This window comes from Arvicola amphibius, chromosome 17 (genome assembly GCF_903992535.2).
Source record: "Arvicola amphibius chromosome 17, mArvAmp1.2, whole genome shotgun sequence".
In the NCBI taxonomy this organism is placed as follows: Eukaryota; Metazoa; Chordata; class Mammalia; order Rodentia; family Cricetidae; genus Arvicola; species Arvicola amphibius.
The window spans coordinates 14,405,985-14,477,409 of record NC_052063.2 but is presented as its reverse complement, the minus strand read 5'-3'; the positions used below and the strand labels follow the sequence as shown (position 1 = coordinate 14,477,409).

The following is a 71,425-nucleotide window of genomic DNA, read 5'->3' as shown; positions in this document are numbered from 1 at the left end:
TCTGACCAACGCATCCAGAGGCTGCTCTGTCCAATGATCATTGAGTCCATAGCAAGGAACCTAGGAGAAATGAGTGCTTCCTAACTGGGCTGTGGTCTCCATCCACACCCAGGCCATGGTATAAAGACAATATGTCTTAGATTTTTATGGCCCCATGTCTGTTGAAAGTACAGCAGAGTTTTTTGGTTTTGTTTTTTTTTTTTCTGAAGATACCGGCTTAATTAAACCTAACGTAACACTGTAAACCACTAACCATGCTGGGATGGTGAAGCGAAGTGATTTCTCTCGTCTTAGTTCACAAAGACCTGTCTCAAGAGGAAAATACGAAAGCTTTCTCTCAATCCTGAGCCCCATTACTTTTCCTTATCCGCTTGGCCTTCATCCTCTTGGACTATCATTGAACTCTTGAAGGTCCCCTTGCTGTGAGAGGGACGAGAGCACTAATCTAAGGACCTACGGCACCAGCATATGGGATCTCAACGTCCTTTCCGTTATAAGTTTCCTTGTCGGTCGCGCTTCCTCGTGGGCAAGAACAGTTCCATAAACCATGAACCACACATCAAGAATACCATTTTGTGTCTTTAATCCCAGCGTTCGGGAGGTAAAGGCAGGCAAACAGAGCAAGTTCCAGAACAGCTAAGGCTACACAGAAGAGAAACCTTTTCCCAAAAGAAAACAAAACAAAAACAAGCAAACCAAAAAAAAAAAAAAAAAAAAAAAAAAAAAAAAAAAAAAAAACACCACCATTTTGTAGAACAAAAGCTATTCAGATCATTCAAATCCCTAAAGCACACACAAACAAGTAACTGTTGAAATGGTTGCACTGTGTGAGTGACTTAAGAAACAGACCATGAATGTAATAGTTTGAACGAGCTAGCAACGTGACCGTGCAGCGGCTTGTGGTACCAATCAATGGTGCCTAGTTCTTTGGGTCTGGATCAAGTTGGCACAGCTGTAGAGCTAAGATGGCCTCATTCACATCTCCAGTCTCAGCCAGAACAGAAGACAGGATTCCCGTTCTCTAGGAGACCAAGTGAAGTATATTCCAGAGGTGATCCCTGACATCATAGAAGCAAGAGAGCAAGCCCCACTGTGCAAATACTTAACAAATGGCTGCAGTGTCCTGTTTGTTAACATCCCACTGTGTGGGAAAAAAAATATCATGTAGTTAAACCCAAACACACAGGGTAAAGGAATGAGGAAAAGCCCAACATGGTCTTGTGTATCTCATCGTAGCTACTCAGAAGGCTGACACAGAGACACAAAGGAATTGAGAGTTCAAGTCCAGCCTCGGCCAGATAGTAGAACTCAGTCTCAAAACGTAAAATCCCAAGCAACAAATGATAATGAGAAATAATCTCTCCCTCCATTTGACACAGAAATGGCAACATCACAATGCAAGAGGGCTTTTGTACGGGATGGAAGGGATGGTCGAGCTATCTGCAAACTATTTACAACGTTACCACTCTGGCCACTGTGAGAACTGAGGTGTTTTAAAAAACACAGAAGTATTTTGAAATAAACAAGATTGTGTGATGTTTCTTCTAAATTAACTAAGCTTAGTTTTGTGTTTTATTGTTGTTGGTTTGTTGTGTTGTTTTGTTTGTTGCGATGAGGTCTCACCGTGTAACCTGCACTGGCCTTAAAGTCAGCCTCTCTCTGCCTCTGCCTCCATATCATTGGGATTACATGCATGAGCCATGACTGCCACCCAAATACCTATAATTTTAACTAGGCAGAATAATGAGCCAAGTGCTCCAACAGGAAAGACAATTATACATTAACAACCTGAATACAGGGGCATTTTCTCCTGCCCTAGCTATCTCTAGAGAAGGAAGAGGCTTTTTTTTTTAATTTTTGATTTATTTATTAAGCATACAATGTACTGCTGGCAAGGAAGGCACCAGATCTCATTACAGATGGTTGTGAGCCACCATGTGGTTGCTGGGAATTGAACTCGGGACCTCTGGAAGAGCAGCCAGTGCTCTTACCCTCTGAGCCATCTCTCCAGCCCAGGAAGAGGCTTTTTTAATAAAATAGACAAAATCAGAAGAGCTGGGAAGATGGCTCGGTCAACAAGAGCAAACCTAAGGGCCTGGGTTCAAATCCTCCCTCTTCAATTTAAAAACAGAGCATATCTATGAGTGTACGCTGTGAGCGATTCCAGCATCAAGATGGGCAGAGATAGGCAAGTTCCCCAAGCTTGCTGGCCAGCCGGTTTAACAAAATTAACAAGCTTCCAGTTCCACAACCATAAAGGAAGACACTCAATGTCCTGCTTTGGCCTCTGCACTCCTGCACATAGGACACACGTGTGCACACACCACACCACACACACACGTACAACACACACACAAAGCACACACTTGGTGTAAAAAGTGTCTGAAAGCAAGCAACCATATGACTTCATTCTCTTTATGACGTTTCGAGGCCAAACCACAAGCAGTGTGTTTCCTTATGAATTCCTTCAGAGTCCACGGAACGGATTGCAGGGCAATGAAAGGCTGGTGACCCCACTCCAAGCTTGAAGATGAAAAGAAAGCATGTTTACTTCTCCCCTAAGCCATACTTGAACTGCATTTCTGGACTAGTCCTTCAGAACAGAGCAGAGGGAGGACGCATGAAGCGCTCCCACGCCTAGATCCTAGTTTTGCCATAAACCGGCCTGGGGATCTGAGATGACTCCCCCAGTTAGATGCCTTCATAAACTGGGTGATTAAAGTGGTCAGAGCAAATAACCTCTCTAAATGTCTTCCAGAAACTAAAGGAAATGCCTACCTCAAGTTTGTGGTAGAATACTTGCCTAGCAAGTTCAAGGCCCTATGTTCAGACCCCAGTGCCAAAATACGCCAGCAAAGAAATAAGTAAATAGCTTTGCTTCCCTATATCATACCAACAAACATTGGGAAGCCGGTCATTGCAGCAATTTGATCAGAAGCATAAGCGTTTTTACCAACAGGGACTCTTTTTAGGCCCATCTTGGTAACTGACTGCATACTGTATACAATCTCACATAGGTGTCTTAGATGCCCAAAGCCTATAAAATGAGAAAGATAGTTACATTAAAAAAAATCTACTGATGATAAGGTAATGGACAGCACGTACCTGAAAAACTCTTCAAGGAAAGGGTCTGTACGTTTAGCGAGAATTTAAGCTATGTCTATTAATCCTGGCCACACGTCGTTTGAGTCTTGCTTATAGCAAAAGAACCCTGAAGTCACCTCTCTTATAATCCCTTGGACCCTGCCTTAGTTTGAACACTCAGGGGGAAGAAAAAGAACTGGAACTCCACCCCACTGAACATTCTGGGTCCTCAGCTATTTCAGCTCTTCCCTGGTTTTGAAGATTCCTAATTTCAAGGTTAGAGGAAAATAAAAAAGGGTCAGGGTCTGGGCTCAAAGCTAAGCTGGAAAAACAGGTTTTTTTAAACCAACATTGTGTTCCTTCCCAGCTCCGGGAGGAAGTCTAGTCCCAGCTCCCCAGGAAGAGAATGCCTTCCAGACAGCGGAAGGAAACAAGACTCTAAGTTGAACCAGTAATTCTGGTCTTGCCATCTTTGTGTACAGAGAAACAAATAATGCCGAAAACAACAAGGTATTTTTATTTTTCTGCTAAAAGCAACTACGGCCGTTCACAAAGCGAGAAGTAATGGAGATCACATTCAGGCCAAAAGATTATTCTACTAGTGTTTAAGGGTCTCATCCATAACCAGTAAAGATAACAACAGTAATAATGGAAGCAGTAAAAGTTTCCTCTGCCTGAGGACTTCATGGCCGCCTGTAGCCTAAGCTTTCAACTCAAGAAGAAATTCCCCTGAGGGCAGGTCCGGAGCAGGAGAATAAATCAGGCCCGCGTAGCAAATGACCAAATACATGGACATTACATACGAAGTGAACGGCTCCAACAACTACACCTTCTCGGTAACAAGGCCAGTCAGATTCAAGCTTGGCCCACACGTGAGTTTTGCCCTGAATCTTGAGGACATGAGATAACCCTCCCCTTCTTCTCCACTTTCCCCTTCATCCCCCCCCCCCCAGGCCCATCCCACACAGCAGGCAGCCTCGAGGGTCTCATCATCCATTCAGGCCTCCAACTCTAAGAGCTGGCCCTTGGCAATTCCACCGGGGCAACTGTAATCTTCTTTGTTTGGAGAAAGGGGTTTGGGGGCCTGGAGTCAGGCCCAGTGAGTTTAGGCCCTGAGTATCTAGATCACGATCTCAAAAGAAAGTATAGACTTTCTGGCAGAGGGAAGGGGGTAGTCTTACAGGCCCCCTATCCATCATCCTTAAAGAAGTGGGAGCAAGGTCCTCTCAAGTATGGGGCCCGAGGCAGGAATGCATCTTTCCTTAGTCTCAGATCACTAAATACACACAGCCCTTCTCTTCTGAACACCTTGGGTTTGCTCCAGGGGACAGGGAGATCCTTGTCCCACAGTCATGCAGCCTCCATGGAAATCTCTGTCCTTTAACTACTTTTAGGTGACACCTCCATCCCCGTAACCTTAGCCACAAATCACAAACAAATGTCAGGCAGTGCGCTTCTTTCTGATGTCTCATTCCTGACATTCTTCTTTGGTCTGAAAAAGCAGCTCAAATTTCTCATTTTCTCCAAATTCAGAAAGCTTGTCTTTTCTTGACATTTTATCCTGCACCAAAGCAGCGCTACCCGTTCTTCTTGCTCCAAGGAAAAGTATGGGTATAGGTGTACAAACCCACACATCCACACATGCACACGCACACACAGATGTACACACGCACACACATGCACACATTATATGAGCATCATCTTCAAGACATCATTTTCCCTCACTTTTCCTGGACGGGCTCTGTGGGAGCCTTCTCAGCTTGGTCGATCACCTTCCTGGACCTGGGGGGAGTTGGGAGGACCTTGGTCTTAGCATAGAGTGGGGAACCCTGATGGCTCCTTGGCCTTGAGAGGGAGGGAGGGGAGGTATGGGTGGAGGGGAGGGGAGGGAAGGGGGAGAAGGAGGGGAGAGAAAGGGGAGAAGGAGGGGAGGGAGGGGGGAGGAGGAGGGCAGGAGATGGAAATTTTTAAATATAAAAAAAAATAAACCATGAGAAAAAAAAAAAAAAAAAAAAAAAAAAAAAAAGAAAGAAAACAGCAAACTTTCAATGCTCATACCCAATGATGCCTCTCTTGCTGGGCCCTAGTTAATTCCTAATGCATTAATATGCCCGCTTCTTTTTTTTTTAAAGATTTATTTATTTATTATGTATACAACGTTCTGCCTCCATGTATGCCCGCCCGCCAGATCTCATTACAGATGGTTGTGAGCCACCATGTGGTTGCTGGGAATTGAACTCAGGACCTTTGGAAGAGCAGGCGGTGCTCTTAACCACTGAGCCATCTCTCCAGCCCTATGCCCGCTTCTTTAACAACATCCATTGCAGTAATGCTGACATTGGCGTGGGCTCCAGTCAAATCTTCCAGAATATTATTTTGACGCTCATTTTTGGGATCCCAATGGGGTTCCTCACCCTTGCACACAAAAGAGCTCTCAACATGGTAACTGGGCTATTACACACTCTCCTCCTCATCCCCTCCCCACCTGCTTTCTCTCTTTAATGCGTGCGGTTTCGGTTTCTTCATCATCCTTGAGGACCTTGGTTCTGAAACAGTACAGTATATGCAGGTCCTGTGATCTATCACACGATGACCCTCATGCATCTCTGATCAAGAAAGAAAGAAAGAAAGGAAGGAAGGAAGGAAGGAAGGAAGGAAGGAAGGAAGAAGGAAGGAAGGAAGGAAGGAAGGAAGGAAGGAAGGAAGGAAGGAAGGAAGGAAAGAAAATCCCTATGCTAAACAAGTACCATTTTTTTTCATCAACCAGAATTTTCAAACCTTGTTTTCTGGCAGTGTAAATTGTAACCAAGGTTTCAGAATGTGCCTCAGGCAGTAGGTTTATTTATCTCATTCATCCAGGCCTTCAACTTCTGCCACAAAGGCCAGACTAGTTCTCCAAAGAGCAGAGTTGAACGGGGTCAGCTGTGTGGGTGTGCAGCCTGGGCTGTGCGGGCCACAGGCACAGCACACATGGCTCCGCAGTCTTAGGTCATCAGCCTAAAATTCTTGGTAACTTGGTCTTCCGTCTTGTAAATCCACTGGGACAAGGACCCTAGGCAGGAGCAAAGGAAGTCCTCACACTCTGCACGGCCGCCTTGTGCAGTTCCTGCCCTCCCCTGGGCATTGCCGGGTCCTAGGCGTGCAGGATTCCTGTATGTCTATGTAGTCTGGAGTCCAGAGACAGTAACGTTGGACAAGAGAGATAGACACCTTGCATCTGTGACTGAATGAGAGTGCAGGCCTCACCTCGGGACTACATCTTCCATTCCAAAGGAAAACTTGAAGCAGCTACAGGACAAAGACAATGAAAGCAAGCTTGCTGTTTGTCCTGTCATGGCCTTTAGTACTTCAAATGTTTCCTGGTTATAATCAACAATTGACCCCAAAAATAATGATCTGGGAAACAAATAGGTTAAGATAACCAACAACAAATAAATTCTCTTCCTGACTGTCACATAAAAGGTCTGGTGTTGGTAGAAGGCTGCATTTTGGGAGGTGAGTGGTTTGAGCCCTTTTTTTTTTTTTTTTTTTTTAATAGCGTTTCCACTGCCCTGTACAAACAAAGATACATCCAGGAAATGTATCTACTAAAATGTTCTTGTTAATCCTTGCCTTAAAAACTGGAATTGGGCAGTGCAAAGATGAACAGAAAAATTCACGCTAAGAGTTTTAAGTGAGAACGGCTTCTTTACTTGGATCTACGGCAAATGACAAATTGAGACCCACATAACAGGTTGAAGGTGAGGCTGAGGAAGAAAAGAAAAGCTGCATGGTTCAGTAGCTTTCAGCTCTGTCCCTTTGCCTCCTGGTTTTGAAGCAGGAGGCTCTGCATTCTATTTTCAAAGTGGGCCACGCAAGCTATGTCTCCACCTCGTCACGAAATGAGAGGGGTCAGAACTGGGCCATAGCTCAGCAGGACGCAGACATTTGTCTAACTGCTCTTTTGGACACCAGCACCCTACACTGACCCCTCCACGGGAGTCTTAATCTCACACTCTGAGTTAAAGCCAAAATTCTCACTCTGATTCTGGCTCTCCAACACCTCCCCAGCTCCCCTGCCTTTCCTCTTCCCTGGCTGGGGTCAGTTTACTCCTAGCTCATTTCTTCTAGCCTGCCAGGTAGTGTACCACCCACGGGGCACCATTCCTGAGAGCTAGCCACTCTGACCCACCCTCCCAACCATATTATCCCCAACCTTGCCCCGTTACTGAAGCACTGCCTCTTCTTTGAATCCTTAGGCATCTCGTCAAAGGGCACTGCCTCCCCTGGTCCCTCCATCTAGAGTAACACTCCTCCCTTGCAGGCCCTCTGTGCAGAGTTTTCCTTCCTGCTTATTCGAGATCTCCTTGGGTAGAATGAAGCTCCCTGAAAGTTTTGTCCTGTTTTTGTTCCCTTCTCTGGACTCAAACTAGGTCAGAGCAGATATTCACTAATGAAGCCAATATATTTTATAAAGTATGAAGTCGTTTAGATTGAGATAAGGAAAGTCTATTTAATATGAGACATCAATCTGAATGAACTTTGAGATGACAGGATTATCTCTAACTGGCCTCCACAAATGGTGCCTGATCTCCCAAGTCAGGAAGTATTTTGTTTAAGGAAATCCACCCAAACAGGGCGCCGAGGAGCCTGCGGCTGGGCGAGGGGAAGTTGACTCTGCCTTTAATGAGTGTGCCATCGTGAGCCATAACTAAGGAGCAGCTAGAGCCTCCAGTTCGCTTGCAAAGTGGGCAATGATGTAATAATACCTGCCCTTCTATCTCACAGACTTCCTCTGTGTGCAATAAATGAGATCACGAAAGTAAACATCTTTCTGCAGAGCTGAAATGTTAAAGAAATCTTTGCCTTGCTAATTAAGGAAACAGCTGGCTGGGGCGGAGATTGGGGGGGGGTGGCTATGGCAGGGCTGTGGGACCATTAGCTAAGACTGGTGTTTACAGAGAAAGCAATGAAAGATATCACAGCAGATGGGGACACTCGCGGATCTCTCACTGGGTGACCCCCATACATCTCCCATGCGACATGAATGTCACTGAGTCCAAATAGCATTTAGCCTTTCACATAACATTCAAATTCCTTGACTTCCGAGGGCACCCATGGCCATATAAGGGAAGACCCCGGGCAGCACAGATAAGAAGAAAGGAATGAAGAGGCCAAAGGCTACAGGGGCAGATGGGAGGTTTGACATTCCCCCACACAAAAGACAAGATGCTGCCACAAATTCTGTGATCCAGGGCAAGAATCAACAAAAGAGGATTGACCAGAAGGCGGGTCATTCTCTGCCCACCACATGTATGCATGTTGTGTTCTTATTACTGATAACATGGCTAATTTGATTTTACTTACAGAGTGTGTTTTTGTGGGGTTTGCCTTCCGTTCATTTGTTTAATCTTTCGGGTCTTCTGTCATTCTCACTATGCACAGTTACGTACCCCCCAATCTGTGTTAAGCCCCGAAATGTGTCCTGCCTCGACACACAGAATTCCGCATATCAGTGCCCTCACCTTCACCAGGATCTAATTTTTTACAATCCATTTTCATGCTAACAGCGGGCCTGCAAAGACAATAAGGCATAGAAAATCAAATTACTTGTGATTTTAAGTCAGGAAACGGAGTCGTTTCTAAAGGGCCCCCTTGAGACGTTTCTGGTAATTTCGAGGCTCCAGAAAACTTAAGCAGAACACTTTTAAAATAAAAATTATAAAAAAAATTGCTTTGACATATACCAACAAAGGGAGATAGAAAAGGCTGCCAAAAGTGGGCAGGCTGACAGCTCTTCTGACAAGGGAACCCCTGCACCCTATTTTTAAACCAATCCGAGTAATTTAGGAGAGAAGTCACCATGTCTCCCGATGAAGCCTTTGGGGGCGGCTGGAGGATAAGTTTTCGGAGCTGAAAATGGCAGTGCCGCCCACACTGAGCAGGCAGAGCTGCAAGGTTCTGTGTCTTTCAGCAGAACCAAAAAGGAAGAAAAAGCGTGCATTTCCTAAGAGAAAATGCCCAGGAAAATGGAAGCAAGTACCAGAAGAGAAACCCGGAAGTCCCCCGATCTTTTGAAAGTGGGGTAAGCACCCTCCCCATCCGTATCGATAACAAGCAAGAGGTGAGCATGACAGAGCGGTTAGGTGAACAGCATGGAGAGAAATCGCTCATGGCATAAGGAAGCGCTGCTTTTTCAAGGAACTCCACTGAGAGAGACGGAACAGACAGGAGAGCTGCTCCTTGGTGGAACAAGGAAGATGGATGGGTCAGTACGAAGGCAAAATGTCTTGAACAGGGATGAGGGAGCCCCTCCCCTTCCGACCCCTTCCCTCTTGACCGTATGAAATGGAGTTGAGGACTCTGTTCCTTGAGGGTTGCCATTAAGATTAAATGTAGTAGGCAACTCTTATCACCGCCATAGTGGAAAGCTTGTCCTGGGATCCATAAGATTTTGAGTCTGTGGAAAGCATACTTAGCAGAAGCTACCAAAGCGGGGCGCTATATACAATGTGTTTTGGGGGTAGGGGCAAAGAAATAAATGGGCTCCCTGCCTCTTTCAGCCGGGTCTTGGCTTGTCACCTGACTATGACCGGTCTACACTCCCCACCCCCAACACCCTCCACAGGCACCCACAAGCACACGTGAGCGCAAGCATGCCCCAGGCTAGAGCCAAGAGCCCAAGTCGCACCAACTCTGGATGATTGACCCTGACACAGGCCCCAAAGGGCAATTATTTGACTGAATAGGGTCTCTTATTAAAAATTAATTTCTGTCAAACCCAATTACATGTGAACACAGCCTCTTTGTGATCGCCGCTGTGACTTCCGGCAACAAACATAGCCATTACTGTTGCCAAAATCAAGGCCAGTTTAGGACAGTCTTGAGGCTTGACTGGCCAACATAGCAACAGGTTTCCCCCCAGGCTCACAAAGGCATTTGTCCTGTGGAGGACAGAGAACTGCCTCTTCTTCTAACTCCTCCTCCTGCCTGCTCGGCAAGCCACTGCCCAGGGCATGCTTAGAGACCGGAAGGGAGGCTTTATGATGGAGACCTGCTCTCGGACCTGAATGTCTTGCCTTCTGAGAGCTTGTGCTTGCCCCTGTGATGACAGAAGGACAATAACACCATTGCCTTTCTTTCGGGGCTGATGGGGAGTGGGAAATAAATGATATAACATGTGTGAAGCCCCTAAAACAATTATCCTGTTTCCTACCATCCCCCTGCCTGGTCATCTGGCTTAATTAGGGTTTCTATTGCTGTGAGGAGACACCATGACCACACAGCAACTCTTATAAAGGAAAAACATTCAATTAGGGTGGTTTGCGTTTTCAGAGATTTAGTCCATTATCATCATGGTGTGGCATGGTGGTGTGCAGACAGACATGGTGGCGTGCAGACAGACATGGTGTTGTACAGACAGACAAGGTGCTAGAGAAGTAGCCAAGTGTCCTACATCTTGGTTTGCTGGCAACAGGAAGTAGTCTGAGACACTGGGTGGTATCTTGAGCATATGAAACCTCAAAGTCTGCTTCCACAATGACACATTTCCTCCAACAAGACCACACCTACTCCAACAAGGGCACACCTCCTAGCAGTACCACTCCCTGGGGAGGGGGGCACGTTCTTTCAAACCACCACAGAGACTCAGTTTTCTTCAGGAGCGGCCCTTTCATAGGTCAACCAATTTCCAATGGACTGTCTTATAACAGTGCACATACCAAGAGTATTAAGTGAGCTGGGTGGGTTTAAAAGCATATACAAGGTTAGGAGGGTAAAGTAATGGGAGAAATGGGAGGGAATGGAGAACGGAATGGATTTGCTCAAAACACATGTTTGTGCATGCAGTTCTCAAACAATAAGTGGACTATGTAGAGTCTAACAATCACCAGGAACACACTGATAGGTATTTATAGACCACTCTACCCATCTATTGCAGAACATATATTTTTTCAAAAGCCCAAGATCTGGCCATCAAATTAAGGCTAAGCTATAAAACAGTTCTATTTTAAAAAGTTAAAATTACACAGAGTATATTCATGAACCACTATAAAGGCAATTTGGACATCAATAATAAAATGTATAAGATCTACTTTCAGATATTGGAAATATTGCATAGGACCAAGAAAAAAATGCAAAGAGAATTAGAAAATCAACTAAGTTGAATAACAGTGTCAGTAGAAGGCTGAAGAGATGGCTCAGTGGTTAAGAGCATTGGCTGTTCTTCCAGAGGACCCAGGTTCAACTCTGAGCACCCACATGGCAGCTCACAACTGTCTGTAACTCCAGTTCCAGGGGTCTGACATCTTCACAGCAATGCCCATAAAACAAAGTCTGAAAAAAATATAGGCCAGGTGGTGGTGGCACATGTTTTTAATCCCAGCACTCGGGAGGCAGAAACAGGTGGATCTCTGTGAGTTCGAGGCCAGTCTTGAACTACAGGCTCCAAAGCAACACAGAGAGACCCTGTCTCAAAAAACAAAACTAATAATAATAATAAAATAATACCAGTGCAGTCTTTGTTTTAGTTGGAGTTTTATTGCTGCAATGAAACACCATGACCAAAAGCAACCTGAGGAGTAAGGGGTTTACTTCGCTACTGCTATCAAGACACAGTCCACTGAAGGAAGTCAAGGCAGCAACTTGAGACAGGAATCGAAGCAGAAGCCTTGAAGGAGTGGTGCATGTTGGCTCCTTCAGCCTTCTTTCTTGCATTCCCCAGGCCCACTACCCAGCTCCGGAACCACCCACCATGCCCTGGGCTCTCCCCATCCATCATCTGTCAACAAAATGCCCCACAGTCATGCTGACTGATGCAGCCTACGGTGGTACTTTTTTAGATCATGCTTCTTTCTTCCCAGATGACCCAACTCTGTGTCAAGTTGAAAGAAAAACAAGCCAGCACAAAGTCGATCCTACTTTGCAGGACAGCAGCTAACAAGGATGACAAGGAGACCTCGAGCTTCAAACGTCAAATATGGAGAAGAAAAATTGAAAATTAAGGACTCCAAGGTTCCTATGTCTGAACTTAAAAAACAAAAAAACTAAAAAAATAGAAAGAAAAGTAACAGTAAGCAGACATACTAAATTGAAAATCAACGTGATAAAAGGGTTGGGTAGAGGCATTTGAACTCTCCTCCCCCACCCCCACCCCAGAGTCCTGCAATTCTAAGTCAAGAAATCAGATTCCCAAAGACTTCCTCCAAGTCCCCTGGTAGATGGAGACCTGCAGTCTATTTCTCAAGCATTCATTCATTTGCATGTTTCTCCCAGGCCAAGGCTTACCTAAGACTTACCTTTATCCCTAGAACATGAATGTCCATCCATCACCTACCTACAGATGTACACGCGCTAGCTCCTTCTCCAAATATTTCTCCTTCTCTTTACAGTTACGGACTGGGTGTGCGGAGTACACAACACTGCCTTTTGTGTGCAGTCCATTAATCCTCTCTCTGTCCTTATTTGCCTTTGCATTCTACAAATACCTATTAAGCAACTGCTGTGTGCCAGGCACTGTTCTAAAGACGGGTTAATTACAGCATCTAGTATGTATGTATCTGTTGTCATGCTCTATTTTATGAGGTTTGGAGAAATTAAGTTTAGCATCAGAGAGGACCAGCTGAACAGATTTTTCAACCCATCCCAAAGAATCACAGGGTTTTTTGTTTGTTTGGTTGGTTGGTTGGTTGGTTGGTTATTTTGGTTGAGTGTGTTCCTTCTGAGGCAAGATCTCACTCTGTAGCCCCGGCTCACCTGGAATTCACTTTGTAGACCAGCCGGGCCTTGAACTCCCAGAGTTCTGCCTGTCTCAGCATCCAGAGGGCTAAGATCACAGGTACTACTTGATTGTTTCTTTAAATCAAGGAGTATAGGCTCCAAAAACTTAAAAGAAGAAAATTCTTTTCCCTTCTGTCTCACTCCTTCCCATCTCTTCCCTCCCAAACCTCCCTCAGAGGTTTACTTAACTCTGTCGAATTCCTAACCTAACCCTAGTTTTCCTCGGAAAACCTGATTGAGGGCTCCTGACCTTTGGATGACCTCAGCTCCACCCCCTTCGGTTAGGGCAGCTCTAGGCCTCCAATCTCCACATCAGTGGGATTTAGTTTTCCTTTCGCTCCGGGGCCTCTCCAGGGCTCTTTAGGGCCCCTCTCATTTACCATCCCACCCACTAATCTCTCTGTCCTGATGGTAGCAAGCCCGCCTCCCTTCCTGCCAGTCAGGCTGTTGGGGTTGATGGTGATTGATTGGTTTACAGTTATTGTGTGCTGTTCTGTTCACGTGAATGTGTTTGTGGGTTTTGTTTTCCTTCGCTGCGGGATAAATGGCCAGACTGCTTTCTCTCTTTAACTTAGGTATGAGGGATCCTACAGCCTTGTGTCTCATTATTAGCTTTGTTATCTGGCATGATTATAGGTCTCCCCACACCAGACAACCCACTTTTCACCTGGCCTGGCCTTAGGCTGAAGGAAGCGTCTTGAAAAAGTCAGAATCCATACAAAATTAGAAGCATCATGGGCGTCATCAGATGAAATGTTTCAAAGACAAAAAGGAGAGAGAGAGAGGGGGGGGGTTAAGAGGAAAGTCTGAGGTAGCTGGTCCAAGCACCCATTTTCCCCATGTGCCCTGGGAAGAGCAAGAGCAAAAGCCCGGGTACAGGACGGGTAGCAGAAAGGAAGTAACCCATGGCTATAGAAGAATTCTCCAGATTTAAAAAACGAAAAGGAATGTCCTTAACAAATTTTTTTGAAGTTCTCAAAATCTTCTAAAATCTCTCAAAGGTCTCCAGATTTAACACATCTCCCACGGAGGTCAGGGCAGCACCTGTTTCGATGGATGTGTGATCTGCTCAAAAGTGACGCACTCTTTTCTCTGTCTGCGGGGCATTTCCTGGATGCCTTTCCCATGATGGGGAAACAGAACCGGGCTTCATTTCTTCCACGCCTCGGAGAACACACCGTGGGGACCTGCACGTTGAGGGCCGGCAAGGAGGAAGTGTTTAGTAAACAGATCTTGCCCTCCATTGATTCTCCGTTTACTTTAAGAGGACACTTATCTCTTGTAAAAGGACGGTTTCCCCTGCCAGGCACCTCTTCGGACAGGCCTGCAAGAGACACTCCCTGAGGACGTGCAGAAGCCTGGGTCAGCAACTCCAGCGTAGAAACAAACAACAGTTATCGGCCTCTGTACATCATCCCCTCCCTTCTAGAGCAGTGGTTCTCAACCTTTCTAGGGCTGCAGCCCTTAATACGGTTCCACATGGTGCGGTGACCCCCCCCCAGTCATAAATTATTTCCATTGCTATTTCATAACTGTAATTTTGCTACTGTTGGGACTTGTCATGAAAATATCTGAAATGCCAGATATCTGATATGCGACCCATAAGTTGAGAACCACCGTTCTAGAGCAACTCAAGACCCTACAAAAGTGTACACACACATGCGCGCGCGCAAGAAGACTACAATGGTTCATCTAGCCCTTGCTTTAAAAACATGATTCTAGCCGGGCGGTGGTGGCGCACGCCTTTAATCCCAGCACTCGGGAGGCAGAGGCAGGAGGATCTCTGTGAGTTCGAGACCAGCCTGGTCTACAAGAGCTAGTTCCAGGACAGGCGCTAAAGCTGCAGAGAAACCCTGTCTCGAAAAAAAAAAAAAAAAATGATTATAATTCCTTCGGTAGCAACTTAGGCTTAAAACAACCAAAATACAGTTTTAACAGGAAGACCTCTAAAAGTCATGTTCAACACTATCTTTTCAAGATAATGGAGGTAAAACTCGCTATCAACTCATGCCAAAGCATTTATATTCATCCAAGCACTGAGGACGTGGGTCAAGAGGAAGAGCGCTTGCCTAGCACGTAAGAAGTCCAGGGTTGCCGGGCCAGGGTTGCCGGGCGATGGTGGCGCACGCCTTTAATCCCAGCACTCGGGAGGCAGAGGCAGGAGGATCTCTGAGTTCGAGGCCAGCCTGGTCTACAAGAGCTAGTTCCAGGACAGGCTCTAGAAACTACAGGGAAACCCTGCCTCGGAAAAAAAAAAAAAAAAAAGAAGTCCAGGGTTCAGACCTCAGCACTGCAGAAAGTGAGCATGGTGTACATGTCTGTGGTCTTAGCAATGGTGATGTAGATACGGAGGGTCAGATGTTCAAGGTCATCTTCATCTACATAGGAAGATGGGACACAGGAGATCCTGTCACAAAAAGAAAAAAAAAAGAGAAGTGGGGAGGGACATGGGGGATGAAGAAAAAAAGAAAAGGGGAAGAAAAGGAGAAAGTATTTATATTCCTCAGAAATTTGAGACAGGCTGGAGTTTCTCCTTAAAGTAGAAAAATCAAACAGGCTGTTACGTTAGGCACGTCTGGGTTTAAACCTCCAACATGGAGCATTTTGGTGACCCAAGTGAGTTAGTCTCCCTCAGCCTCCATTGTACCACTGGTAAAATGAAGATACTATGGGAAGTGATCTGGAATATTCCACTGGGACTGAACAGCTTTTGTTTCTAGAACCCTCTGGCGGACTTGAGTACAGAGTTTCCCAGAAGACTTCAGGTGTCATAAACCCCTCATGGGGAGTGTCGCCAGGAGGAAAAATAGTTTCTTATCTTATTGTCGAATAGAAGGAAAAGAAATCGCCCAAACAGACACATACTCTCCTATCTCCCATCTCTTCTCTGAGGACTGATTGAGCTTTCCTAGAAGTCATTTGCTTCCCCCCCACACACTGACTTTCCTTCTACTCCGCCTGTCTTTTTTAGCTATTAGCTCCTAAATTCTATGCTCTCCTTTGAGCCATGTTCATACATACCTGAGCACAATACACGTGAGGGACTAAAATCTGCCTTGATTCCCAGCACTCAGGAGGCAGAGGCAGGAGGATCTCTGTGAGTTCAGGGCTAGCCTGGTCTACACAGTAAGTTCCAAGGCATCCAGGGCTATATAATGAGAACCTGTTTTTTTTTTTAAAAAAAAAAAAAAAGCAAGCAATCAAAAACCAACAACAACAAACTTTTGATCATGTGTCTTTTGTCAGTTTCATTTGTAGCCCTCCCTGCAAACAAAAGTAAAAGCAGAGAAGCTTTCCTTGGATGTAGAGATAACATGCATCCATGACTCGCCAAGGCGTTGCTGTAAGCATCCAGAGCATATAGAGATTCCTACAATTCCACAACCTTCTACTATCTCTATATGAGTGATAGGAGACAGGCACAAGTTAACCACCTTGTCTGAAGTCAGGCGGCTGATGATGAAGCTAGGATTGGAACTTAGTGGTATAGCTACAGAGTCCTTGCACTTAGCTCTAAAGTAGAGGAATCTGTAAGTCACAAGAGGCACCAAGGACTTGACAGGCTGGTCTACTGACAGCATTGGCTTGACCTCAAACTCAATAAATGGCAATTCTACGTTTATTATTGGAAAATCATCTGTCGGTAGCTGTTGATACTTTTTTCATCATCTAGGGATTAACAAGAAACAAGAAACCCAACTGTTGAATAGTAAAAACAATTAGTGTTTTAATGAAGTGGACATTAAGAGTCTGTGTAGATGATATTGGGATTCCACCAAAAAAAAACAAGAACAAGAGAATCAGAGGACAAAAATGAGTGAGAATAACCCAGTATCACCCAGGGGACATCCCAGTGAAGGAAAGCCTGAAGCCTGTTTTATTTCTTTTGTTTGTTTTTGTTTTCCAAGAAAAGGCTTCTCTGTAGCTTTGGAGCCTGTCCTGGAATGAGCTCTTGTAGACCTGGATGGCCTTAAACTCACTGAGTTGCTGGTATTAAAGGCAAGTGCCACCATCACTCTGTAAACCTGTTTGATTTCCTGACCTTAATACAACCAGAATGACATATGCCACAAACCTCTATGGCTCAGATTCCTCATTTCTCAGCATCCTTCCAGGTCCGCCCCACTTCACGCCTGTCCTCATCCTGGAAAGAGGAACAATAGCCATTTCTCTGGGGACAAAGCAGCAGTTGAGAACCCAGGCTTTGGAGGAGACCCACAGCTTCGAATGAGTTTCTTATGTGGAATGTTTCATGGTGGTAGGGGGTGAGCTTTAATGCAGCGGGGAAGGGCTTGGTCCTGCCTCTACTTAATGTGCCAGACTTTGTCAACGACCCATTGGAACCCCTATCTATTGGGAGGAGAGGATGGGAGGTGGGCTGGGGAAGTGGCTGGGGGGAGGTGAAGGGGGGTCGAGAGGAGGGGTGAGAGGAAGAACTGTAGTTGGAATGTAAAATGAAATTAAAAAGAAAAAGAAGGGAGGGAGGGAGGGAGGCAGGGAGGGAGGGAGGGAGGGAGGGAGGGAGGGAGGGAGGGAGGGAGGGAGGAGAGCGAAAAAGAGAGAGGGAGAGAGAGAAAACCTATCTCAGGGTTAGGAGCTTATACTAACCAGAACTGACAAGCGCCCATTTTCTAGCTCCAAGTCAGCTGGTTCAGAGTCACTGGTAACTGAAAGAGATCGGACACCTGAATCTCGACTTTTCCAGCCCTGCATTCACACAGCACTTCCCACCCACTACATATGCATGCATGTAATTTTAAAAATAAAAATAATCTTTAATAATAATAACAACAACAACAACAACAATAACAACAGCGCTTAGCCGGGTGGTGGCAGCACACATCTTTAATACCAGAAGCAGGCAGATCTGTGAGTTCGAGGCCAGCCTGGCCTACAGAGTGAGTTCCACGACAGCCAGGACTACTCAGAGAAACCCTGTCTCGAAAAACCAAAAGAAGGAAAAGGAAAAAAAAAAAAAACTACCTCAGGAAATAGTTGAGCCAGCTTAGTAGCAATAGCACAATATATATTCTTCAGTCAATTCAGAGGAGTGTGAGCTCTCTGTCCATCACAAAGGCAGTCTACCACCACAGCTTTTGTGACTTGGGACCTCACTCGGGGGCAGTGCATGGCAGGCAAGAGCTCTGCCACTGTGCTACCTTCCTCTGGATTTCCACAAGATTTCCCCTGGATCTTTCTTTGTGGCGAGAGATGCATGCTTCTCAAAGGGGCAGCCCAAGCGCTGACCTCTTTCCAGGGTTCTTCTCAGCTAACATCAAAACAACACAGTAAGGTCTATAGTACTATTGCCTCCATTCGTTCTTGTTTCTCTGTGTAACAGCCCTGGCTGTCCTGGAATTCACTCTGTAGCCCAGGCTGGACTCAAATTCACAGAGCTCCACCTGCCTCTGCTTTCCACGTACTGGGATTAAAGGTGTGTGCCACCACCACCCGGCCTTTCCATTCTTTTCAACATGTAAGAACAGGAACACTCAATGAAGTTAATAAAGGTTACCTAATGATTCAACTAGTATTTGAATCTGCAAGAATCTAAACCCAGAACCTGGGCTCTTATCCTTAGTATTACTCATTACTTTATATCTTTAAATTATTTCTATTTATTATTTTTTCTATCAAAGCTAAAGATAACGTTTATATACATCTAGCTGTCTGTGCTTTCCAGAACTAAGTACAATGGGCTGTCTACCTGTCACTCAGTGAGTGAGAAGTCTACCCTGCCACTGTGCTCCCTAGACCTTCATCTATCATTGCTTCTTTGCACCGTTCTATGTGATTGACATAGTTGTCTCAGCGACTTCCAAGACTCCAGTTACTGTTTTCATTCACACAGCATAGGTGAAAGGAAAAAAAAAGTTAAGAGAGACTAAGCTACTTGTCCAAAGTCACATGGCACACAGGTGAAAATCTATTCCACAGCCGTGACCTCATCGGTCTATAGCCAGCCTGGGCTACCTACCAAGATACTATCTGAAAGAAACAAGTCAACTATATTTCATGGCTAATGAAAAAAGATTCATTAATTGGAAATGGATAGAGACCAGGGACAATTCTGAAGTCTCCTTACTGAAAGGGCTTGGAAGTAACAATCGCATTGGAGCTAGAAGAAAAGATCCATTTGTTAAGTGATTGCCAAGCTGTACTTTCATAGAATGTGTGCACGTTTTTTTAAATCAAATCCTAGTGCATCTGCAGGTGACAGGTAGACTTTATGAGGGGAAATGAAAAGGACAATAATCACCGGGCGGTGGTGGCGCACGCCTTTAATCTCAGCACTCGGGAGGCAGCAGCAGGTGCATCTCTGTGAGTTCGAGGCCAGCCTGGTCTACAAGAGCTAGTTCCAGGACAGGCTCCAAAGCTACAAAACAAAAAAACCTGTCTCGGAAAACCAAAAAAAAAAAAAAGAACAAAAACAAACCCAAGAAAGAAAGAAAGAAAGAAAGAAAGAAAGAAAGAAAGAAAGAAAGAAAGAAAGAAAGAAAGGACGGACAATGATCGTGCCTTGCTTGAGGATACATGAAACTTGTGAATTTTGTGAATGAATTTATATACCAGTCTTGCTTACTTGCTTACCATTTTCCCCAAGCAACCAAAATGTCAATAAAGTGAATCTTAAATCTCTAGGGGCACCCAGAGTTCCTGGCCACTGAGGCACCAATCTGTTGAGTGAAGTAGGCCTCACAGAACTTGTGCAAGGCTGTTAAGAGTCACCCACAGTGGAGTCAGCTGCACAATAGTGGCCTGGGCCGAAAAGGACCCACCTCACTCTCCAGAGACCGAGGCCTCCGGGTGGAGACGTGATCCAGGAAAAGGAAGATGGCATCACCGCAGGCCGTTCCCTGAAGAGGTCCGTCCTATGTATTGTGGCAGTCACAAAGGCAAGCATCATCAGGAAGGATGTAAAAAACAAAATAGAAAGCACTCACACACACACACACACACACACGCACGCACACACATGCACACAGACGCCAGGATTCATCTGCTCCACAAATAACCCCCGTGTAGTTCTAGCCACCAAACCTTGAAAAAAATGTCATAACGAAACTGGAGGCTGTCCAGGGAAGGTCGCTCAAGATGGTTAGGGATTGAAAAGAAGGCAAGGAGACTTCAAAACACGCTAGCCTAGAAGGACAGTGTGTGAGAACTGGCAGGCCAGAGCCCGTAAGTCACCAAGTATTCAAGTACAGCACCCACACACTGAGACACCAAATAGCAAAACAGACCCAGCAAATTTAAAATCAAGTGCTGGTGGAACAATCCATGTTTTCATGTCCTGTTCGAAAGGGCAAGACATGAATTAGGAGAAAGTCCAACTCTAAGACAGTCCATAGCTGTAAGCCGTAATTGTGTGAGGTCATAGCTAAGCTATTTGGAGACCCATGTTCCAAGCACAGTTAGCAAGCTCCCTTTCATGTGGTTCTTTAAGCACACTTGTTTGATACATGGCATATGTGGGTAATTCCCAAACTTGACACTCTTTAAAAATTAAAAAAAAAAAAATCCCCCAGGGATGTTTTAGAGGAAACAGGTTCTGCTTCCAGTGATTTTGACTCTATAGTTCTGAGGCCTGGAAATCCTACGAGAAAATCTTCCACAAATAATAATTGAGCTTGTGATATGATTATTTTACTCATGTCCCGTCCTGAAATCTACCACTGAAACCAGAAACTATAATCTTTTAGGCCTAGATTAGGTCATGCACACTTCCTAAGGTAGGGATGAGGTTTACCTCAGGAAAGGAAGATACTGGATGCACAAATTGGATGAATCACCCTCAGGCATGATGCTTTTCCATCAAAAATTAATCTTCCTTCCATTTAATATAAGCAAACAAACAAAAACCTGTATATAAGCTGCCTTTATGGCATACACTATAATCCCAGCATTCAGAGACTGTCTTACTAGGCTGGCAGGACAGCTTAGGGGGTAAAAACACTTGCCTCCTGAAGCTGTCATTTTTAAACTCTTTGGGGGGCCCATCACCCAGCTCCCTAATAAATACACACAGAGGCTTATTCTTTCTCATAAATGTCCAGTCTTAGCGTGGCTAATTTCCAGCAAGATTTTCTTAACTTATTCCATCTACCTTTTCCTCTGGGTTTTTAAATTTCTCTGTTTCTGTATATCTTTTCTTTCCTTCTTATTCTGTGTCTGGTTGTACAACCGGGTAGCTTGGCCCCTTCTTTTCCCACTCCTTAACCTTGTTCCTCCCACATTTCTCTTCCCTATTTATTCACCCTGTCTGCCAGCCCTGCCTATCCTTTCTCCTGCTCACTATTGGCCGTTCAGCTCTTTATTAAGACCACTCAGGTGTTTTAGACAGCAATGTAACACAGCTTCCCAGAGTTAAATAAATGCAACATAACGGAATGCAACACACCTTTGGATCATTAAGCAAATATCCCACAGCATAAATAAATGTAACACATCTTAAAATAATATCCAACAACAGCCTCCAACCTTAAAGATCTAAGTTCAACCCCCAGGACCCACATGGTAAGAGAAAACCAGCTCCTGCCAGTTGTCCTCTGTCCTACACACACAAGCCATGACACATGACACACACACACACACACACACACACACACACACATATACATATACATTTCTGCAACAAAAAATTGAAATAATTCTTTAATTTTGAGAAGCAATCTGAAAGATATTTGAATGGCATTACTACTCTACTGTTAGCTTTAGAGAAGAGGGGGAAGTAAAATAACAAGAGCTAAGGCAGTAGCTGGAAAATTCTGTCGTCAGCCAAGGTAGGACAGGGAGAGGAATCCAGCTAAATGACTTAGATTTCACCCAGTGGGGGCTCACGATTGCTCCTCGCAGCCCAGCATTCAACCCGTTTCATGTAAGGCATGGCAGGCTGTGTTGACCAAGAATGGCAGCCGTGCAACCCCATCGCATCTGCTCCCTCACAAACTTTGTCCTATTCCATCAAAAGGTGGGTACCAACATTCCCTTCTGAACTTGTGTTCAGAAGCGACTCCTGGGCCCATGTGATAAAAGTTAACGCAGCTCCTCCCCCCCCCCCCCCCCCCCCCCCCCCGTTGTGTTCTCACTGGGATTTTATCCGAGGAACCTGGCCACCCTACTGTGAGGAAATCTAGGTCATGTGGAAAGGAACCAAAGTTGCTGCAGGCTTCACCGCCCCACCCCCACAGCTTCCAGCATCAACTGCCAGATAATTCAGGAAGATGTCTCAGAATCGGGTTCTCTGGGACTTCAGAGACTGGCAGTGAACTTTCACAGAGCTTTTCTTCGTGTGTGTGTGTGTGTGTGTGTGTGTGTGTGTGTGTGTGTGCAACAGGCATTAAACTGGAATTAATAAAAAGCAATCAATGTGGGGCTGGTGAAATAGCTCTGTCAGTGAGGCCTTCCAGCATGAGGGTCTGAGCTAGATCCCCAGAACTCACAGACGGGGTGTGGTGGTACGGTTCTCCTAATGCTGGAGAGGAAGACAAGCTCTGGGCCATTGAGAGGGAAAGAAAGAAAGAAAGAAAGAAGAAAGAAGAAAGACAGAAAGAAAAAGAAAGGAAGAGAGAAAGAGGGAGAAGGAGTGGAGGAGGAGGTGGAGGGGAGGGAGGTTGGGAGTTAGGGGGAGTTTGTTGGGAGGATTAGTTCTGGCTTTCTTTCTTTCTATGTCGTTCTTTTATTGATCTTCGGTATTTCTCTATTTTGCCCTTTCTCGTGTTCTTTTTTGTGGGCGCTGTGGGCCGTCTTGCGCATGGAGAGGTGGGAGGAGAAGGGAGGGAGGGAGGAAAAGAGGAGAAGAGGAAGGAAAACAGAAGGAAAAAGGTTGTTATAGGACCTTAGAAATAAACACCCAAGGTGTTTTCTGTCCTCTGTGAAAACAAACTGCATGTACATACAACATGTATGCTTATGTGTGTGCGCGTGCACACACACACACACATAGTCAATACGTACTCAGCATGTACCTAAGTATTTGGGCACCTTGCCTAATAGGCAAAGACCCTGGGTTCAACCCCCCTAATACAACTAAACTTTTTCTTTCTTTCTTTCTTTTTTTATGTGGCTTGGTGGTTTGCCTGCATATATGTCTGTGTGAGGGTGTCGGTTTCCCTGGAACTGTAGTTGTGAGCTACTTACTGTGTGGGTGCTGAGAATTGAATTCAGGTCCTCTGGAAGAGTAGTCAGCGCTCTGAACCACTGAGCCACCTCTCCAGCCCCACAACTAAAAATTTTTAAGAATGTATTTTTTTGCTGGGCAGTACACACTTCTAATCCCAGCACTCGGGAAGCATAGGCAGGTAGATCTCTGAGGTCGAGGCCAGCCTGGTCAGCAGAACAAGTTCCAAAACAGAGGAGACTACACAGAAAAAACGCTGTCTCAGAAAAGCAAAACCAAAACAAACAAAACAAAATTTAGATGTTTTTCTCCAAAAGCCAGAAAGGGACAATTCTAACAGAAAAGGAACAATAGGACTTGTTGTTGCTGTTGCCAATTTTCTTGGTATCTTTCAGGATGTCATTATCAAAGCTGTAGAGTGTTTCATTTTCCCAGTGCCTTTGAGACTTCACCTTTGAAAACACAGCGATTCGAAGCCTTTCTGCCACACACCTCTACTTTGTCCGGGTAAGTTCATCCTTTCCTTTGTAAACATTAAAATACAGGCTATAAAATGCTGTTTGCATGACTGGAACAAAGTAGAACATACAAGGAGTCCGCTTGTCCTTAGAGAGGCCTATGATTTGGGGCAGCATTCAGAGCAAGACACGGTGCTACCTGGAAGCCTGGCCTTGCCTTTGGCCTTTGAGGACTCCCGTCAAAGTCTTTGGTCGTCCTTTATTTTCACCTTGTGTCATCAAACCAACGCACATCAAGGGCTGAATAAATATTTGTGAGTTGTTTGAACTCTGTTCTGTGCCCTTCAATTCTCTTTGGACTTTAAAGACGTTTCAAAGATCCGGCTCCCCAAACTGGGCCCCCTCAGAGCCAATTGCGCCAAGTGAGTACTGGGGACCCAAGGCGTGAATGTCTGAAAGTCTTGCAGGATATTTGGGAAGGTGCATGCGAGGAACTGTATATCAGTTTACTGCCGAATTAATCCTTGTGAAGCCCGGTAAGGTCTGTAGACTGGTTTTCTAAGGGCCTTTCAAGAATTTTGTCCTAAAGCCAGCCACCACGGGACCTGTTCTTTCTGTGTCCTTCTTTTCTACCCCACCCCATTGCCAGCACTGGTTAATTCTCGGGCTGGTTGCCCTTGCCCTACAGACCTCCACTTTTTCTCTTGCCCTCCCTCACCCTGGCTTCCTCCCACAAATTTCTACCAGAGGACTCAAGAGGGAGGAGGTGAGCTGCTCTCAGAAGTCTCCCTGCCCTAAGGGAGGGGTATGAGCAAGGGTCAGGGCCAGGTCCAGCAGTACTAGCACAGTGTGCTAGCCAGAGATCTTTAGGAACCTCAGTTTTGTAATTGGTGTGCTAATCGGTCCGGAGTTGGGCAACTTCTCTTTGGAGAGGAAGGAAAGAAGCTTCCAGATGAACTGACACATCTCTGGCGACACACAGCAGCCTGGCCTTTCATGATTCGGCTGTTGGCATCCAGGTCATGCAACCTCTGGTTCCTCCACTTCCTCGGCTGTAAAATGGAGGCGCCACTTCCTATCCAGGGCCCCAGGATGTTGTAAAGAGGACCCAGTACTGATGACTAGCAGTTTAAAGTAGACAGAGCCTCAAAGGTCAGTACGCGCGCATGTACAGTATGTGGTAGCTATCATGGAGTTACACATACCCTTCTCATCTTACCCTTCTGCGAGTCTCACCAACCCTTCACCAGAAGGTTGGAATTAAGATAAGCATTTACCGGAATGCTGGAATGCAAACTAAGCACTCACTCACTTAACAGATGAGGCGGGGAAAACCTCAGGGGGACTGAAAGCCTTGCCCAGGGCTACTCCTTTCGCCAGCGAGAGAACAAGAGATACACCTCGCCCCTTCCAATTTTAAGGTCCATGCAAATCTCCCTTTTCGTTCCTCTGAAGACTGTCGGTATTCTTATGCCCAGACAACCCTTCCTATTTCCACTTTGAACCCTAAAATCTGTTCACACCATTAACCGCTGCACGCCCAGAGCTTTCCACTGCGCCCACAAAACCTGCAGACGACCCCCTCTTCTCCAAGGGCCCCCTCCTTCCAACACGAGGCCCAGAAGGTGGTGCTTTCTCCCAGACTGGAGGATGGTACTAATGGGGACAGCAAACGAAGGAGCCTGTAGCGCTGCAGCTGCTGCCAAAGGTTGCCCTAGTAACGGTGAGGGCTCCATTCAGGAAACCAACCCAACTCCGAGAAGAAAAATGATAGCCTTCACTTGGCTCCTTGCAAACAGGGGTAACAGGAAGAAAAAGAGGCGCGGGCAGGGTGAGCTGAGGGCCCAGGCTGTAGTTACAAGCTCCCACTTTTCATAGGAGGAAGCAGAAGACAAGAACACAGCACTTTGAATCTTCTGGTCTGTGTGAACCGTAAAAATCGCCCTTTTAACATGAACCCTTTTGTGGGAATAGAGGAAGCAGGCACCCCTGCGTTCAGCAGCCTTACGAAACAATATGCCAGGAGGGGAGGAACCCCAAACACTGCAACTTTACGGGAGCCCTAAACTCTTCTCGCTGGCTCTCCTTTGCTTAGTCCGATGACAAAGACCATTTGCTCCCAATTTATTGGGAAAGGTCTTTTACTTCACAGCTTGAGCTGCTTAAATGCTGCAAGCTCCCTCTCCCCAAACCACTCTCAGACATTTGCTGAATGGACCCGGGCTCAATTAGGCTCCCTCCACAGGTTCAGCTCACACTGTGACCCTGCACGGCTTCCTGCTATTCATATGTGTTACTTCCCCTTTGTGGTAATGGCTTGTGGCACTTGGCCAGAAAACATTATTAATTTCAGAAGCGGACTGACAAACAACAAACCCACAGTGAAACAGGAGGAAGTGTCGGGGAGGCCAGCTGTCGGCTTGAGCCCAGCGGTAGGAACTCTCAGTGTCTGCAAGTTCTGGGAGGGATAGAGATGATGAACAACAAAGGGGAAATGCACTAAAATTACCCACAGCGCCCCCCATCCCCACCAATCCCCCCACCCCTGCAGAAAAAGAAAAAAAGAGAAAAGAAATCAGAGAAAAGGAGGAATGAAAGCACTCAGCTACTTGAGCTGCAGCTGGACAGGAAACGCGCTGCTCGCAAATCCCTACTTTGAACAGGCAGTTTAGGGAATGCCAGGAACTGAAACCCTTCAGAGCAGGATTAGCGGGAGCCAAGTTGAACGGCCATCCATTTCTGCTTTCTGGATCCCTGCTGACCTGGGACACCCAAATAGGAGCCTGACTTCGTTATTTTTCTGTAGTTTGGTTTTTGGACTTAGTCGCTTAAAAAAAAAAAAAAAATCACTCCCAGGCAGGTTGACACACAATGCTTATAGAATGAAAGCCACTTCCCAGTGACATACAGACTACCAAACAGCCCGACAGAAGTCTCCTGTGTCCTCCTTAGGTGAAAAGCTCATTTTCCCATTTCAAAATGATGGCGCTCAGGTGTGAGATGCCAAAATCTATGCCTAGCACACACATAGTAAACGTTTGGTTTACATACTTCCGTGCTCAAAAGAAAGTCTACCAAAAAAAAAAAAAAAAAAAAAAAAAAGGATGCCCAGCTCAGAAGGAAACTTCAACAGTCTATAACCGAGGTGCAGTGGAGGCCCTAAAACAGCTAAGCACATAAGCAGATTTCACCCAAGTGAACACTTACGACCACTTGCAAGTCCACGAGAAAGCGAACATGCCATTAGAATGTCACGCGCATAAAACAAGGGACCCACTCTAGCTTCTGCTAGGATAACTTTCAGTAGAACCAGACAGCCTGGGAGAAAAAAAAATGATTATCTCTAGTTCCTTCCTGGCATGCCAAAGGATTATGGAGTAGAGAACCCCAAAGGACAGAGGTTAACATGTGACTGCCATTATACTGGCACAGCCTTTTATTTTGGCAATTTATGGATAGCCAAATCTTATAACAAGGGATATATTATGGACTTCATCTTCCCAGGGGAGGGAAATATTAATTAAGCCTCTTCCACTCATAAAGCATTATTTGTATGTGTGACGCAGTATACCCATGAGGTCCTCTTGATAAGAAAATTAAATTCACGAACTGTGTTGGAAAAGCATTTGTAATAAATAACCTTGCCTTGGCCACCACTGAAGTTTCATCGGTCCCCACTACTTCACACACTAGGGAAGACACCTAAAAATAAAAACGCATTCAGTAGCCAAAATAGTTATTTATTAATAATTTAAGGTTTTTACATTCTTATAATAAATTCCAGCTGACAACTTTACACTGTGAACATCACGGAGCAACTTAATCCTCCCGCCTCCACAACCCGCTGCATCCCACCTGTCAGATGGGTACCCATGCTCACACGCACACAGACACACGCTTCCAGTTTCATATAATTTTTTTTTCTAAAAGGAAAGAAACCAACCATAAGTATGGCATTTGAGGTGACGCTCCCTGAAGAATTTTGTACAGAGGTAATATACTGTTTAGCACAGTTGAAGTAAAAAAAAAAAAAAGGAAAAAAGAAAAAAGTGAACCCACAATTTTGGTGTCTTTCCAAGATACCCACTTTGAGACAATATAAGCCAAATATTTACAAAGGTAAGGCAGAGTCAAAGTACATCAAGGAAAAAAAAAATCACAAAAGATATAGGAAAGACTCAAGACTGCACCATAACGAAGTCTCAGGGATAGTATCTGTGACAACATTTTTAGAATTGGTACAATAAGGTCAAGCATGCTACAAATACACCCTTTGGATTAGAAAAGAGCAAATTTTTCCTTATTTTCTTTTCATCTTAAGAAGTGGCACACACTGCTCTTTCTTCCCCTTTGGACTTCTTTTAAACCCATCAAAGATAAAAAAAAAAAAAAAACCAAACACAAGCCAAACAAACACTGTCAAGTGATTTAAGATCAAATATTTACAATAATCAAAGAAGAGTATCAGTTTTGTTTTTAATCTTCCAAACCGATACCACAAATACAGAGCTAAAATCTCTTTGGCTCCACTGTACGCAAAGTTGAATTGGTCTTCACTGAAGACAATATAGAGTTAGTTCCAGATGCAACAGGAAACAGTCATACAAGGCCCTAAAGAACACATGCCCCTACATGCCCCTACCCTACTTCTTGGTCCTACCCTCCTCATCTGGATGGATGTCCAGTCCCTGCTTGGGTAGGCTGGGGGTAGAGGAGCAAACCCATTGCCTGGATCCAGACAGCATGTCCTGTCCTTCCAAAAGAAAGAATGGAGCAAATCTCTCCCTCTGTAATAACCAATTTTGCACTTGGCAACCTTGTCTAATACAGACAGCTGGTGACATTTTGACACCTGGGGCCACACACAAAGAAGCAGCCTGCTCGATGCTGCCCAAGAGAAACTGCTGAAGGAATGGGGCACTCCCAGCTAGGCAAGTTGTGTGCCTTTCACGTAGATTGCAGGGAGTCCACCTGGTAGACATTCTGGTTGGCAGGAGCGGTGAAGTATAGCTGCTGGGTCGGGACCCGGTTGTCACAGGGGCTGCTGAGTCCCAGTGTCCTTTCAAAGTCAAGCAGTTGGCCCATGAAGTTGAAGTTCGGGGAGATGTTGGATTTCTTCATCTTGACGATGTCGTAAGCATCGTTCATGGACAGGTTGAGCTTCTGCATAAGGTAAGCAACGGTCACGGTGACGGAGCGGCTGATGCCTGCTAGACAATGCACCAGGACCCCGCAGTTCTTGCCTCGGGCTTCATCTGTGAACACAAAAAGAGAGGCAAGGTCTCACTAGACTGAAAACCACCTTCTGCGAATGCTCAGCCTAAAATCTGAATCAAGAAGGAACATGAAGAGACAATGGTGTGTTTAAGGCAACTGAGCCCTAAAGGCAGCAGAAAAATGTATAACCGAGATAAACACGGTACACTGAACACAATGACATACTTCAGATAGTTCCTGTAAAGAGAACTTTTGTATTAAGTTTCTACCAACAAAAAACTCCTTAATGTGTACATTCTTCGCCTCGGCATGTGAATACCAGAAACCCTGCAATATGGTTCTGAATGCCTCTCAGACAGACAAGCAGACTGCAAGGGTCTATTAAATTATTCTCCAACTGTTGTACAGCTAACAATGGAGGTATTCAGGCATTTTAAAAGAGAGAGGGAAGTCACAAGGGACAGCCATTAGGAGGAACAGGATGTCTACAGGGCCTGAAAATGAGTTCCTTTGTAATAGGAAATGCACTACAATGCCTGGAGATTCGCTCCACTTAGGCTCCTAGCCCACACTTCTTCCTGCTGAGATCAGGTTACCCAGAGTCTCCCTGTTACCAGCACGGTGCAGTATCATTCATCTGGGTATCATTGAAATGCAAACTGCTTTCCAACAACTAACTTGGGTGTCCTAAAATAACTCCTGGATCCTTTTTTTAAATGATAAAGCAAGACCAGGAGTCTTGTCTGTAAGAGAGAGCTTCTCCTTAGCTCTGTCTTCACACTTCCCACCCTGTCAAGACTCGGAAATACACACCAGGTGGGAACGGCCTCCTTTTAAATGTATGGAATGGTCCCCACTGATCTGCGACGTCAAAAAGCCCGGTTTCCTTTAGCAAGAAGGTAAACCAGAGATAAGAACGCTCTAGGAACAGTAGAGACCGGCAGGCCAGCAAACTGGCTTGCGGGAAAACAGATTAACATCTTCAACTCCGAGAATGACTGTAAATTAAGTCTCACCTATGAAAGAAATGGCCTCAGGGAAAAACTGGGACAGGTTTTGGCTCCAGTGATCCGAGATAGGGATTTGCTTGTATTTGAACTCCCCTGCATTCTCAAAGAGGTTGGGCAAATTGGGGGTGACATTCAAGATGTACTTGATGCCAAACTCCTCCAACACGTCCAAATTGGTTGAGTCCTTGGCACAGCCCAGGTAAAGGAAGGGCAAAATCTCCACCGGGAAGGAAGGCTGGCTGTTGGACAGCGGGCTGCCATCGGAGTCCGTTGCACTATTGGGGTCTCGGTCAAGGTCAGACTCAATGTCCGAGGAAGAGTCGGAGCTGATCCGCAGGCCCCCAAGCCCCAGCACTGGCAAGGGCGGGGAGCTGCTGCTGCACGAGCCGTCTAGATTGGTCTCGCAGTGCAGGGAGAACTCAGCCTGGAACTTACTGAAGCCACCTGCCAGAACAAGAAAAGCAATCTTGTAACCAGAGATGCCATAGTAATTTTCAGCCTGTGAGAACCGCAGCTGGGTGCAGGAAACACAACGGGCAGGCACCCAATGAACCCTCTGCAGTTCTAAGAGAAACACACTTTAGCATACACCTTGAGGAACAAGACCGGCTGCTTCCCCAGGGAACTCTTTTTCATTTGAATCGGAAATGCATAAAATGACCACTTTTCTTAATAGTTCGACCCCCAGCCACCTCTCCAGTCTGCGGAATCTTAATTTGAAATAGAACTAGGGAAAGCGAGGGGGAAGGTGGAGGTGCTTGGTTTTTATAGAACCCTTGGCGGGGGGGTTGGGGAGGAGCAGGAGGTCGGTGGCCAGGGAGGAGAGGTTAACACGCGGCTCCAGCTCCCCTAAGCGGACAGCACGCCGTGTTAGCTATCTCGCCGGCGACTTCCCCAGCCCGCAGCCCTACCCCCGAGCCCTGCACCCGGGGTGCACGACCTACCTTCCAGGTAGAACGCCCGGCAGCCTTCGTCTTTGAGTTTCTTGAGCAGCAGCCCGAGGACCGACTCTCCACCTGTGTTCTCATTCCAGTCGCTGCTGTTCTCGTCGTAGAGCACTACGGTGTCGGTGCCGCAGCGCCTGGTAAAACGGTCCCGGTCCTCGCAGCGCGTGAACAGCGCGCGCACCGGCAGGTTGCCCTTCTGCAGACGCCGCAGCATGATGCCCGGGATGGCCACGTTGATGGCCGATTCGATGTGCGACGATTCATACAGCTCCTGCGGTCGGCAGTCCATCAGCAGCAGCCGTTCGTTGCCCAGCTCCAGCTGCTCGTTGAGCCACGCCACCGTCTTGCTGATCGCCATTTCCGACGCGAACGGCACGGGTCTGAGCGTATCTATCATGGGGGTCGAGCTGCAGGAGAAGGCGGGGTGCCTAGCAGACGCCCCTCGAGGCAGGCATAGGCCGAGCACGCTGCGCGAAGCTGCCGCTCTCGGAGAGGGGTTCGATTCTGCCTTGCCTTTCCCAAGCCGAGGCTACCGGTTAGAGAAAGCGACACAGGAGGCAAGCCGGTGGTCCCTCTGCGCCGGGCTGCAGGGATCGCTCTTGGAGTCAGCGAATCTCTCTGAATGAAGGTACCCAGTTTTGTTCCTCCCCAGTGAATGAAATCCAATTAATTCGGACTCAGTGCCACTGGGAGGGGAAAAAGAAAAGAAAAAAAAAGTCTAGCGGCTCCTAATCCTTCCCTCTAAGGCTGCACCTCAGATCCAGCCCGGTTGGATTCAAGACTCGGTTTGCTCCCAGTCCCTAGGACTCCGCGAGAGCACACCCCCTGAGCGAGGCAGCTCCTCAATGGATACAAACAGCCAGCGTCTCAATGGATACATTCTCTCGGCCAGCCAATGAGCGCGCTGCGGAAGGGGCTGTTGCCGTGGGGACGGGCCGGCTGGAACAGGTTGTGTTGATGAATTGTTAATGAGTTTGTCATTCACAAAAACGGAAAGGAATTTCCGCTCCGGATAAGCCCCAGTGCAAACAAGCTGCAACTGCGGGCTCGGCGGGAGGAAGGAGAAAGAAGTGGAGGCGGTGGTGGTGGTGGTGGTGGTGGTGGAGGAGGAGCAGGGCACATAAACCAGGGCACTTCAGTTGTCTCGTGTTTCCTTCTGTTGAGAGTTCACACTTCGCGTCGAACTCTTTGCTCACCAATGGTGCAATTAGCAAGCACAAAAGCCCTTTTTCGCGACGCTTGCACTCTCAAGCTAGCTTTAAGAAAACTTGATGGGTTCCCCCACCCGTTTTTTTTTTTATTCCCTTCAAACTCTAGACCCTCCATAACCCCCCCTCCCCGTCCTTTAGATCCCGTGTGGCATTTATTTGGCTCTTTTAAAAAGTCTAGCTCTGTTTGTTCTGATGTTCTTTTAGCCGAGGCTGTGTTGGGGCTGGTGGACTGCCTGGGCTTTAGTGACCCGACGAAGTGTTAAATGCTAATCCAACATCTTTCGAAACAAACTAGGGTTTTGTTGAAACATTTTAAGGCAACTAAGCAAACAAACGTTTGGTTGTCCAGAAAACCAGAAGGTCCTTAACTCCAGGTTTTCTCAACTTTTGGAGGGGGAGGGGCAGGAAAAAAAATCTCGTCTTTTGCTCTGCTGGCGTGGAGCATTGCGAGCCATTGTTCCGGAGTTCTTGCTTCCCATCACCGGTCACCCACCAGGGGAGTCGTGCACCTTTAAAAGGTTTGGGGCCAGGAGCAGACGTTTGCCCTCTTCTAAGGGGAACCGGTCTGGCAACCGGTTCTAGCCTAGCCCAGGAGCCTGAGACGCCTGACTTTACCAACGATCCCCGCAATCCGGGAGACGCGGTGAAGTCCTCCCGCAAGACCCGCAGGCTACAGGAACTCAAGCGAAAACGGCGACTGGCTACTGTGGACACGAAAACCGGTCCCCTATCCCTCCTCCGCTCCAGCCGTGCCAGAGCCTCGCACATAGCACTCTAGAAGCGCCAAACGCGCTTGCGCGCTGCGCTTCTGACCACAGTCCGGTTGCACTGGGGGGAGGGCGACACCAAGATGTCCTAAGATCGCCTAAGGGTCAGCGCGAAACTCGCCTCTGGAGAGGACTAGGGCGGGTGGAGAGTCAGAGGAATCCGGGTCGAGACCCCTTGGTTCCCAAGTTAGGGCGGGGGGAATTTCAAGGACAACCTCCCCGGCCGGTACCACCCGCCAGCAACTTAGGACGGAGGCGGCGCGGCTCCGGAGCCGGATGGAGGCGTGGCCGGCGGGGGCCGCGACGGCGACAAGGGCGCATTCCCTCCCGGCGCGCACAGCTCTATTGTTACATAAAAGTACCGCCGCCGCCGCCGCCCCTCGCGGACGGAAAACCACCTGTGTGCGGCGGCGGCGGGCCCTGCGGAAGGCGCGGGTCCCGATCCGGTCTGCCCTCCGGGCCCCACGGAAAGGAACCGTTCATTGTCCGGCCGCGGTCGGGAGGCGGAAGCGCGGGCTGCGGCCCTTCCCGAATCCGGGGCGCGGAGGGCGCCTAAGGTCACCGGATCTTCCCAGCCCGGTGCCGCGCTTCCCGGTCCTACCTGCTGTCGCCCGCAATGCAATTTGCATTTTGAATCACCCTCCTCCTCTTCCTCCGGGGTTTGGGAAATGTGGGCTAAACAGGGCAACTTCGAGGTCCAATTTGCCAGTTTTGGAGCTCTCCCGCAGGCAGGCGCCCCAGGAGGAGCGTCTAGATGAAAATGGGGGGTTGCCTCCATCCTCTCTCTCCGCGCCTTTTTTGGGCTGCGCTGGGAACAAAACGCCCATAATTCACTGGATGGTTTCCAGATCCCGCTGGGGTAGGCCTGCGCTGCAGCTGACGCCCCCGGATTCTTCCCCATCTGTCACAGGCTTTCCCACCCCGAGACGTTTCAGCCTGTGGGGACCAAAGACTAGGAGGACATTGGGGTGCTCAGCCGCTGAAACGTGAAGGGAGAATCTCAAACTCCAAAAAGAAGAGGGAAGAAGCTGGGTTTCTTTTTACCAAAAAGAGAAGCCACCCGAGATTAGGGAGGATGATCCTAACGTCTTGGTTGACAAGCGTGGAGAGCGAAGCATTTGCACCTGTGTTTCTGAGTTTGTTTTACCTCCCACATCCTCCAAGATAATAGACCTTTTCAATCCAACTGCACTCGGTTACATTCTTTCTCCTGGTCATCCTTCTCGTGTTTTGCAGGGCCGCTGTAATATTAAGTGGGCACAATGAAGTGCGGGTCCGTTAGCATGTTTCTATGTTCTGAGCTAACCTGCAAAATGGCTTGAACCCTTTAACTTTTGTTTTTGTTTTGTGTAGGGGAAGGGTATTTCCTGACCGAAACACTCTCTTTGAAGCCTGCCCGAATTCTCTTGCTTGCAGCCAACCCCTCAGAGAACTGCCCGGACCAGTTTAATTCACTCCAGTTTAATAAAACAGGAGGTGTCCTAGCCCAGGCTCAAATGACAGCTTAGCTCTGTTAGCTGGGTGGATCCAGACAGGGTCGAACTTCTTGCTGTAACAGTTCAGAATTTTGCTGTGAGTTCAAGGCTAGGCTTGTCTAAAGAGTGAGTTCCCGAGGACATCCAGGACTGTTTCACAGAGAAACCCTGTCTCGGATAAACAAACAAACAAACAGATAAAAAAAAAATTTTTTTTTTGCTTCATTGCACCGAACCAAGACAGACAAAATAGTGTGTATGGAAATGTACTATAGGGCAGTCACGGCCTTGTTTCTGTCTACCTGAGTAATTTTGGACAGTCTTCCGAAAATTTAACACAAATTAGATAAGGGAGATTAAGGAACCGGCCTGAAGGTATATGGTAACAAGGAATGTGCTCAGGACTTGAGGTCAGGCCCAACATGAGCAGCTCCAAAGATCCTTAAGTTTCCATTTCCTGCTAGGCACATTTCCTGGAGATGCACTAGACTTCAGGTTGCTGAGTTGGACATTTGGAGTTCTGGCCACATGTTCTGTTGCACATATTCCACATATGTCAAGGAGGTTACGGCTCTTTCTTTGCCCTTCTACAGGCCGGGTGGTTTACTAGTTAACCATTCACAAGATGAATTACATTCTTTCTTCTCTGAGGTATGTATCATAGAGTCTAACCCTCACAATTACAGTTGCTTATCTGGGTTCAGATGGTCCTACCACCACTTGCCCATACTGGGGCAGCACTACTAGGCGTCTGCTGAACTAAGAGGCCTTCATTTCTTCACTCCCTCCAGGTTCCAGGAAAGGAGTGTGAATGAAAAACATAAGAACGGCTAGGTAAAGGGCTTGCTTTTTCTTATACTGTGAGGTCCTGAGTTTAATCCCTGAGACCCCATGCTTTTGGTTTGTTTGTTGAGACAGGGTTTCTCTGTGTAGTCCTGATTGTCCTGGAACTCTCTCTGTAAGTCAGGCTGGCCTCAAACCCCCAGAGAGCCACCGCGGTGGTGGATCACGCCTTTTATCCCAGCACTTAGGAGGCAGAGGCAGGCGGATCTTTGTGAGTTCGAGGCCAGCTTGGTCTAAAAGAGTGAATTCCAGGTCAGCCAGGGCTGTTACACAGAACGAACAAACAAAAATTAACAAAAAAGCAAAACAAAACAAAAAATATTAAAATTTAAAAATAAACCAACGCTTCTAAGCCTAGCACTACAGAGGCAGGGATAGGCACATCACTGGAGCGCACTAGCCAGCCAGCCCAGCATAGTCGGTGAATCCTCAGCCAGGGAGAGACCCCGTCTCAAAATGCAAGGTGAGAGAGAGCAGTAGTCCTGGCTCACCTGTGTAGGTGACTTGCACCCACTTACACACAAAAATACATATGCTTTTAAATTAGTAACAGCTTACTTTCCTTGAGCCTACCTTCCCGTCAGAACAGGAGTAAGGGGGCTGGAGAGATGGCTCAGTGGTTAAGGTTTGATTCCCACCATCCACGTGACGGCAACCGACTGTAACTCCAAGATCTGACATACACACACACACACACACACACACACACGTTTGTATATGAAACAAATCATTCTTTAAAAGAACAGACATAAGATAATTATGTACTATGTTAGAAAGTAGGAGCCGCGCTAAGCAAGGAAGGGGATGCAGATATGTGTGAGGTTGGGAATAAGTCTATTTGCTTAAATGATCTTCAGGAATATGTGTATTTACCCCAAGGGCTATGGAGATAAGAGACAACTTGGAAGTGTAGGACACGAAGAGGGGTACTCTAAGCATGATTTTCGTTCCCCCTTGTGTTATCGGAGCTTGCTTGGAAAGTACTCCCTGGTCCTTTTTAAATTATTCATTTTGTGAGAGTCTTGCTGAGTTACATGGGCCGGCCTTAAACTCATCCGGTAGCGCACACAGGCCTTGCTTGAACTTGCGAATCTCTACCGTGGGCCTTCGAGTTCGGTGTTACAGACTTACTGCCCCAGGCCTGGCAAATCCCATCTTTTTTGTTGTTGTTGTTTTTGTTTTTTTGTTTTTCGAGACAGGGTTTCCCTGGAGTTTCTAGAGCCTGTCCTGGAACTAGCTCTTGTAGACCAGGCTGGCCTCGAACTCAGAGATCCGCCTGCCTCTGCCTCCCGCGTGCTGGGATTAAAGGCGTGCGCCACCATCGCCCAGCCCCATCTTTTTTTAAAAAATATCTTAAATATTTATTTATTTATTTATTATGTTTACAATATTCTGTCTGTGTGTCTGCAGGCCAGAAGAGGGCACCAGACCTCATTACAGATGGTGTGAGCCACCATGTGGTTGCTGGGAATTGAACTCAGGACCTTTGGAGGAGCAGGCAATGCTCTTAACCACTGAGCCATCTCTCCAGCCCCCCCATCTTTCTTTTAAATCGCTGCTTTGTTCTCGATTAAAGGTGACTAGCTGCAGCACATGACCTTTTGTCTGCCCAGGTCCATTCGACTGCTCAGGCTCCCAGGAAAAGCTCTATCCCAAGATCAGGAAGGGCTCTAGCCAAGAGAAGGACCACAGGCTTTCGTGATAATGATGTCTTCCATCCCTTCTAAAATAGCCTTCGTGTGTAGGAGGCTGTTTGTTTATTTATTATAGTGCTGGGAATTGAAACCAGGGCCTCGAATGTGCTATGTAAGTATTCTACCGTGGAACCACATCCCCCAACCACAGGAGACAATTTTCAAAAGCAGAGAAAGGCGGAAAGAAAGTCAGCTTGGGCTCACTCTGCCACGCACGAATAGCTAACACAACCGAGAATCCTCTGCCCAGAGCGTTTCAATGAGAGATTGTCTAGATTGGATTGGTCTGCCAGGAGATGGTCTTCATTAAGTTTAACCTATGCTGACGTGGGAAGCCCCAACCACCCGTGGGCAGCACCATCCTCTAAGCTTAGAGTGCTGAAGTACCCGAGTAGAGATCTGAGCTGAGCATAAGTAGCCATGGATGCTCTCATTTCTCGCCTCTCTGGCCTGGGGATGGCAGGAGGCTAGCTGTTTGAAATTCTTACCTTGACATCTCCCAAAATAATGTACTGTACCGGGACCTGTGAGCTGAAATAAACCATTCTGTCCCCTAATTTGCTTTCTGCGATCCTTGTTTGTGGTGGGGAGGGGAAACTAAGCAACCGTTGCTGGATTTCTCTGGGTGTTTTTACCCTGAAGAGCTTTTAAAAAGTTGTTAGTAAGACTTTTGTTTACACATTTTGTTTAGGCTCTTGGAGAAGCAGTGTGGCTTTGCACCAGTTGAATGAAAGAGCCTTGGGGCTTCTAGGACCCAGATGGGTGAGCGTGACCTTTAGTTTTGCAGTAATCTCTCTGGATACAGTGACATTCATTAACCCATCGTGTGAAAATAGTCAAGCAGATTTCCAACAAACAGGAAGAAGGTGTTTGGGAAGCCCTGACTTAAAATACAGGCAGGCAATATGTTCACGTCCCCGGTGGGGTGGGGGTAGGAGGCTGGAAAATGACACTGGCTATCAGAGCACCTAAACCTCACAATGGGATGTAACTCTTGTTTGAAGAGGACAGTTTGAACTCATCTGATTTAAAATAAAGGTCTAGGAGAATGCATGGAATTCATCCCGAGCTTTCTCCTGACAGGGAGAGAAAATAGCAAGCTATGCTTGAAGAGCAGAAACAGGAACCCAAGAGGCCTAAAGGCCTGACAACAGGATGAACTGATCATACGCATGGCTGGCTGTGTACAGAAAGAGAGATTCAAGTTGCCCCCAGGTGCCGTGGAATAACCCTTCTGTACACTGTGAATAGGTATTACTCTCACTGGTTAATAGAGAAGCCGACTGGCTTGTAGCCAGGCAGGATAAAGTTAGGCGGGACAATCAAACTGAGGGTACCGAGATGAAGAAAGATGGAGTAAAGGGAGATGCCAGCAGATGCTGGGAGAAGCAAGATGAGCATGCTGTACTGAGAAAAGGGTACCAAGCCATGCAGCAGAGAGTAGATAAGAAATACAGGTTCATTTAAATGTCAGTTAGCTAGTAATAATCCTGAGCTATTGGCCGAGCATTTACAATTAATATTAAGTTTCTAGTCGTTAATTGGAAGCAGCTGCCAGCACAGGATAACGCCACCCACAGTCAGTCCAATGCCACTAGGGCCACCCATCTGCACTAACTGCCAATCTTAGTTTACGGTCAACCCACTTCTCACGATGATCTTCATGGAACTGGACTCCACAGGGATGTGATAGAGAGCGATGACTTTCCCGAAAAAAAGGGCAAAGCCAGTTTCTTTTCCGTAGCCTATAAAGGGAGGATGGGTGCCAGAGATCACCTATAAAGAAGATGGCATCTTTATGCCTTACCAAAAGGGTGCTACCAGAGGAAAAAGCAAACTACCACATGGTGAACTTCAGGTCCTAGACGACATGACAGTCACCATCTGCTTTCCTAGATTTCGGTTTCCCATCATCCGGCACAAGGCCAGCTGATTTTCCTTCCAGATTCCACAGGGACCTTATCTAGAGTACTCCTGTGAAGCTGACAGTCTCTGGCAAGTGAATCCTTCTCAAGATAATTCTAATGTCTGTAGATGGTTTTATTCTAAGTCCATCCATTAGGAAACACACAGTTCTTTCCCTTTACAATTTATTTCCAGCAAGTAGGGAAAATAGAAGTATAGAGAGCTAAGTAGTCACCAGGAAGTTGACATTCCTGCTAAGTCATCTGCTTTCTTTTGGAAAGGAAGTGGCAGTCCCCTCCAATTGTTTCCAAAAGTCCCTGCCATCTATGTATGTACTCCTTCTGCTAGAGTCCTTCCCAGAATGCACCCTGTGTGCTGAATCCTGGGGATTGGGCTGAGTGCTTGCCCATTGCTTCCTTATATTGGCCTTATGATCGTCCTTTCATCTTACGGTCCTTTATTGACATGGGGTGAACAGCACACATGCTGCCATGGCATAAGAGAATCTATTGTATATGCTATCACACCACCCTGTGTCCGCCTCTGTTTTCCCCTCAGCAGTCAGTGGACATGACTGCATTTAGGCTTTTACTTGGCTTCTCCAATTTAACTCAGAGCCCCTCACTCCCCAAATAGACTGAAACCCCTAGATTTTGGTCTAAGCAGTGCTGCCTCCAGTCATCCGGTGGGTTCATTACAGCCAGAGTCAAGTCTTGATGCATCATGACATAATGTCATGGCTACGGTTTATTTACACCCAGATATATACATATTAAATCTATCATGACCAGATTAATAAGATGGCTCAGCAGGTAAGGATAGCTGCCCCCAAACTTGCCTGCCGGAGCTTGATCCCATAGGTTAGACTGAAAAAACCCATCCCCTACAAGATGCCCTCTGACCTCTGCTTATGGACCAAGGCACACATGCTCCCCCTTCCCTAGTAAATAAATACATGTGAAAAAAAATCGATCTGTCATGATAACCCTGCAAAGGAGGTATACCATCACTTAAGTTTTAGAATTGCAAAGCCAGCACTTAGATGCCAGGGACCCAGCTCACATCCCGGTCCCTTTGAAGCTTTGTTAGTTTGTATTGCACTCAGCCAAGTAAGGGCACTGGAACAAGACAGTGTGCAGCATCTTGTGAATTATGTAGAACAATGGCAGTGGCTATGTAATTAGTTAACATTGTCTTTCTAGTCAGGACTCCGAGTTTTAGAGTCAGACCAACCTGGAGTCTAATCCTACTTCAGCTACTTTGTATCACGTGACCCTGAGGGAACCTACTTCATCTTATAGCTTCCATTCTGCCCCGTAGAATAACAGCACTGTTCTACTGGGCCATTGCAGTCATTGGGTTATATCTGTAAAGGGTTAGGAATCCTAAAACGAGAATAATTCACTGGCTGCTACCTGTTTTCGCTGATAAAACACAGACACACACACACACACACACATACTCCTGCGTAAGTGTTTGTTAGCCCTGCCCAAAAGAATCATATAATGGAAAACACAGTAGGGTCAATTTAATGCTCAGAAGTAGGGAAAAACCCAAGTATTTAAAATTTGAGAGGAAAAATAAAAATTAAGAAGGACAGGCAGCAAAATTCTTTATCAGGTTAAAAAAAAAGTCACTTGCCATGCAAGCCTGGTGACCTGAGTTGAATCTCAAGACCCCTGTAAAGGTGAGAGAGGAGCCGATTACACACACACACACACACACACACACACACACACACACACATGCACACACACTAATATAGTAATAATGGTGAACCTGATGGCTGGATTTCCCTTTGCCATTTCTTTTCATCGCTGAGACAAACAGTCCCAAAACAAATCTCTGGTTCTTGTTTTGCCACAGGATCTCCCTAGGTAGCCCTGGTTGACCTGGTACTAGTTATGTGTAGCAGGTTGGCCTGAAACTCACAAAGATCCACCCGATTCTGCCTTCAGAGTGCTGAGGTGGAAGGTGTGCTCCCACCATGCTGGCAAAGCTTTGTGTGGCGTGGAGAAACTCAAGTAAACCAGGATGGCACAGGTGTGGGTTGCACTCCAGAGGTTTCCCAGAACCCCCCACGCTGAAGTAGCAGGTGCTCTCTATCCTCCATCTCTGCCAGCTCAGTTGCTCCTGTCGCTATGGTCTGCACGTTTATTCTACCAGAGAGGGACTGGAAATCTACTTACTGGGTGAAGCCATGGACCCATCCTCTCTAGCTACTTGGAGTTTGCATCCCTGATGCACACACACATTGATACTGAGTTGGGCATGGAAGGGCTCTCAAGCTCTGGGAATTTCCACTCTCCCTTTGGCTTTGTGCCCTGAGGGAGTTCGTCAGATGAAAGGGAACGTTAGCTCAGAGCTGGGCGTGAAAGGCAGCCATGTGTGACTGAAAGAAACCTTCCATTTCTGGGTGAGGAAGGATGTGCTACAGCGGAGGTTCACAGCCAGCTCTGAGCGAACAACCCACCTGCTCACGCAGTTGCTATGGCAACGTTTATGTGCGTATGACTACAAGATTATTTTTATTAAATGTCTGGGAAGCAATCAGTCTTTTGGTCTAACCCATCAGGCTCTTCTAAACCCACCAAAAGCTTTCGATTCTTCACCCATACATTCAAAATCTAAAGCACTTGCTGGGCTGTGTGCCTACCAACCCATTTCCTAGAGAAAAGTGCTTTATGATGGTATTTCTCTGTCCTTTTGTTATGATGCCTGTATGAGAATTTAGTCTTGTTTTGTTTTATTTCGAGACAGTCCTGAAACTGTATTACCCTGACAGTCCTGAAACTCTCTCTATAGACCAGGCTGGCCTCGAACTCACAGAGATCTACCTGCCTCTGCCTCACTACTGCTGGGATTAAAGGCGTGCACCACCATTGCCCAGTGAGACTTTACTTTTTATGTAAATCAATATAACCACTGTAGTATAGATGGCTGTGACAGTCTTCAACATAAATCATCTAAGTGACCAGAGAAGTTTTTTTAATTTAGCATAAAAGATATCAGATGAACTCTCTCCTTCTCCATGTGTGTTCCTGTGCATTTAACCTATTGCCTTTCACATGCCATGGCAAGCGCTAGACCAGCTCTTTGTTTTGAGCCTGGGTGGCTCTCACTAATTTACCCAGGAGGCCTTGTACTTTTAATCCTCCTGCCTCACCTCCCAGAGTATCTGGGATGATGAGCTTCTAAGACCCAGCCCAGCTGACAAATTCTTTCTGGCTGAAGTTGACAGGCTTACAATGTTGATGACGAAGATATAAGATGTCAAGCAAGTTAGTGACAAACGTCACCATGTAGCCTCCTGTTACAGTGTCTGGGTTCTGCCTCCATGAGACCAAAAGATCTGTTGCTTTTGCTTGAGCACGAGACCTTTGGTGCCCCTCGTATTCAGAGTGCTAAGAACAAAGAAAAGGACTATTGCCTAGATTGCTCATAGCCAAGGCTTATGGGAGTGCAGCCCAGTTAAGCGTGGTATAGGTTCCACTTCCACCATGAAAAATGCAGTAAAGACATTAACCCAGATGTGGGACCTGTGGCCACTGGAGTTTAGGACCTGCAAATTTGACCAGGTGGTGGTGGTACACATCTTTTTTTTTTCTTTTTTCTTTTTTTGGTTTTTTGAGACAGGGTTTCTCTGCAGCTTTTTTAGAGCCTGTCCTGGAACTAGCTCTTGTAGACCAGGCTGGCCTCGAACTCACAGAGATCCGCCTGCCTCTGCCTCCCAAGTGCTGGGATTAAAGGCATGCGCCACCACCGCCCGGCTGGTGGTACACATCTTTAATCTTAGCACCTGGGAAGCAGAGGCAGGCAGATCTCTGTGAGTTTGAGGTCATCCTAGTCTATAGAGCAAGTTCCAGGACAGCCAGAGGTACACAAAGAAACTCTGTCGGGGGCGGGGGGACCCTCTGGATTTGACTTGAAAAATCTGCTTTTTGCCTTACAGCCCCACTTACTCAGAAGCAACTCTGCAACTCCTTCCTTCTTTCCTGCTTCCCTTACTTCCCTCCTCTTCTTCCTCCTTCTGTCCCCTCCTCTTCCTCTGTCTCTGCAGTGTTGGCAGTTAAACTGAAGGCTTTGGGCATGGCAGGAAGCATTTCTCCACTGAGCTAGGTCCTCGGAGCTCTTTTTACTTCTGTATTTTGAGACATGGTCTTTCTAAGTTGCCTAGATGAGCCTTGAACTCACACTTTTACCCTGGCAGGCACTGAACTTGCAGTCCCCTGCCTCATAGTCGCGAGTATCCAAGATTGGAGATCTATGCCAGGCCCAGCTCAGAAGCAGAACTTTGGAAATGCAGAGATGCCCAGACCTCACCCCCATGACTCTGACTTAGCCATTCTAAAGTAGGTTTCAGGCACTGGAACTGCTTCAAAGCCCCTGGGAAAATGCTAATCTATGTGACCTAAGCTGAGAACCAGTAGCTAAGGATTCATGACACCCATTCAAGGAACCCATTAGTTCCTTGCCTGGTCAGAGGCTTCCCACGGCGTGAGACTAGTGAGTCTCGTAATTAAAGGTCTGGAGACACCTGTTGAGTACTCACTCCCATAACACACCTAGGACTTCCCCAAAGACCCTCTGACATTTTTGGTTGTTTGGGTTGTTTGTTTGTTTGTTTTGTTTTGTTTTGTTTGTTGTTTGTTTGGGTTTTTTGTTTTGTTTTTTGGGTTTTTTTGTTTGTTGTTTTTTGGGGGTCTGTTTTGTTTTATTGTTTTTTTTTTCCCCATGGCAGAGTTTCTCTGAATAGCCCCAGCTGTTCTGGAACTTACTATATAGACCAGGCTGGCCTCAAACTCAGAGATCTTCCTGTCTCTGCTTCCTGAATTCTGGGATTAAAGGATTATGCCACAGCTCCTGGTCTACTTGCCTGCCTTTCTACCTTCCTTCCTTGCCTTCCTCCTTCTGCCCTTCTTCTTTCTTTGGTGTGTGTGTGTGTGTGTGTGTGTGTGTGTGTGTGTGTGTGTGTGTATGTGTTTGAAACAGAATCTTACCATGTAACATTGGGTGGCCTAGAGTATATAGTATTAGACAGACTTGTCTCAAACTTATGGAGATCTGACTGTCACTACCTTGCAAGTGCTAGAATTAAAGGCATGTGCTGCCATACCTGGATACCCAAAGGACTTCTATTCCAAAAGTCTAGAGAGGAAACCAGAGAACTAAATTGTAGCCTAGCAGCCAGGAGGGGCTAAGATGGGTGGACCACACTGTAAGAGGCTCCACAAGATATCCCACACAGGGATTCATACCCATCAACTCCAGTCCTGGAGCATAGAAACTACCTTGAATGTTCACTGCCTAGACAAATCAATTATTACCCTGTGCCCACACATGTCAAACTTTATACAAAAAGACGATTAGACACAACTCATCCACTTGCCTTTGAAGGCATAGCTCTGTGAGTTCATTCAGGTGACTGGAACATGGGACAGAGATCTAGCTGTTGGTTTGCCCGAGAGGAAGCAGTTCTTGATAACAACTTCATGTGTTTCTTGAGAACGAGACACATCTCTAGGACTTAAATGACAGCTGCGGCAGAGGAGATCATTCATGCTAAGTTATCACAAAACAGAAACCTGATTGGGGAAGCTAGATACATGCCTCAGTAGCTAGAACATAATAATAATAAAAAAAAAAAAGTAACTGCGATAGGAAGGAAGTAGTGTGGGAACGAAGGAGGAAGTGTTTCGTCTACTCTGAGGGGAGGGGGAAGTAGGGGTGGTAGTGGCAAGTGACCCAGGGAAACCGCTATCTGAGCTGAATTCCTGTGGAACGCAGAGTCTCCCTTCCTCATCCCCAAGAGTGAGTGTTAGCTTTCTGTTGCTGTTACAGAACACCTGAGGAAATGCAATGCAAAGGAAGAGAAATGTATTTCAGGCTAACAGTTATGGAGATCTTAGCTGGGGGTTGGCTGGCTTTGGGGGCCTGTGATGAAGTCAAGAACCATGGAGAAACATTTAGCAGGAGAGAACACTCATTCATGTTGGCCAAGAAACAAAGAGGAACAGGAATGGGTTGGTTCCTATTATCTCCTTCAAATGTGGACCTCCAGGGATCTAACTTTCTTAACTCAGCCCCCATTCCTGAAGGTTCCACCATCTCTCAGTATTTCCCCAGGCTAGAGACCAAGCCTTTAACACAAAGACTTTGAGAGACATTCATGATAGAAACCAGAACACCTAGGCGAGAGGAAAGGACAGGGGTGTGGTTTGGAGCCACAGGGGTGGAGTTTGGAGTGATGGGCATACAGGATCATCAGGGTGTGGCTGAGCAGTGTAGAGAGGTAAAAGACTAGCAAAGAACATGGACAAGGTAGCTTAGAATCCCAAAATAGGCTTTAGATGCCATGTGAAGGAGTTTGAACTTAAGATGTATCCTAACACACACACACACACACACACACACACACACATATACTGGGGTGGGGAGTATGAGAAGCTATCAGAGACATTTATAAGGGGGTGCAGCATAATTTCAGAGTATAATTCTGGAAACAAAGGGGGTGAGTACATTGAAGGGAGTAGAGAAACGGGGAGCAGGAAAACCAAGTAGGAAGCCATTGCAATTGTCCAGGAAAATGACGCTCACACCAACACAGCTGTCCTGTTCCTAAAATAAAGACGCTCATCAGCCAGCTTCGTTTTCGTCCCTTTATTTCTGAGGCTGGAAAAATCACTTTGCTTCTCCGTGACTCCGAATCCCTCCCTAATAATAGACAATGACAAAATACTTATCTTACCTCATGCAGAGCAGTACCCAGAGATGCCTGCAACTGCCACCAGGAAAAGGGAGACGTGTTAGCTTAAATGGGAGTTGCAATAATTTTTCTTGGAGAAAAGAAGCTACCACCACCTCCCCCCAACCCCCGCTTTAATGGTTTATTATGCAATTTCTCAAGCCTACTGAAAAAGCGAAGATTGAGTCAAAGGATCTGCAGAACTCTTTGAAGGATTCTTTTGCAGAAATGCCGAGTTGTCCCTACCCAGGAAGTGGCATCTTCAATAGAAGAGCCTGTTGCTTTCCAGATGAAAGTGCCCTTGCAACCTGCGTGGTTACAAACGCTGTTCTGCAGAGGAATTTTGTTAAGAAAGGCCTGGATTTCCCATTGTGAGCAAAAGTGTAAGAGATGCTGTTCCTATTATTACTCTTGCAGAACTGTGGGCTGGGCATGCTAGCAGGAGATTATACAACATCTAAGTTAAGAACTGGGCACAATGTCTTCAGCGTCTACTTTGTTGTTTGATGCTTGTAGCCTGTCCTTATAGTGAAGGGCACCTAACCATGCCCTTTCTCTCAGTTGCCAGGTCCTTTGTCACCCTTAGGAATCTATCACCCTGGACCATATACTGTTTCTCTGCTCATTTTGATTGGGAAAGGGTCATCTGCATCTATGCGAGAAGCCACAGAATACTGAGACTGGTTTAAGTCTCCTCAAAGTAAATCTATTTTCTATCTTAAAAAAAAATCTTAGCAGGGCAATGGTGCCACACACCTTCAATCCTAGCACTAGGGAGGCAGAGGCAGGTGGATCTCTGTGAGTTTGAGGCAAGCCTGGGTCTATAGAGATAGTTCCAGGACATCTAGGGCTGTTACACAGAGAAACCATGTTTTGAAAAACAACCAAAAAAAAGAAAAGAGAAATGAAAAATGAAAAATCTTATACCCAATATTAGTGCTGAGTTGGTATAAGATATTCAGAAGATAGAAAGCTAAATCACATGGGAATGATCTACTCAAGAAAAGAACAGTTAAGAGCTCAGGCCTGGTTGCCCAAGACTGTAATACTACTTGGGAGATTGGGGTGAGAAAATTCTAAGTTCAAGGACAGTCTGAGCAAATTTAGACCTGTCTCAAAAAATAAAAAGGAGGGCTTGGGTTGGTAGACCAGTAGCCCAGAATATTTGAGCCCCCATATTTATTCCCTAGCCCTAAAAAAAAAAAAAAAGAAAGGACTGGGTGATTTTGGCACATAGCTTTAATCCCAGCACTTGGGAGGCAGAGGCAGGTTGATCTCTATGAGTTCAAGGCCAGCTTGCTCTATAAAGTGAGTTCCAAGACAGCCAGGGCTACACAGAGAAACCTTGTCCCGAAAAAAAAAAAAAAAAAAAAAAAAAAAAAAAAACCAACCAAAACTGAATAGGATTCTGGGTAAGATGGCACGCTAGCAGCCACCTCTGTGTGAAGAAGTGAAGAAGACAGTTGGAATGAAAAGCAGAGCCTATTCCAAAAAAGATAGAAAGGAAGAGCATTAGAAACCCACAACGGAAATGAGAGACGCTCTGGAAAGGACAGAGGGAAAAATCGGTGATGTACCAAGGCAAGAACTGAGCACAGCTTCAATTTGTTGCCTCGGGGGGGGGGGGGGGCACAGACGATGCTTCCACAGACTGTTTTCTTCTAAGTGATTCTTTAAGTTAAGTAGGCTACTCAATAAGATTCCCAAATAAGACTGGAATCGTTATATACATCCTCAGATATCTAAGTTGCAACACGGAAACACAAACACATGAAAAAGTTAGGTGCCATGACTCCTCAACCACAGAACTTAGAGCCACCAAAGCAGGTAAAACGCTAGATGGTTTAAAAAGCAAAAATAGTCAATTACCAGAAATCGTATAAACAAGCAAGTTGATTCAGTGTTGGGCGGCGGGGGGGGGGGGGGGGGGGGAGGAAAGACAGCAGCTTACAAGAAAAATTCAGCAACGTAGATGAGAAAATCAGCAGTGTGGATTTAAAAAGAAAAGAAAAGAAATCAGCAACACAGAAGGAAAATTCAACAAGGAAATTGAGCTTTTGAAGAAAAAATAAAAACTAACTAGAAATGTTGGAATAGAAACCTCAATAAATAAAAACAAAGAAACCGAAGCGGGAAGCTAGTCGTCAATAGATTTGATCAAGCACAAGCTGGAATGACAGGGGTGGAGGAACAGACAAAGGAAATACCATATACTCAAATATCAATAAGGAAAAGAAAGTCACTAAGGATGACCACAAAGTCCCAAATCCTGTAATACAGTCAAGGGGACCATGGGGAAGACACAGCACAGAAGCCAAGGGAAACAACTGAGACTCTCTTCCCTATCTGTGTTGATCAGTGGTTCTCAGCCTTCCTGACGCTGTGGCCCTTTAATACAGTTCCTCATGTTAGAGTAGGTTCGAAGAAAATTATAGCAGAAAACTCCCCAAATCTAGAGAAACCTGTAGACATTCAAACATCACAGGCGTTTGTAATCTCAAAGAGACACGATGTGAGGAGACCTTCTACGTGACAGATTATAGTCAAGTTGTCAAAAATATAAAGCAAAGAGTCAATATTGAAAACTCAAGGGGGAAAATGCCAATCTACTGACAAAGGCAGAGACATCAGAATAAATGCTAAGAAAGCATGGGATGATTTATTTCAAGCCCTCAAAGTACCTAACTGCTAACCGAAATCACGGTCTCCGTCAAAGCTATCTCTTGGAATTACTGCAGAAATAAGGCTGTTTCAAGGTGAGTATGAACTGGAGCTGTCCTCATCACCGAGCCTGCATTGCAGAAATGACTAAGAGACTCTGATAAACCAGTGGTCCTCAGCCCTTGAGTCACAACCCTTTTGGAGGTGGAAGGACCCTTTCCCAGGGGTCACCTAAGACCATCAGAAAACACAGGTATTTACATTGTAATTCCTAACAGTAGCAAAACTGCAGTTATGAAAAAGCAACTAAAATCATTTTATGGTTGGGAGTCACCACAACATGCACGCCTTTAATTCACGCACTTGGAAGGCAGGTGGATCTCTGTGAGTTCAAGGCCAGCCTGGTCTACAAAGTGAGTGCCAGGACAGGCTCCAAAGCTACACAGAGAAACCCTGTCTCGAAGGGGGAAAAAAGAAATCTAGACCCAAGCCTGGCTTTTAATTCTACCAGGAAGCCAAGGCAGGTGGTTTGAGGCCAGCCTGGTCTACGTAGCTCAAAAAAAAAAAAAAAAAAAAAGAGTTTTACAATGAGACTGTTACAAAAGCAAACAAAACAAACAACAGATGCAACTGTTGCTTACCAGAAACATATCATGCTTCTAAAGGCATCTCCAGACTGAGAGTGAAGATGGGGGAATGATCTATCACGAAAATAACAGCAAAGAAGAAGCTGGTGTGATCAGTCTGTTAATCTGAGAAAGCAGATTCTACTCAAAATTAGTCAAAAAGAGTTTTGTTTTTAAGTGGGGCATGTTAAAATAGTGAAAGGGAAGGGAGATAAGGGAGTACCTATGACATGAAAGCAGAAGAAAGGCCTCTCTGGAACCAGGCAAAGGGGACAGAGAGCACGGATGAGGGCAGTGGCCCAAGAGGATGAGCGAGAACGAAGTATAATAATGTGCGTGTATAAAAATGGCGCAATCAAACCACTCTTGTGCTAACATAAATAATTAAAGAAGAAAGAAGGAACACGAAATAGGTGCGGAATGATCCTATGAGGAGACGGCATGAACACACAGGGAGGCGATAATAAGATAATACACACTCCTCTCGGAAGTGCACGCGCCTACGTGACAAATGATTAGTGCTTCCCAGTGGAAATATTTGCACCAGTATGGTGAGTTACTCTGATTTCCTTTGTTCCCTGTTACCAGGAAAATGTACTGATGAAATCTCTCACAAAGCAATTAGAAGATTGCGAAAAACAGAAGAATAAGCCTCATTAATCCTTACACAACTTTGTTCTTGTTTTGAGGGCAGTTTAAATATCACAGATCTCAGCCTGCTCTCACATGCATTCCTCGTTCTTCCATGTGACGCGAAGATGCCTTCGCCGGGGAGAACTCTGAGGAAACAGCCGGAAGCAGACTGTGCCGACTTGCGAGAATTGCAGGAAAGAGCCATTCGTTCCCAAACACAGTACAGTGGGCAGCTACTTGATAGTTCTCGTTCAGGTATAATCTTTAAAGATGTTTTATTTGCTTTTACACAAAAATGTATGCGGTTGCCATGGGATTTGGAACTGCAAAGTATAGTTTACCCACGAAGCCAACAAAAGCTCCTTTCAAATGTCTGTGTTTGTTATAATTTTTGTGTAAGCGCAAAAGGAAAGAAATGGTATAGAATGAAAGTATGTTTTTCCTGGCCATCTATTACCTCCCCTCAAGACAACCGCTATCAGCTGGCTTCCAGCACGTCTCTCCAGACAGTCTCTGTATAAGAATATGCATTCATTAGCATATTCACTATTATGACCCAGCTCTAACAGGCAAAACTCACAAAATACAGTTGGAGCTTTTTCTTCACACGTTTCTCTTCACTCCACTTTGGAGACGGCTTCATTCCAGAAAATAGAGAGCTTCCTCGTTCTCTTCTTTCCCCCGTGTGTTGGGCACTGAACACAGGAGGACAAACACACTAAGCAAGGGCTCGGCTGTTGAAATGCATCTCTAGTCATCTTTCTACTTCGTATTTTGAGATAGGTTCTCACTAAATCATCCAGGCAGACTTGGCATTCACCAATTTCCAGTTGCAATTCCCTCGCTCTGTTGGCTCCCTGTAGGGTATTTTTGTCATGATTCAACCCCATTTTGCCAGAGTCCTTTGTCATAACACTGCCTCAGCCACAGATCATCCACGCAAACTTTCTAAGGGATGTAAATCATTGAGAGTTTTAATGTCTTCAGCCCTGCTCACAGTTCTTGCCTTAGGGAGAGCAGAGAAGAGAAAGTGATACTTCCAAGAAGGCCTTAGTGCTTCCCTCCACCCTTAGAAAGAGAGAAAGAAGAAAAGATACCATTCCAGCCATTTAAAAGGAAGTAGGAAAAGTCCCTTTGCCCTTTTCTCCATCTGGGAAGATTTTAAGGGTCTGTTTACAATCCCTAAATATCATATTTCGTTTGGCAGCAGAAATATACACAAAACAGAATGAGGAAATTCCTGAATGAGAAGGATTTTAAGCCCTACTCTGACTGGCTTGGTCTCCAGCACAGAAGTGAGAGCCACTGCTTGTAAAGAGAGAGCCACCACTTGTAAAGAGAGAGCCACCACTGCGGTTGGTTTTGTGGAGCTAGGGAAGTGGCTTTGTCAGGGCTTCCGGTGGGACTTCTGTAGGGAGAGCTATTAGGCTGGCGTAGTCAGAAACGACTGACCCAACGAAGTAACTACTAGCGTGCAAACCTGTTTGACTTTTCTTCTGTTGATGACGGAGATGAATCCCTGGGCTTCACACATGCTAAACATGCGCTTGTGCTGTGCTTGTCTCCTCTCAGCATCGAACCATGGGTTGATGAAAATCCCAGGTAGATGAGAGGCCTAGCCTTGACACAGAGACAATTCACTGGGGGGGGGGGGGGGGGACAAAAAAAAAAAAAAAACTCTAGCTCTCATAGATCTACGTCTATCTCATCAGGAAGAAAACAGGCTGTTGGGCATGAAACCAAGGTGGATGGTGATAGATACAGATAAACGTAATTCTTAGCCAAATATTCAGGAAGATAAAAACCTAGGCTATGCTGGGAAGAGAAATCCCAAGGCTGTAAAGTGAAGGCGGGAGGTGGGAGGCAGGAAAGGAAGAAATAGCAGTGCTAGGTGAAGTGTTAAGGACCTAGCCAGAACTCTGCAGGCAAACACGGACAGTTGCTGTGTCCTGCAAGTCACCTTGATGATCTACTGAGTGGCAGGAGGTGGTCGTGAGGAAAAACATTTTCTCCTTGAACTCTAATCCCTTGATTTAAATATTAAGTGCCCTGTACCTTTGGGTTGTTACTCAGCCACTTAAGGGAGAGGGTGGGGAAGCTAGATTACAGATCTCGCTGAAGTGTCTGGAAGTGGAGGGAGGAGAGCACTTTTTAAGAGGTGAGGTCTGTGAGCCCATTCACGCCACACCTGTGTCCTAAAGCCAGGGAGGTTCCTTCTGCTGGGACTGAATGCCGAGTCCCACCCTCTCCCCAGACCACTTGGAAAGAGCTAAAACATGGGATCAGGGGAAGCTAGGAAATCTAGAAGAAGAAGAAGAAGGAGGAGGAGGAGGAGAAGGAGGAGGAGGAGGAAGAGGAGGAGGAGGGGGGGAGGAAGAGAAAGAGGAGGAGGAGAAAGAGGTGGAGGAGGAGGAAGAAGAGGAGGAAGAGGATGGTCTGTTTAGTTATGCATTAAAACTATGAAAAATAGTTAAGATCTAAGAATTAGTGTCTTTGTCGAATCTGTAAGATTTTTAGATAAAAGGTCACTTAATCATAATGAGTATGGGGTGGAAATTCTTCTATTAACAAAATTTATGATCTTGATTTATGAAATATATTCTGTGATCTTGCATGTTGATTTCTGGACAAAGTCTACTTGGTATTTATTATTAAAGGCCATCGTGAGTGAATGTGTGTGTATGAGCAGGCCAATGGGAACTCACAGCTGTCTCTTTTATGACCCGACTTTGTTTCTCAGACAGAATTTCCCAGTGTACCGAGAGCTCACCTATTAGCAAGACCAGCCAATCAGCAAGCCCCAGGGATCCCCCCTGTCTCTGCTTGCCCAGTTCTGAGACACAGGTGCTTGCTGCTATGCCTGGCTTGCTCTGAGGGTGCTCGTGTTTATATAGCAAGCAATTATCAAATAAGCCATCTCCTTTGTCCCCTACAAGGACTCTTACGGTGTTCACACGTCAAATATGTCATTTCTAAGTCATGGTTTGTGCTAAGAAGCAGCCCAAATTCTAGAAGCATGTTTTACCAAAACACCTACCGACTTAGGGAAAACAGGGCTGACACCCTTCTGCATACCTGTGGGCTGCGATGCGGGTCTGGAGGGCAGACGGCCTTGATGAGAATAGAAAGAACAATCAAAGACGGCCTGTCAAGTAAATGAGCATACACCTGCGGAAATAAAATAGCAAATGCTTTTCCCTAGTACGTACATGGATGACATCTGGCAACTTACAAGGAAGGACGAGAGAGGCAAAACGAAGCCCTCCTGAGACAGTTAGGCTCTTTCCGACTCCCATGCTGCTTTGAATTCTAGAAATCTAGTCCAGCCAGTTCAGCAAGATGACCACAGTTGCTCAGATTCATACATACATCAGACAACACATTTCAGTGAGCTTTCTGGTCAGTTCTTGTCCCCAAGCGTGCGGGACGCTTTATGCCTTTCCATATCCCAACCACAACAAGCTCCGGCAGGAACAATCTGGGATTTTCTGCTTAACCTACATTTTTGGTCTGAAAACCCAGTCCAGCTTCTATAGAAGCATTTGCCAACCGCTTATAAGGTCAGGGAGCTGGCACCACAACAAGGAGGAATACCCATACACTTACTTCATATCCTGCTGGAGGAAAAAAAAACACAAGATGGCAAGAGGAATTCTGTTTCCATGAGTTAAAGTAGTTTATTACTTTATGTCTAGAAGGCCTAATGTCAAAACTTCAAGGACAGGATAATATCGCAACCTGGGCTTGAGCATCTACAATGAATCCCAGCGGATGTAGATTTACATGTTGGTACCTGAAAGCGGATGCAGCACCCACCCTGGAATGAATATATGCTTCCAAGGGACTTGCTTCCAGAGCGTGGCAGGAGGAACAACAGAGACAGCTATGTGCCCACACACTCAGCCATCTGCCGCGCCAACCACACTCCTTCCCCCCCATTTCCTGCAAATGATTCATCCATGCCTTTTTGCCTTCTTCAAAGATAACTGTGTAGGCATTTAAGGAGGGGAAAGTCATTAAGAAAAGTGGAGTCTGGAGTTATTAGGATGAGGTCGAGCCGATTAGACAGTCTGGAATCTCACAAAGCAAACAGTGTGGGGTGCAGACAGGATTCTTGTCTCGCTTGGCCGGTGCATCCTTTCAACAGGTTAGCATCCGTCGCAAACAGGTCACACAAGACGACACGCAAGTTGCAAAAGAAGCAACGAGGCAAAAACAGCAGAAGTCAAGACAGGGTTTGTAAATACCCCAATTAGAATCACGGAACACTTCAACTACCACAGCGACGACGTTTGACTGAGAGCCACTGACCGCTCTCAGTCAACGGTAACTTTACAGCTTTGCCCAGCAGGTAAAAAAGCTGCCATGAAAATCACGCTTTTTTTTTAAGGAAATGCCACCAATGGTGATTATGATACCAGAGAATACTGAAGGCATTATGTGGTGTGGCTGTGTCTAGGTGCTTTGAAAGGACCGAACTACATTCAATTGGGGCCAAGTAGGCCTCCATTCAAACCCCGATAGCTTCGGGACTCTAGGACGTCCAATTGCCAAATCTCTGGGGACTTTGGGAATCTCAGGAGGAGACTGTGGGGTAAGGAAATGTGCTCTTTTGGAGGAGTGAGGACAAAAGAAGATTAAGTAACATACTCATGTGGCCCTGAGACAAGGGTGACGAGTGGGTGAATATCAAATCCGTCTGTTGGCAATGCTAGAGATATGGCCCCTCTGTCTCTGTCTCTGTCTGTCTCTCTCTGTCTTTGTCTCTGTCTCTGTCTCTCTCTCTCTGTCTCTCTCTCTCGTCATTTCATTCCATTTCTACTATGTTCCACATCCTAAGGCCACCAGAGTAAATGACATAAAGGAGAATTAGAGCCTTCAATCCAGTGGTTCTCAACCTTCCTAATGCTGTGACCCTTTAATACAGTTAGCTCTTCATCTTGTGCTGACCCCCAACCATAAAATTATTTTTGTTGCTACTTCAAAAGTGTAATTTTGTTACTGTTATGAATCATCATATAAATGTCTGATACGCAGGATATTTTTATATGCGACCCCTGTGAAAAGGTTGTTCAACAACCCCCCTCCCCCCTCCCCACACACAAAGGGTCGCGGCCCACAGGTTGAGAAACACTGCTCTAGTGCCTTCTGGAGCAACAAGGGAAAGTAAATGTGTGGGACCACAGAGGTCATGCTGTCCTTATTAATTCAAGACGGGGGGGGGGGGGGGGGGGGGACACATAGGTCTTGTAACCCCTCTCTCCCCACGACGGGCAGCAGACATGTCCCATGTGAAAAGTGAAGTGTCCAAGTAAGAAGGGCTCCTCTCAACCTATCCCCCAGGTTAGGATGCCTTGAGGCCCAGTCTTGATGCAGAGGGAGGAGCTTGGTCCTGCCTCAACTTGATAAGCCATGCTTTCTTGACTTCCCTGGGAGGCCTGCCTCTGGAGGAGGAGTGGAGGCAGGGATGAGGTGGAAGTCGATGGGAGTCGGGGAGAGGGAACGGGAAAAGAGGAAGGAGAGGAAACGGTGGTTGGTATGTAAAATAAATGAAGAGATTTAATCATAATTTTTTAAAAAGGCTCCTCTCATTTTGTAGAAGATATAGGTACCAAATCAGAACAAATTCTTCAAGATCATGGTACAATACCTGTATTTTCTCATCTGCAAAATGGATGTTTGAGCCGCACATTCATCTTGGGCTGCTGTGAGGTAAAATCTATACAAAGAACCACACACGAGGTTCAGGATGTCAGTGGTATATGCTATATCTTGTTAGTAAGTGCTACTGATGGCTATTGGCGGACTACAGATTTTCATGTAACAAGCAGAACTTTAATAACGATCATTTTATCTGATAAGCATGTGTTTAATCAATTAACTCACTCACGTCTTTATCACTCTGCCCATTCACCAGCCTCGAATCCGTCTGTGCTGGTGTTGCCCTGGTCTGTGCAAATGCTGAGGGCACTTGGGCAAGAAGCAAGAGAAAGACACAAAACCAGTCAAGACGAGGTGTAGCAAGTGTCCCATATAAAGCATTTCAGAACCGTGGAACCTGAAGAGGCTTTCCAGGCAATTCCATCCCGGAGGATAAGCGGCTCTCAAAATCTGAGCTGCAGAATTTCAGGCAAGAAAACCAGCATTAAAAAAGAAAAATAAGACAGGGCTGAGAGTCTGAATTTACATGTGATAGGATTTCTGGAACCTTCTGAATTCCAAAGATCAGGACCAATCTCTGACTGGGGCTGAGGAGACCTGCCTGCAGCTCAGTCCTCTGCCAGGTGGTAGCCTGCCTGTTCTCAACCCCAGGGAAGTGTGATCAGGCTGTTTTGTTCAGCATGGGCTGCTCCAGGTACTGTCAACAGCTCCTTCTCCATTGCCAGCAGCAAGACCCTTTCTAGTCCCCATCGCAGGCTTTCCTGGTGTCCTTCTTCTATTAGTACATCTGAGTGGACATTTGGGGTGGTTGCATATGTGTGTGACGGCCAAATAATGGCAGAGGTTCGTCTTCGGGAGCGCCAGTCAACTCCTTGGAGACAGCGGTTCATTGGCCATGAGGTCACCAACTAGACTATTGCTTCCTGCTCCCCAGTGGAGAGATTGTAAGTATGCGCTGCTACCCCAGCTGGTTCTGGGCATTGAATTTAAGACTTCATGCTCGCAAGGCCAGGAGCTGACCAGTGAGCTCTCTTCCCAGCTCATGTTCCATTCTATGGTTACATTTTTGCCTCGCTTCTTCCCCTATATTCTGCCTGTAAAACGTTTCTCTAAGAAGGGGACTCTATCTTAATTGATGGAGGAGGGTCATCTGTATATCTGTTGTTTCATTGTTTAATTAATAAAAAAAAAAACTGCTTGGCCTGATAGGTCAGAACATAGGTAGGCGGAGTAGACAGAACAGAATTGTGGGAGAAAGAAAGCAGAGTCAGGCAGACGCTTCAGGCAGTCTCCATGCCTCTCCTCTCTGAGTCGGACGCAGGTTAAGATCCCTCCTGGTAAGCCACCACCTCGTGGTGCTGCACAGATTATTAAATATGGGTTAAAGGAAGATGTGAGAGTTAGCCAATAAAGAGGCTAAAACGAATGGGCCAAGCAGTGTTTAAATAAATACAGTTTCCGTGTAATTCTTTTGGGTAAAGCTAGCCGGGTGTCGGGGAAGCAGCCCGCCACTCCCATCACAACCCTTAATCAGTCCTTCTTAGACCAGGAATCCCTCCTGCAACCCTGTTCTTGTCTCCCAGGCCCCAGTCATCTGGTTGTTGCTGCTCACCTGCAGGTGGAGAACAGACTGATAAGGTCCCGTGGCAAGGACTTGACGGCAACCGAATGGCTGAGCCCCTATTACTGCCCAGGCATCGATTCCCACCGTAAACCTGTTTCAGCTGCCTGTTGGGACTGCCTTTGCTGAGTCGGGTTTGGCTCAGAGTGGACAGGATTCTGTGTCTGACTAGCAAAACGCACGCACACTGTCTTAAACACTAGGAGTTGCAGGTGGCAGACCCCCTGGGGAATACAGGCTATCAGGGCGCCAGCCACAAGCTTTTCTCCATCCCCCACCCCAACATTCGGCTTCACAAAAGCGAATAGAGGGTAGGCTCCCGATGAGGCGTCATGACTGAGGTCCAGCTGTGTAGACGATGCTCAGCCCTTCATCTCAGGCGTCATGGTCTTTAGCCTTGAGCTGAAGATCAGGGCACCAATCATGGCTACTAGCCACAACTAAAAACAAAAAGAAAACAAAAACGAAACCCTTGGGTATAAAGTCACAGGACGAAATAAAAAATAAAGACCATTTGTAAATTTGAGAACCAACATGTTCTTATGTTCCTTCCTTCCCTCCTTCCTTCCTTCCTTCCTTCCTTTCTTCCTTCCTTCTTCCTTCCTTTCTCTTTCCTTCTCTCTTTCTTTCTTCAAGAAGGAAAGAAAGGAAGAGAGAAGAAAAGAGAAATGAATTAACAGGGAAAACTTTTCCATTTGGTGTGCCATATTTTGTCTTTGATTTTTGTTCTTAGAAGAATTGAATCCCAGCTGGAGGGTGCTTTAGAGCAAGTGTGTGCATAGAAATATTCAGTGAGTCATGCCTGGCGTTGTAGGTCTATTCTGGCGCGTGGGGTTTCCAGAACAATTACATAAGTGCTAACAGATCCAGGAACTTTTGACATTTGTGATGGCTTAATGGAGTTCTTCTCATCATTGAAAATATCCTAATTGTTGTTTCCTTAAATTGAAATAGCATAAAACAGGGGTAGCCGCATGAATTGACTTTGAGCATTTCTGTCTAGTGTGCTCTGCGGCAAAGAAGTTGGAGGAAAGGTATTCGGAATGAATCCTGGCTGACCAAGCTGCCGCAAATACAAAAATCTAAATCAAATTATTGAGAAAAAGTTATCTGAGGGCATCAGCTGTGGTGAGATGCTTCGGTTCTTTCCCTGCTATGACCCATGAAAATGTCCCACAGAACATGGTTTCTTGGCTAGCCTACAAGCATGGGAGCATGCACAGAGAATACTAGGCTCCAGAAGCTACTAGCCTATTCTAAAACCTTGTTTTATCTTTTGGAATATCCCTTAAGGGCTTGGAGATGTAGTTCAGTTGGTAGAGTGCTTGCCTACCGTGCACAAAGCTCTGGATTTGATTCCCAACACTACACAAACCCAGCGTGGCATCAACTATCCGAAGTCCCAGCACTTAGGATGCAGAGGCAGGAGATAGCAAGTTCAAGATCATTGTCAGTCACAGAGAGAGTTTAAGTCAGTGTCGGGTAAAAATTCCTGCCTCAAAAATAATTTTTAAAATGAAAATAAATCACTCAAGAAACTATATGCTGATTCTAAGTGCCACTCAAATTCTTATTTAAAATGTTTTTTTTTTGTTTTTTTGTTTTGTTTTGTTTTTTTTAGCTACCCAATTTCCAAGATAGATAAAACTCCAAGAAGATTGTCAACTTGATTTTTTTTTTCTCAAAAAATGAGTCCCTCAAATCCAGGGTTCTAGGAAGCTCTTGTAGAGGCTGGCTCAGAGTTCAGTGCATAGCTTTGCTAGTGGCTTGTTTTTCTGCAGATAAGATACTATAGGTCTGGGTGTCACTGTATTTTATTGGCTCAAAAGACAAAGTACAAAGGACAAGGAGGCAGTGGGTTCTGACTCACAGAGGCTGCTGCCTGCCCGTGCCATGTGAGCGTCTGTGGAGGGAACATTGCTGCCTGCCCCAGCACTGCGGAATTCTTTCCGCATGACTCCAGGTGCTCAAGACACCTTTCCTAAGCTAACTTGAGAGTGCAGAGCACTCCATAGAGATGTGGCAAGGCTGTGTGAACTGTGTGGGCTGTGGCCGCGTAGATGAGCATGTATAAATAAGAATATGGACTTAGTAAGCATCGCTGTGACACACCGTCATTCTTAGAGTGTGCTTGTTGGCGTTGGAATGTTGCACACTCTCCAGGACTGTTTCCAAGAACCTACTTGAACACATATCCTTGGGCCTTTGGAGAGAAGACAGAAAGGGTAATTTGGTGACCCTGCCAAGTTTCCTAGATAATATTTTAGGAGGAAATGATGTATGTGTTACAAGGCTCGGAGGATGGTGATGAACAAAGACCTTCTTAGCAAATAAGAATTTGCCTTCCGTGCTGTTTTTATTATTATGGTTCTGTAATATAGTTTGGAATCTGTTATGGTAATCCCTCCTGTGTTGTTCCTTTTGCTAGATTACTTTGGCAATCTGGGGTGTTTTGTGGTTTCATGTGAATTTTAGGATTCTTTTCTTTCTATTTCTGTATAGAATATAACGAGGATTTTCACTGGAATTGCATTGAATCTGCAAATTGATTTTTTTGATAGGATGGCTATTTTTACAATATTAATTCTACCAAGCCAACAGCTGTAGCCAACAGCTCGCTAATTGGGTTTAAGGTCTACTGAATAGGAGGGAACTCGTGCTTAGTACTGTAAACCCACCCAACTACTGGTAAGGTCACGTGCCCTAAAAGGGAGGAGCCTACTACCACCACTTTCCTAGACCCATATAGCTTCTAAGTGCATCCTAAACACTTACCCTTATATCCACAGCAAGGTGAAGCTCTTACCCCGCATCAAAGAAGCTTTGTTTTGCAGCAGAACAGAGATCATTACAGAAAGTCACAACGGGTAGAAATGAAGCGAACAACTGACCATGTGTTGTCCCAAGCCCAAAGGATGCATCTACGACACAGCTCCTACACCCAACGCTCAAGGCAGAGGGAGAGAAAAGATGGTGTCAGAGGACCAGAAGGTCTGCTGCGAGAAGATGTCTTGCTCTATATGACCAGGAAGTTACATTCATGACATCGTAATGATATGGTCGCCTAAACAGGATCCGCACAATGACAACACAAGCTGGCTTGCCAATGTGGATGGGGGAGAAAATCTCATAAAGTCCCACCTCTAGATGAGGAGCTATAGGCAAATTCATGGCTGCCGGAATATGGAGAATCAGTTTTATCTAGGCATGTGCCCTTAGACAGGTTATCTAATCCCACGTGGTTATCCTAAACATGTGTACATACAAGCAACACTAAATGGACACAACAGGATACAAACATACCCACATAGATATAATATATATAAAACAATAATTAAAAAGTATCATGAATTTAAGACTGAGTGGAAGGGAGAAGTTGAAGGGGGCGATGTAAATAGATTACTCATGTATGAAATTCTAAAAGAAAAAATATTAATTAAAAACCCTTTTATAAAGAAAATTCTGTCCAAACCAATGCTAAGTCAGAATACACAGTCTAAGTGAACAGAAAGGAAGTCAAGGGAGATGTCTTATTTTGTTTCTCTGAAAAATTCTGCATCTTACATCTCACATCCGTGTCCAGTGATCACTAAGACCAGCTGTGCCTATTTTTTCTGACTCTGCCCTATATTTTTCTGGCATCGGCCCTGAGTGCTCCATCTCTCCAGCTGATGCATTCAGTGTTTTACCAGATTTGCCTGGCTTGTTCTACTAACCTAACTTACTTTCCATCTTACGTCAGTAATAATAATACCTCACCAAGGGGATCTTTCCTATTTTTCCATTGTTTAACACCAGAAATTTACTGATGGTGTTGCTGTACAGTCTCAGGATAGAGGCAGAGGCAGGTGGATCTCTGAGTTCAAAACCAGCCTGGTCTACAGAGTGAGTTCTAAAATGGCCAGGGCTACACAGAGAAACCCTGTCTGGAAAATACAAAAGCAAAAAAAGCCACTTGTTGAGAAAGCAGTACTGAGGGTGCCTGTGTTTAACTATCTCACCAGACTTCACAGAGGAAATCAAGGTGAGGTGAGTACTGATTTATCTATCCATCAGTATGTGCCCACAATAGGCTGATTATAGAAGGCATTTAGTGCAGTACACAATATATTTTCACTTGTTCTAAGAGCTTCTGAATCTGTCTTCTTCAATAGTATGAAAGTCTTTGAAGGAAGTACTAAGCAGTCATAAAATGATACCTTGTTTTATGCCCAGACACTGGTAGACATGTAGAAATGGCTCACTGAGGGAAAGAATAAATCAACATCACCGGATGCTGTGGAATAATCCATCTGTACCCTGTGTAAATTATGCTGTGATTGGTTTAATAAAGAAGCTGACTGGCCAATAGCTGGACAGGATAAGGTTAGGTGGGAGAACCAGACTAAGGACGCTGGGAAGCAGAAGAGCAGAGTCAGAGGAGTCGCCAGTGAGACATGGAGAGGAGGCAGGAGGTACAAGATGAAAGAGAGGTAACACACTGTGGCAGAATGTAGATATGTAGATTAATATAAATGAGTTAATTTCAGTTGTAAGAGCAGGTTAGTAATAAACCTGAGCTACTGGCTGAGCATTTAAAATTAATACTGACTCTCCATGTTGGTTATTTGGGAGCTGGTGGGTGGGGAAAAAGCCCCCCTACAATTGTTAGAGAATGCTTCATTTTGGCTAGTCTCTAAGCTGTCACCAGACTCCCAAACCTAGAGTCCCATCTTAGTAGTTCTTCCTTCTGACCCCGACCTCATTACTAAGTTCAGCAGCCATCAGTCTGTTACCCTCCAGATACCCTTTAGGAGAATAGGGAACCATGAAACAAAGCCATTTTTTGGCTTCCATAACTCTCTCATTTTCAGCCTCCCCAGGCTCTCTGCATGTGTGCGCCTGGTGCTTAGTAGTTCTTAATGAACTAATATCTAGCCATTATACCTGACATAATGAACAGATAATGTTTTGAAACCTGGTAGGTGTGGGGTCCAATATGAACTCATCAATTACTAGCTCCATGACCCTAGGTACTTTTCACAAACCTCTCTGGGTCGTGGATGAGTCATACATCCATGGAGAGTCCTACACGTGTGAACGAAATAATATAAGCAAAGGCACTCGGTATAGCGCCTGGCATGTGGTGGATGTCCAGGGAATGTCAGTCTTGTCCTGCTTTGGTACCTCATAGCCGTAGTGATAGGGACATAAGGGGAAATCACATGCTAGAGTAGGCAATGGAGCTAAAAGAAGAAATTAGAAATCTAAGGGAACATAATGAGCTGCTCTAAAAAAAAAAAGTCAAAGTCAATTATTATCTCTTTATACACTACATAGGAAAAAGTTTAAAAAAAAACCAGAAGTGTTAGGATTATAACCAACAGGATTAAGGGAGAAATGTACCCATATATTAACTAAAGGAACAGCAGACTTAGCTGTTTCTCAAGCTATAACATGCTTCAACAACATTTCATTTTGTTTTAAACTCTCCCCATGTGTGCGCAAACACACACACACACACACACACACACACACACACACACATACATGCACGCATACATCAGAGAGCACCATGGCATGCTTGTAGAGGTCAAAGATCAACTTGTAAGAGTGGCTTCTCTCTACCATGTGGGTCCCAGGGATCAATCAGATCATCACCCGGTGGCCAGTGCCTTTGCTTATTGTGCTGTCTCACTGGATCTGTTCTGTTTTCTTTAAATGGGTCTTCCATATGTATCCTAGGCTAGTCTGGAACCTACTACATAGTCCAGGATGGCTTTCTGATCCTCCTCAGACTTCTCAGTGTTACGGTCACAGGCCTAAGCCACCATTTTAGGCAAGTATAATATTCAGTTGAAAATATTTCTTTCCCAATAGGGTTGTTTTGTTCCATCCGGGACACACTTGGATGTGATCTTGGGTGCATTATGGCCTGACCATGTATCCCCTAAGAGGTCACCTGGAGCAAAACTGAGGGACTCAGCCAATCCTGAATCTCAGAGTTGGGCAGCTGCCTCCTTGGGAGAGACGGATCCGGCAGCTCTCCTCTGCTGCTTCAGCACCCTGTCGTGATCTGTTTGTCCAATCTGTGAATCATATGATATCATGGAACGAGAAAACATTGCTGACATTGTGTGTGTGTGTCTTTCCCCAATGTCACAACAGCACAAGCCGCATCCAAGGTGCTTCAGTAGCCATGGACATCAGACTCCCTCAAGTTAAATCGAAACTCTACCACTTAGGGGAAAACCACAAAGAGTTTATCTGCTCAGAAAGTTATTTATAGCTGGGAGGTGGTGACACATGCCTTTAATTCCAGCACTCAGGAGGCAGAGACAGGCTGATCTCTGTAAGGCCAGCCTGGTTTACAGAGCGAGTTCCAGGGCCAGTTCCAAAGCTACAGAGAAACCTGTCTCAAAAACAAAACAACAACAACAACAACAACAACAACAAAAGTTATGGTATTTAGGCAGAGGCTGGGAAACCTTATGGAAGATGGGGAGGAAAGATTGTAGGACCCAGTGGGGTCAAAGACACCACTAGAAAACCCACAGAACCAATTAACCTGAGCTTCTAGGGACTCAGAGACTAAATGACAGCCAGGGAACCTGTGTGGATCTAACAGAGGCCCTCTGCATATATGTGACAGTTTTGTAGCTTGGTCCTCTTATGGGACTCCTAACAGTGACAGCAGGCTGTCTCTCACTTTGTCGCCTGCTTTTGGAACCCTTTCCTCCTGTCGGGGTGTCTCATGCAGCCTTAACAGAAGAGGAGGTGCCCAGTCTCACTGCAGCTTGATATGCCAGGACTGGTTCCTATCCATGGAGGCCTGCCCATATCTGAAGGGAAGCTGTAGAGGAATAGATGGGGCAGGGGGTGGGGGAAGGTGAATGAGGAGGAACTGGGAAGAGGGACAGGAGGGGAAACTTCGGTTGGGATGTAAAATCAAATAAGCAAGCAGACAAAGAGTCAGGGTATCTACCAGGCTGGCAGCCAATGTCGCTCCTTTTAGCCATCACCCTTCCCTGACATCTTAGGGTGTATACGCACCCCTGCTTGCTTCTGGAGAGAGGGAGCCTATGCCAGCCTAGTGTGGAGATGTCCAGCATATTGATTCAGAGTTTGAAAGATAGAGAAGCTGAGCTGGCGGCGCGGAGCTGACCACAGTGAGGGCGACTTCTGCATACCTCCCTAGCACACTGGTACATCTCCTCCCACTAAGGAAGCTGCTGTCTCACAACAGGATACGTGTAGAGAGGTTTGACTTTCTACAAGGGACCCACATTTCCTTTAAGGAAAAGATGACAGTAATCTTCCCCCATCCTGAACAAAGTGAAGGTGGGCACCCGGCTGAAGCGAGGCCAATCAATCTCTCTTGACCTGGAATCCCAGTGTCCCCAGAAGTGACACGGAAGCAGAATGGCTCCAGTAATTCACTCTAGTCTCAGGGCACGGGAAACTGTGATTCCCCAAAGCTGAATTCCTAGCTTTTCTTAGATTTTTTTTTTCTTTTTTGCTGCTGTTGTCGTTTTGAGAAACCAGACTCTTTCACTTCTCCTGCTTTACCGCGAGCTATTCTAGATTCTTCCAGTCCGCTTGTTTGTTTGCTTAGCATAGCCTGTGCCAGCTTCTGCTTGCTGCTCACGTCCTAGGATTCTGACCAGAACTGCCCCTCACATGCTTCAGGCTCCAACATGCAAGGCTAAAGGTTAAACTCTGGGGGCGGGAGGTGGAGTCATCAGGTCAAATATTTACCAAGCCACCAAGGTCAACTGTTTCCACGCCATTCATCTCTCAAACATTGACTTTGCAGTCTCCCTAACAGAATAACAGTGGCACAAGCCTGGGGCTGAAAAAAAAAAAACCATGGAGCCAAATTTCCTGGAGTTGACTTGATCACAGCTTCCAGGTTCCCTAGTTCTGCCAATCACGTGCCCTTAGAGATTCTGTGGCAAGGCCAGTGGAGCTCATCTGGGGGCAGGTTTCATTCAGTCTTAGGTAATGACCAAGTCCCACAGTAATTACAGGACAGGCGATGACGAGGAACGGCCACTGGAGTTAGACCAGCCTGCGTTTTGAAAAGTCACGGTGTGGGGTTGCTTTCAAACTCAGCCCTCCATCAGAAGCCCGCGCTTTGCAGATCTTTTAGTCTTCCGTTTATTTGCAGAGGAAATCCTACCAGTCTCCTCAGCGCTTCAAGGTCATGATCCCTTGTATTCCTATAACGCTTACTGGTTTTTGGGGGGTTATTTTAAGCGTTGCAATGAGGAAAGATCCTTCGATCAGTGTAACCAGCCTTCTTTCTCTAGAGCTTAGAAAGTAGTGATAGGAGAAAATGGAGCACTTAGAGGGTACCTCTGAAACATTTGCCAAAGTTCTTTCTAATGCGTCCAAATGTTTTCTCCTCGCTCTCTCTGCTCTGTTTGTTTCTCCCTCTCTTCTCCCTCCCTCTCTCTCTCTCTCCTGCCTCCCTCTCTCTCTCTCCTGCCTCCCTCTCTCTGTCTCTCCCTCCCTCTCCCTTTCTCTCTCCCTCCCTATCTCTCTCCCAATCCCTCCCTTCCCCTATTCTTCCTTCCCTCCTTCCTCCCTCCCTCCCTCCCTCCTTCCGTTCTTTCTCCATCTTCCCTCCCTCCCTACTTCATATTTGCTCTGGGTACCAGTTGGTGTCCTGTTGGTGAAGTGACATCTGCATGTTCCTTCATTCAATAGGCACTTACCGAGGACCCGCCAAAGGCCCTATGTCATATCCTGTGTGTGGCATGCTGGTGAGTTAAGCAGGTTACGTCCTTGCCTATTTGGGTTTCTGTTCCAGTGGAAGGAGGCAGAAGCAAACAGGATGGCCACAGATCTTCTTAACCCACAGGGAGAAAATGAGTCTAGAATGGTTGGGGTTTTGGATGTCTTTCCAAGTGGAAATGGATGTTTGTGCAAATTAGCAGTTAGTATGTGACATCATCTGAAGTCAAGGAAATTTTAAGAATGGAAATTGCTGATTTCAAAGAAATGCAAAGGGGTAAGAATTCTACCAAGGAGGCATTTCTTTCCATGGGCTTACTTCAGGGTTGCCTCGCCCTTTCAGCTGAGGACCTTGTCATCATCCCTTGCATTTGTGGAATGTTCTATGATGATATGCCATCCCTTCTGGCAGTCATATTACTTGGTTTGGGGAGAAGCCCTGACCAGGAATTTTCCTGATGTTGCAGATCAGGAACCAAGGCTCAAATAACCTCCTCAAGTGCAGCCAGTTACTTCAGATGTGAGTAGAAGCCGAGCCTTCCCTTTTCCTGGCCAACACCATGGCCCTCATGACTGCCCCTCTATCTTACCTCCAACTTTTTCATCTATCACAAAGTTCTTGGGTGCTGTGGGCTCAGTTCACGTGGGATTAGCCATTATATTCTGACTTGGACTCAGAGTATCGCTTTCCAATATCACACAATCCCTATTGAACACACATACCTGTACTTGGCTCCTACGGCTTGTCAGAAACTATTCTTTGCTGGTCAAATATTTTGGGGGCAGTGTGGCTAGAGACCATTCAGGAAGAACCACATTTTCAGTGTATCTGTTCGTTCATGGGTTGTCACAGGAAGCAAGCCAAAGAGGACACATATATCTAACTATTTTCCATAAAATATTGATGACATCGTCATTACATCAGCCTATGGAATTTAAAGAGACTCTCCATCTTCCTTACCCATTTTCTTGATGAATTCATCTTTATAAAACTGACCAAGTTGGTGAGAACCAGATGGAAATTACATAAATAATTACAAAAATGTTTTCTTGGCAAACAGAAGCTAATGTTTTTTTCACATACATTATAAAATCAGGCAGTATGATCAATGTTTCACGGGGGGGATCACATCTAATCATTTATCCGGCCTTCTCATATACATATAGTTCTATTGTTATAACCATTCTATGATGACAAAATCAAGGGTCTAAATGGTTAATAAGTTTGTGTCAACATAACTAGCCAACACAGTAGTATAGCCAGGGCCATCTAGAATTCCCTTTTCTTGTTACCTGGACTATTATAATAGTGTTATTGATAATTTATTGGAGGCACAGACAGAGTTAGTTCAGCTCCCTATTTAGATGACAAAGATCAGAATCCCAGCAGCTTAGGGATCTGTTAAAGCACCAGGTTTTACTCCCATCGCCAGAATCAGACAAGCTAAAGCATCACCTCTCAACTGGAAAAAAGGCTAGAATAGATCTTTTGGTGTTTGCCTAGAAGTTTACAAAGGAATATCCTTTGAGAGTTTGAATAGAAATATCTACATCATGTAGAGTGGAATCCTGACAACCTTGTGCTTCTTCAGCTATGAGGTTCTCTACTTAATCATAAGACTTTTTGTTTGTTTGTTTTGGGGGGTTTTGTTTTGTTTTTCCAAGACAGGGTTTCTTTTTGTAGGCTTGGCTGTCCTGAAACTAACTCTGTAGACCATACTGGCCTTGAACTCGCAGAGATCCGCCTGCCTCTGCCTCCCAAGTGCTGGGATTAAAGGCGTGCGCCACCACCGCCCAGCAAGAAGGATGGTTTTATAATTATGTATTTGTCTCAAGTTTTCATGGGAGTCATCTTTGAAAACCTCATAAGCAGGAAGTTAGTTGCTATAATACACTAATCATAATAGTTCAGATTTTAATACTTTTATTTTGATGGCTTTTCTTTTATTTTTTTAATGACTCCAAAAAAAAAAAAAACCCGCACAGAACACTAGCAATCTATTAACTCTAAAGAAAACATTTTTAGCTCCAAGAAAATTCCAGTTTCTTCCCAGATCTGAACCTGTAAGCATAAAAGCTTTCTGTCTTGGGAAAAGGCTTAGCGCCGGCTGTTTCCACAAGATTAGCCCCACTGATCTGAAGCACCTGTGCCTCTGGGAACATAGGACATTATCAACTTTTTTTCTCTCCCTTTTTACCATTTGTTCAGGAAGTTGTGCTTGGACTAATATTATTTATACAGCTGGGTATGCTGACTAGGAAGAAGGGGATCAAAGTGGTTGGTGATCGCAGAACATCTGAGATGGACCCCGATAATCAATCATGCCTAGAGCACACGGATGGACCTGATTACAAAACAACAGTTTATACTCCCGCAAGATGTTTTGTGGCGGCCAAAGCCGCCAGCGATAGCTGTAATCCACTTCAGGGACTCAGAGTTAGATCTTTGGCTCCTCCCACTTCATTTTCTGGATTGTGAACACCCAGAGAACGCATGAGATGAGTTATTAAGAGAACACATCAGAATGGGTGTATAGGTCTGTGGGACTCCGCTGGCTACACACACACACACACACACACACACACACACACAAGCCTGCTCAGCCATCTCTAGGGGAAGGATGCAGGGCAACTGTCTCCGCTCCACAGGAAAGCAACAGGAAGTGCAGAAAAAGACCCTCATTAAGGGAAACAGCTGTTCCTGTCCTCCTGCATAACCTTGATTGTTCAGTTAAAATCCTGGGGCTGGAGGGAGGGGCAAGACGCCAAGACAGGAAGAGTCGGAGAGTTTGGGTAAAAAGCAAAAAAAATAAAATAAAATAGAAAGAGCTTCACTTGCCAAATTTAAACACAAAAATAAATTACCAAACAAAAGCCCCCAAAGCAAAGAAGCAGTTTCAACTAAAGGATGCAAGCGCAGTCGGCACTCAGGGAGCCTCTAACACCTTCGCAGCCAGGCCAGGCTGCAAGGGTGGAAAGAGCCATTCAAATCGGGCACCTGGAGCTTGGCAAAGGTCTGCTCTCTGAATGATGTCTGGCTAGCTGCTTGAAAACAGCGTTTGCACCAAGGTAGGAGGAAAGGGGTGCCAGCATGTCTCTTCCTTGTCTAGGTTGGAACGCTGCTCTGAGAACTTTAAAGGCTGACAGCTAAATTTAATCAGGGTTAAATCACTGAAACGAAGCCGTCGCTCTTATGTAACAAACGAACCAGCCACTCTGCCAGCGTTTTCTTTCCCTACAAGGTAAAGAATGGTGCGGGCTCTTAGGAGCGCTCCAGCCATTTGGAAATGTTATGAATTCAAGGGAGGCAGGGAATGTGGAAGTCTAGTTTGCTGCTAATGTTGTCTTCCGGGGATTGTAGGCCTGTAGGTTGAACAGCAGGGTTGCACAGCTGGTGTTGTGTAATGAACTGAGCATGCGCTGGCTCTCCATGCCCAAGCCCTCCATATACAGCATCCTAGCTAGGTTCTATATTTTAAGACCATCTTTTCTGCTAAGGAACTCTGGGTTTTGGGGTGTTTGTTTGTTTGTTTGTTTGTTTTGTTTGTTTTTCGAGACAGGGTTTCTCAGTAGCTTTGGAGCCTGTCCTGGAAGACCAGGCTGGCCTCGAACTCATAGAGATCCGCCTGCCTCTGCCTCCCAAGTGCTGGGATTAAAGGCATGTGCTTCCACCACCCGGCTTGGAACTCTGTTTTCTGTAAGTGACTTTGCATAAACCTTATAACTGGACCTGGACTAAGCACGGTCTCCTGATGTGTTTGTTTCAGGACAGCTTGCCAATCGATCTATGCCAGTACAATCGGTTTAGAGACTATGCAGAGTCACTTCTGTCTCGGGGTGGCTTTCCACATGATTTATTTTCTTTAAAAATAAATCTTAAATCAACATCAGTCATGAATGCTTGGTATGGGGTGATGAGAAGGGTACTTCACCTTTGAAGTTTCCTTTCAAAAACCCACGACCCTCGTCTAACCGGAAGAAAGGAGCCAGTATAGGAAAACTTCACTGCAAACTTCACCAGTGTTCTGCCAGTCACCCAGAATAAATATGGGAGGCTGAAAAACTGTCACAACCCAGATAACCCTGAAGGGGCCTTACAAGTCTGTGCAGTAAGGAATCTGGATGGGATCCCAGAAGGACATTAGGAAAACAAACCATGGAAGTCTGTGTCAAGGGTGTGCTGTCCATTCCATTTTGTTTCCTCAAGTAGTAGCAAATGTATGCCCTCAGGCAAAATATTAATAATATTAATAACAGTGGAAGCCGGGCGGTGGTGGTGCACGCCTTTAATCCCAGCACTCGGGAGACAGAGGCAGGCTGATCCCTGTGAGTTCGAGGCCAGCCTGGTCTACAAGAGGTAGTTCCAGGACAGGCTCCAAAGCTACAGAGAAACCCTGTCTCGAAAAACCCAATAAATAGATAGATAGATAGATAGATAGATAGATAGATAGATAGATAGATAGACAGATAAATAGATAAATAAATAAATAAAATAACAGTGGAGAGTGTGTCCTCTGTGAACATCTTATCAGCTTCACAATTTTTCTAGAAATCAAAACTATTCTAAAAATTGTTTATCAGACAGCAAATGAGCAACATTATTTTGACGCATGTTTTGGCAAAATCAATTATGTGAGTCCATTTCAATTTTGATTTGGGTCAGGATAACTTCTAATTCCCAGGGTCTACTAACTATTTGAAAATCAGAACATAAACATAGACTTAGTCTAAAGGAAGAAGGGGCAACATGACAGGGAGAATTCTCTCCTAGTTTTTAGCCATTGGCCATCCATTCTACAGCTTGGGGACTGTGTGCTGGTATCCAGCTCTGTCCACAGGACCCTGGATAGCAAAGGAATTTCAAATATGACTCGTCCAGGGTTTATGCTTAAGCTAGGCTAGATAATGGCCCTGTTTGTACCCAAGCCTATTTATTGTATTCCTCAGGCCAGATGCTTTCCACATGACACAAGGCCAGATAATATTCAGGCAGTGGCCATAAACTCTGACTCTTAAGATTACGACTTCCCAAAGTGAATCAGGAATCGTGGACCTTCTCTTCTCTAAGGTATGAGATATAGTCAAAGGAGAAGTGGCCCGTGGCGCTTGTGACAGGAGCCAGCCTCCGAGAGGTACCTGTACCTTGCCTGTGCTCTTTCATAACCTGAGACATTGCCGCCAGCTGTCTCAACAAGTGCTTCGGTTGTTGGGAGCCACTACGGCAAACTTTGGACTCATGAAGTTCAAGTTGTCACCTCCAAGTCTGTTGTTTCCTGGTTGTAATTAATTCTTCTGATCTTTGGGTTTTCCAGCAGGGACAAGAAGGCTTGCCTCAAAGTCATCAGGAGAAGTAACCACTGAAGATATCTGGAATACAATAGGTCAAAGCTCTTCCATGGTTCCCCTCCCTTCCTTTCTCACGCAGGTGCAGGCTCGGCGTGGGGTCAGGCATCTCAGTCCATCTCAGGAAAGTCCTCGTGAGATTCGAATTTCTAACTGGGTTAGGAATTCTTCTAACCTTCCAGTTCATTGGTTATTAATCCCAAGGCTTGCAAATAATTGTCTCTGATGTGTGTAAAATTAAGAATTTAATACTCTTTTCGGATACACACTTCGTTTGTTGGTTTCAGTATGGCTGTCTCTAAGTTCCTAAGAACTGTCTGGATGGCTCTCTTGTCATAACTGAAGCTGACTGAGGCCAGGACCCCGGCAAAGCAAACACTAGCAAGCACTGAAATTTCTTTTACAATTACATTTTATTCAACATACAATTATATAGAGCTCATAATAGTACCTTACATCTTCAATTCCAGCACTTGGTAGGTAAAGGCAGGGAGATTATGAGTTCAAGGTCAGCTCTAGCTACTAGCAAGCTCAAAGCCAGCCTGAGCTGCTTGAGACTCTACCTTAATTTTTTTAAAAATTAAGGGAGTTGGGAGGCAGAAGCAGGCAGATCTCAGTGAGTTCGAGGCCAGCCTGGTCTACAAAGTGAGTTCCAGGACAGCCAGGGCTGTTGCACAGAGGGACCCTGTCTCGGAAACACAAAAACACAAAAGGAAATTAAGGGCGGCTGGTGAGTGGGGAGTAGAGCACTTGCCTTGAATGTACAAGGCTCGCATTCAACCTCCAGAATCGAGAAAAAAGTATAATAGAAAATGCGCAAAATAGGAAATATTGTTTATAAATTATTCCTTTTTTATTACTGTCAGAATTTGGGCACACTTCCCTATCTCTCTAAATAATAGTCCTCCGATGGCACAGTCATAAACATTG

General features: G+C 45.7%; 1 protein-coding gene and 1 long non-coding RNA gene across 3 annotated transcripts; one reads left to right on the top strand and one right to left on the bottom strand.

Annotated features, from left to right (window-relative positions):
- Positions 1–28,054: 28,054 nt before the first annotated feature.
- Positions 28,055–31,525, bottom strand: Dusp6 (dual specificity phosphatase 6). The gene is made up of 3 exons (XM_038314920.1): positions 30,590–31,525; positions 29,652–30,089; positions 28,055–28,673 (listed from the first exon to the last, which is right to left on the bottom strand). The coding sequence occupies exons 1-3, from the start codon at positions 30,987–30,989 to the stop codon at positions 28,366–28,368; spliced, it is 1,146 nt and encodes a 381-aa protein (XP_038170848.1). The 5' UTR covers positions 30,990–31,525; the 3' UTR covers positions 28,055–28,365.
- A 32,929-nt stretch (positions 31,526–64,454) lies between these two features.
- LOC119803738 lies at positions 64,455–70,759 on the top strand. Of its 2 annotated transcripts, XR_005283702.1 has the most exons (4): positions 64,455–64,616; positions 65,126–65,672; positions 68,263–68,394; positions 70,100–70,759. It is a non-coding gene; the product is annotated as an uncharacterized LOC119803738 (long non-coding RNA). The 2 variants fall into 2 exon arrangements; XR_005283701.1 differs by lacking the exon at positions 64,455–64,616 and having other exon boundaries at positions 64,937–65,672.
- The last annotated feature ends 666 nt before the right edge of the window (positions 70,760–71,425 follow it).

Bases quoted from the DNA above. Each gene is read 5' to 3' on its own strand.
- Dusp6 (XM_038314920.1), bottom strand. From the start codon at position 30,989: ATGATAGATACGCTCAGACCCGTGCCGTTCGCGTCGGAAATGGCGATC. The intron at 30,090-30,589 runs GTAGGTCGTGCA...TTGTTCTGGCAG, and splicing joins CCGGGCGTTCTACCTGGAAG to GTGGCTTCAGTAAGTTCCAG. The intron at 28,674-29,651 runs GTGAGACTTAAT...TTGTGTTCACAG, and splicing joins TGAGGCCATTTCTTTCATAG to ATGAAGCCCGAGGCAAGAAC.